At 38.8% G+C, this 68,781-nt stretch overlaps 2 protein-coding genes and 1 long non-coding RNA gene across 4 annotated transcripts; all 3 read right to left on the bottom strand.

The window, feature by feature from the left end:
- Nucleotides 1-16,216: 16,216 nt before the first annotated feature.
- LOC132273883 (uncharacterized) lies at nucleotides 16,217-28,399 on the bottom strand. The gene is made up of 11 exons (XM_059774993.1): nucleotides 27,997-28,399; nucleotides 27,292-27,413; nucleotides 25,739-26,183; nucleotides 25,496-25,611; nucleotides 21,299-22,082; nucleotides 20,744-21,205; nucleotides 20,362-20,550; nucleotides 20,028-20,255; nucleotides 18,218-18,545; nucleotides 17,924-18,107; nucleotides 16,217-16,940 (listed from the first exon to the last, which is right to left on the bottom strand). Exons 1-11 carry the CDS (start codon nucleotides 28,393-28,395, stop codon nucleotides 16,469-16,471), a joined length of 3,729 nt encoding a protein of 1,242 aa, XP_059630976.1. The 5' UTR covers nucleotides 28,396-28,399; the 3' UTR covers nucleotides 16,217-16,468.
- A 4,535-nt stretch (nucleotides 28,400-32,934) lies between these two features.
- LOC132272596 (uncharacterized) lies at nucleotides 32,935-33,975 on the bottom strand. Its single transcript, XM_059773712.1, has 2 exons — nucleotides 33,594-33,975; nucleotides 32,935-33,545 (listed from the first exon to the last, which is right to left on the bottom strand). The coding sequence occupies exons 1-2, from the start codon at nucleotides 33,973-33,975 to the stop codon at nucleotides 32,935-32,937; spliced, it is 993 nt and encodes a 330-aa protein (XP_059629695.1).
- A 21,650-nt stretch (nucleotides 33,976-55,625) lies between these two features.
- LOC132273884 (uncharacterized) lies at nucleotides 55,626-59,517 on the bottom strand. Of its 2 annotated transcripts, XR_009470294.1 has the most exons (6): nucleotides 59,032-59,517; nucleotides 56,831-58,701; nucleotides 56,562-56,619; nucleotides 56,233-56,478; nucleotides 55,999-56,125; nucleotides 55,626-55,903 (listed from the first exon to the last, which is right to left on the bottom strand). It is a non-coding gene; the product is annotated as an uncharacterized LOC132273884 (long non-coding RNA). The 2 variants fall into 2 exon arrangements; XR_009470293.1 differs by lacking the exon at nucleotides 56,831-58,701 and having other exon boundaries at nucleotides 59,032-59,496.
- Between the last annotated feature and the right edge of the window lie 9,264 nt (nucleotides 59,518-68,781).

Here is a 68,781-nt window from a genome sequence, read left to right on the forward strand (position 1 = left end):
CTACCAACCCAAGCACATCTCCACAGATCACTACTACCCCTGCTGCTGCTGGGAGTGTTCGGAACAAAGAGCGAGGCAAAAGACCTCATCCTGACGGTGGAGTCAACCTTGAGGAGGAATCTCTTGCAAGGAGGACCCGAGTTTCTGGGCCGAGCGCTCTCTTGCATCGCCCAGTCCGAGCTCCTGCCTCCTCCGGGCCTGTTGCAGCTGCTGCCTCTGCTTCTGCTTCAGCTTCTGCCTCTGCTTCTACTCCTGTTTTACCACCATGGGCTCCTCGATACACCTGAACGGATGGGACGTTCGTGAAGCCGAACGAGACCATGTTCAAGGATGGCCAGACTGCCATGGCGTACTATAGGAGCATGTGGACTCCAAAAGACCTTGAGGCAGCGAAGGGTCTGTCACAAAAGGATGTGTTCAGCCGCTTTCCCCAATCTGCCATGGAGGTGACTTTTATTTTTTAACTCATGAATCTTCTCATAATATTTGCTCTTGCCTTCATCCGACCAGGCGATCGGTTTAACCAGTATTCATGCATATCTATGCAGACCTTGTTCGGTATGATGGCTATGCAGAAACAGGTGGAAATGGGGAACGCCAGGGCCCGTAAATTCTCTGATAGCCTGGATGTGGCTAATAAGGAAAACGACATTCTTGCCAACAAAAACACCGAGGTATTGGCTCGGCTTGAAAAAGCTGAAAAAGAGAGAGATGCTCTGAAGAAGGAAACCGACTCTCTCCAGGATGAAAAAGATGCCCTTCAGCTTGAGAAGAGTGTCTGGCAGACTGAGCGCGATTCAATCAGAAATGAAAAGGCAGAGCTCCAGCGCCTTCTGACTGACGAGCAGTCTGCTCGGATGGCATTTGAGAAAAGAGCTCTGGAAGAGCGCAACACTCTGATTGACACCATTAGCAGAGTGAACGGTGGCATGTTGGCTCTTCATGCTCGGTTTTCAAGAGTTGAAGCTCTTAGATATGCTCAGGGATTCCGAGATGGTTTTTCCGACCGAGTTCCGGCTGAGGGCCAGACCAGTTCGACTCCGGATGAAATTGATAAGGATCTAGGGATTGACCCTCTGGGGGTCTATGTTGACCCAGAATCCACCGCAACCGAGCACATATTTGATGAGTGTCAGGAGATTGCTTCCTCCAGGATCACTACAGCTCCTTCTACCGTTCAGCCTCTAATTCGCTCTTCCTTCGTCAACTATGGTATCTCCCATAGTCACTACTGATGTTGGGCCCCAGCAGAACGACTCTGTTATTCATCTCGATTCCCCACCTCGTGAGGGTGAGATGGTTAATGGGAACGAGGAGGCGAGTCAGCACAACCAGGAAGCTGACAGTACTGAGGCAGCTAGCTAGGGCTCTTCAGATCCCTCAATTTCATACTCTTTTGTAGTCATGTGATTTGAATGCTTCTCTTTCTGTAACCTCGAAGCTTATTATGAATGAGACGATAAGACTTTTTGTACTATGCTCTGTTCAAACCCACTTCCAATACTTTTTTCATATTGACTTTGCCGTGTGAGTGAGTGTCTGGCGCTCGGCCTGAATGCCACACGCCACTTGGCTTTTTTTATTTTTAGCAAGTGTTTGGCGTTCGACTCATAGTGCCAGCTGCCACTTATCTTGCTTAAGTGCCTGGCGCTTGGCTAGAATGCCACTTGCTACTTGGCTTTTTTATTTTTAGCAAGTGTTTGGCGTTCGGCTCATGGTGTCAGCTGTCACTTGTCTTGCTTAAGTGCCTGGCGCTCGGCTAGAATGCCACTTGCCACTTGGCTTTTTTATTTTTAGCAAGTGTTTGGCGTTCGGCTCATGGTGCCAGCTGCCACTTGTCTTGCTTAAGTGCCTGGCGCTCGGCTAGAATGCCACTTGCCACTTGGCTTTTTTATTTTTAGCAAGTGTTTGGCGTTCGGCTCATGGTGCCAGCTGCCACTTGTCTTGCTTAAGTGCCTGGCGCTCGGCTAGAATGCCACTTGCCACTTGGCTTTTTTATTTTTAGCAAGTGTTTGGCGTTCGGCTCATGGTGCCAACTGCCACTTGTCTTGCTTAAGTGCCTGGCGCTCGGCTAGAATGCCACTTGCCACTTGGCTTTTTTTTTTTTTTCATCCATTTTTTTTTTTTTTTTTGCCCTGTAAAGTCAACATTTGAATTTAATCGGTAAGTGAAGATGCAAGGAATTCATTTCTCTTTTCTCTCTCTTGAATTCTTACACTTCAACAGAATAATCCTCCTCTCTATCCATTACTTCTCATATTTATAGATACTTACAAACACTAATGGACTGCTAGATCTGGGCCCGTTCCTCTGTGGGTTTTGGTCATCTTTCATGGGCTACTCGCGTTCGGCCCATATGGCAATATTTCTCTATGGGTTGGACCCAGCTGCTCGGACCGGATGCCACGTTCGCGGGTCATATCCGGCCCATGTCACTTCTGGCCTCCTCAGTGTCACAGAAGGGTGTTGTTGAACCTTACACATAGCACTTCACCTTCCCAGACGATGTGGGATCATGACACCCTGTAACATGCTACTTTGGTAGCTCGTCCAGTCTCTTTCACCCACCTATAGAGATCGTCACAATTACCCCCCGTAGGGGCCCAACGTCCTTATTGGCCACACTTCCAGTTGGGCTCCAGCTCTAATACAATTTGTAACAAACCTCACCCTACCCAAACACAATATTGTTCGCTTTTGGCTCCTCCAGACCAAAGACTTCCCAGGAGGTCACCCATCCTGGTACTGCTCCAGAGTAAGCACGCTTAACTTTGGAGTTCTGATGGGTTCACGACCATAAGGCTTTAGACGCGTTGTGTCATAGAAGGGTGTTGAACCATGCATATAGCACTTCACCTTTCCCAGGCGATGTGAGATCATGACACCCTGTAGCCTGCCAGTGTGGTAGCTCGTCCAATGTCTCACACCCGCCCACAGAGGTCGTCACACTTGAAGCCTCTAATTTAAGTTTGGGCTGTTAAGCAAGCGATGTTGAGTAAATGTTAATGTAAATGTGCTTAGGGTAGAGGTAGCTTATGGAGGGGATGGCCTAACTGATGTTGGAGTTTTAGCACTCTCTCTCTCTCTCTCTCTCTTTTTTCTTTCTGTGTTTTTTCTCCTTTTGTGTTTAAGGGGGTATAAGGGTTAAAGAAGGGACTAGGAGGGGTTGAATGACTTTCCCAGTTATTTGGGTAAATCAAAACAGGGGACAGGTGAAACGTGTGATTTTGGTATGTTGTTTAATGCTGGGATGTTGCTTCAAAGCTTTTATTCTGTGAGCTTTTTCATATTGTAGAAAATTATGAGGTTGTTTTTTGTCTGCTATGTGAGCTTGATGAATAGAGTAGTAGTTTAGGATCCTTGAATCATTATCACAGTCTAGGACTGGGTGTTGGTGTCATGGATATGTTCTTTGACTTTTGTATGGCACTTCCATCATGGAAGGTAGGGACTAAAGAGGATTTGCTGTCACTAAGCCCCTCCGGGCAGGGGCGAAACTATATGGGACCAACGCCCCATTTTTTTTTTTCAAAATCCCTTTAAAAAGGGCCTCATATATATCGAGTTACAAAATAGTAAAACAATTTAGTATGTAGCCCCTCCAAGATTTTGTATAATCCCTAAAAAATAGGCCTCCTATAAATAGTAAATCACATAATAGTGAAAATAATTTATATGTGCCCCCAAAACTTATAAAAACCTCAATTTGAGCCTTGTTATTAAAAATCTACATGTAAAGGAAATGGACAAAATTTCAAATATAACACTTTTACCTATATTATCTTCTTATTTTATGCACTCAGTGGGTTATGAAATGTTTTTACTTATATAAAGAATTTTATTAGATCCACCTCCTGAAAATTCTATTATAAAGAAAATGAAAATGTTTTTTTTAATGTTTTTACTGTTATTCTACCAAAACCAAGGCCTCACTAAAAGATTGCAACCCTAACACTCTTCTCCTGGACATCTGATAGGAATTTTTGTGTCAAAAGTGGGCATTATTTGTATGGACATCTTATAGGAGAAAATTCTTACAAATTGATAGTTTGGCATGGGCAAGAAATATTATTTTATATCAGTGCCAGAAACTGATGGATCTGATTTTTGTTTCTATCTGATATTCTTTGGGGTCTGGTTTGGTTGGAAATGTTAGTGTTGCCAGGAGGTTGGCCTGTGAGGGAGTTAGAATGGTATGCGAACTGCCCCTGTATCATTCTTTGTGCGTGAGTGTGTTTTGGAAGTAAGAGAATAGATGTTTGTTTGAGGGATTGAAAAATTCAAACTTGTTATATTAAATAAAGCATATTTTGTTTTGTTCTTTGTTTGTTGAATCTGCCTCCTTGATGGATCGGGGTCCTGGGGGTTGTCTCTCTACTTACTTTCTGTAGACGTCCTAGGTAGCATGAGTAGGGGTTGGATTAGTTTAGTTGTTTTCTTTTGCCTAGTTGACCGTGTTCTTAGATTGGATTGCATCCCCTTTGCCACTTATTTAGTCAGCTTTTCTCTCTAATAAATCATAGGAAATAGGAAAAATTGTACTCAGGTTCAGCATAATTACACTGTTCCCCTGTGGTATCAATAACTTCTTTGAACTCCCTTGAGGTTCAAAAGTCAGTAACAGATTCCCCTTACGATAAACGTCAACGTAAGTCGATGTTTCTGCTGATGTCATCGAAGGGTAAGCATAAATGCCCTTAAAGAGGAGCAAAGACATGTTTACCCTTACTTTTTTTTTTCAAAATTACTTAAATACCCTCACCTGGTCTACCCTAAAATGACAAAAATGCCCCCACCTACCCCATCAATAATCTGTACCCGACTATTTTCCTCTCTTAACTCTTCGACTCTCTTTCGCTCTCTAACTTTATCTCTGTTTCCCCCTCACAAGTCTCTCTTACTCTCTGTTTGTTCCCTAACTCTCTGTTTCTCTTCATGGCATGGTACTCTCTCAGGCCAGACTCACCACTTCTCCAATGCCTCTCAAATTCATATATATACCTAAATACATACGTATAAAAATTATAGAAATTACGATTAATGCATGCGTGTTGCAGGCTAAGTTACTGAATGTAAAGGCTAAAGAGTATAAAATGATCCTTAGTGATAAACCAAAATCTAAATATCGATGTTATTTTTCTTACTTTATATAACACGCACACTCTGAAGATTCTCCAAAGCTCAATAAATCATGATCAGAATTAGTTAGACTACTTGGGAAAGTTTTGGAATTATGCGGGCCGATCAGAAATTATACAGATTTATATTTCTCACAGTGATAACAGAATTAATTTCATCCAATTTGTGTATGTTGAGGATGGAACACTGGTGATATCTGATAACCTTGGAAGTATCATTGGAAACAAATTCAATGCAGTGATTTACTGGTTAGATTTATTAGTATTTAAGTATTTAAAATATATACTCTTCATTGACTTATCAAAAAAATATATATATACTCTTCATTGCTTCGTCTTCATTATCTTCTTCTTGGTGATCATCCTCTTCGTCCAGTTTCGTATTCTCTGCTCCTTCGAGAGTTTCGAAGCTCCGTTGATTCTCACCCATGGCATTATTTTTCTCTCTTAACTCTTCGACTCTCTTTCACTCTCTAATTGGTTTACAAATTAAATATAAAGTTTGTATTTAATTGATTGTGCGGTGCAATCCTACAAGTATTCCCAGATTTGACAATCACACTATTAATTAAACTATAATATTTGAACAAACAACCAGAAACCACAAAATATGCAAGCTGATAATTTAAAACAAAGAAGAACGGTAATGAAACACTAAGAGTGATGCTTAGTGTTTGAAAGTTATACCACGATTTATGGTATAACTTACCATAATAGCAGAGATTTGACTATGCATATAATAGCATATATATGATACCACGATTTATGGTATGACTTACCATAATAGCAGAGATTTGACTATGCCATAGAATATGTTTTAGAATAAGTTGTGATTTGATTTTGATTTGATTTAGTTTCCTTTCTTGTAATATGAGCATGTGCTCATTTTATTTATAAATACTAGAGCTGTGAATGAGTAATTCATCTCATTCTAGCCTTTACGCAATTCTCTCTTTTCTCTTCTTTTTATATATTTCTACTTGGTATCAGAGCCAACACCTTTCCACACCTTTCAGTTGCTACTTGTGCGACAGCTACCTTAGGCTATTTGTGACATCGTGTGACGTTGCCTACACATGTTTTTCTGTGTTGCTGTTTTGTGATCGAAAATAGGTATTTTTAAGTTTTACAATTTCTTTTTCACTCTTCTAGGGTTGGGTAAATTGGGATAGTTGGTTTCCAACACCTAGAAGGGCTTGGGTAAAAAAAAAAATTAGTTTACAAAGAGGTTCCGAATATTAAGAAGGAGGCTATCTGGCTATATGTAAGCGGGCAGCGCTCCTTAAAAAAGGTATGTATTTGGATTTTTCGGGAATGGTCTGAGGAGACATTGTTTATGGTCTGAGGAGACCCTTTGATTTATTAACAGAATTTGTGGTGTTTTTGGAGTTTTTTTTTTTTTTTTATTGTCGTGTGACAGATTATGGCAGATTTAGGGTCCTCGACTGTTAATTCTCTTGGCTCATGTTCTGTGGGTGGAGGTGTCATTTTTCCCACCAACTCATCAGAAAATCCAGGACTTCAAATCACCACAGTGAAGTTGGATGGTTCCAACTATTTGATTTGGGCATAGTCTGCCAAGATGTTCATTGGTGGCAAAGGCAAGATTGGCTATATTACTGGTTTTGAGAAAGAGCCAGCTGAGTTAGAGAAGGCATATCCACAGTGGTTTGTAGATAACGCTATGGTCATGTCTTGGCTAGTCAATTCGATGCAACCAAACATAGCTGTTGGCTATATGTTTATGAAGACTGCTAAGTAGATTTGGGATTCAGTTCAACGCACTTATTCTCAAAGGCAGAATAATGCACGAATTTTCCAGCTGGGGCGAGATATCACCAGGATTTCTCAGGGTGACTTGACAGTTTCAGGTTACATTGCCAAACTTCGTTCTATTTGGGAGGAGATGTCATATTATGATTCCTTCCACTCTTGGAAGGATCCAGATGATGCAGTTTTATATGCAGGAATTGTGGAGAAGAATCGAGTGTTTCAGTTTCTTGCCGGGTTGAACGACGAGTTTGAGTATTCTCGTGTTCATTTATTGGGCTTATCTTCATTCCCTACTCTTGAGGATGCATATTCCTATGTGTTGTCAGATGAGATGTCAGATGAGAGCCGCCAGACTCATCCACATAGTTGTTAAAGGCGCACCAGGCGTGCGCCTTGGGCGCCAGGCGCATCAAGGCGCAGCTTTTGCGCCTTGAGTATGGTGAGGTGAGCCTTTGTCTTCTTCCTTTAATTTTTGCCTTTTAAACATTTGTTGTATTCAGAATTTCAGACTTTACATTCTTCTTCTTGTATAATAAATTCTAATGTGATAAAGTAACTTTAAATGGTGGGTGGTCCCTACCACTACCACCAAAAAAGTTAAAAGACCAGTCCAAATAAAAAAGTAAAGGAACCCAAATTAGGCTCAATTGTTCTACGGGAGCTATGGGTCTCTTTGTCAAGCTCTCTCTCCGGCAACCAGGTAACCATTTATTCTCTTCTTCTTCTTCTCTGTTTTTTTTTTTTTTTTCTGATTTCTTTTTTCCTTCTTCTTCTTCTTCTCTATTTTTGTTTCTCCTTCTTTCTTCTCTGTTTTTCTTTTTTCCCTTCTATTCTTGCTTTTCTCTCTGTCTGTCTTCTTCTCTGGCAACCAGCGTCTTCTTCTTCTTCTTTTCTATTTTTTTTTATTTTGTCTTTCTTCTCTGTTTTTTTTTTCCCCCCTTCTTTCTTCTCTGTTTTTTTCCCCCCTTCTTTCTTCTCTGTTTTTTTTTTGTTCCTTCTTCTTCTCTGTTTTTCTTTTTTCCTTCTGCTCTTGCTTTTCTCTTTTTTAATTATTTATTTATTTTAGCTATCAATTATCAATATGCCTGTTAGTTTTTCATCTGGAGTGTGGCCTGTGAAACGCTGCTATTTTAGGCTTTTTAGCTATGAAAATGCATGCCTGTAACGCCTGTTATTGTTTCCTAATGTTGCTATTTTAGCTATGAAAATGCATGCCTGCTATTGTTTCCTTTGGACTATGGCCTGTGAATGCCTTTTTTTTTTTTTTCTTTTTTCTTTGCTGTGAAAATGCCTGTTGCACTTTTTAAGTGATGATCAAGATGGTGCTATGTTTATTGATGATGAGGATGATCCGATGATATTTAGATCATTTGGTGGTCTTCTTAGGAGTTAGGATGAACTGATGAAGTGAACATTTCTATGTTTGTTTTACTTTTTATTTAATTAGTTGATTTTTGCATCTTTATGTTAGTAATTACTATGTTGACTATTGAACGCCAATATTTGGTTTAGTTTGCTTTTGCATCTTTATGTTAGCATGTTGATTATTAAACTTATGTATTTGGTTTACATGATTTTGCATCTTTATTGGATGTTATTTTTTATTTTTTTTTCTCAACTTGCGCATCGCTTCAGTCGGGCGCGCGCCTCGCCTTGCGCCTTGCGCCTCAGGCTCCAAGGCACCTTTGCGCCTTAGTGCGCCTTGAGCCTTTAACAACTATGCTCATCCATTAGGTGCTGCTTCTGTTGATCGTTCTACTATGGCAGTTCGGATTCCCAACCTTTCAGGAACTTCACCATCCCAGTCAATTCAAAGCACTACCACCGGTCCTCCTCTGGGACAACAACGTGGATGGAATGACCATTACGGAAAAATAGGTCACATCAAATCTCGTTGTTATGCTCTAGATGGACGTCCACCGCAACAGAAACAACAGCTTCGATCCTCTGCACATTCTGTTACACAACCAGTCTCGTTGTCAACTCCTGACAACCCTGCCTCTACATCTTCTGCCACAGTTACCTTGACTCAAGCTGATTTGGACAAGTTTAAGCAATTCTTCAACCAAATGGAGGCATCATCTTAGCCAACCTCCACTTATGCCCACTCAGGTACTATTGCGTCTGCACATAACGTATCTACATCTTCAACACCATGGATCATTGATTCTGGTGCTTTAGACAATATGACTGGTATGTCCTCACTCTTCCAATCTTATAGTATCTGCTCTGGCCAATGCAAGGTCCGCCTTGCGGATGGCTCTCTATCTTCCATTGCTGGAAAGGGTCACATATCAGTTACTCCTTCATTAACTTTGTCAAATACACTTCATGTTCCAAAGTTGACTACAAATCTTATTTCTGTTAGTAGCGTTACCAAACAATTAAATTGTAGTGTAACGTTCCTTCCCTCTCATTGTATTTTTCAGGATCTGGTGTCGAAACGGACGATTGGCAGTGGGCGTGAAGTGGACGGTTTATACCTGTTGGATGTTCCTTTGTCACCTCAAGCACATTCAGCTTCATTTTCTAATATTGTTTCATCTAATAAAGCCCAGCTTATGCGTTGGCACATGCGTTTAGGACATATTTCTTTTGGTTATTTGAAACATTTATTTCCTTCCTTATTTTGTAACGTAGCAGTGTCAAATTTATCCTGTGAAACATGTCATATGGCTAAACATGTTCGTTCCAATTATCCTGCTAGTAGTAATAAATATGCTTTAACACCTTTTGATCTTGTTCATTCAGATGTGTGGGGTCCTTGCCCAGTTACTTCTAGTCTTGGATTTCAATATTTCGTGTTGTTCATTAATGATCATAGTCGTGTTACTTGGGTTTATCTTATGAAAACCAAAAATGAGGTATACACCATTTTTAAAAATTTTATGACAATGGTTCAGACTCAATATAGTCGTACCATTAAAAAATTTCGATCTGACCAAGGTACAGAGTACACTTATGGGGAGGTACAACGGTTATGTGCAGAATTTGGGATTGAGCATTAGCTGGCTAATGTTAAAACTCCTCAACAGAATGGTCATTCTGAGAGAAAGAATCGCCACATCCTTGACTTAGCCAGATCAATCTGCATTGGTATGAATGTTCCCCAGTCATTTTGGGGAGATGCAGTTCTTACCACTGTTTACATCATTAATAGGACTCCTTATAGGATTCTTAACTTTGCAGCCCCACTCTCAATCTTACATCCCAATTCATCTTTATTTTTTATTCCTCTGCGAGTCTTCGGGTGTGTGCTTTGTTCAACAGTTGGGGCAAACTCGTACAAAGCTTGACCCCAAGGCTTTGAAGTGTGTGTTTTTAGGCTATTCTCACTCTCAAAAAGGTTATAGGTGTTACCATCCTCCCAGTCGTCGGCGATTTATATCCATGGATGTTTCTTTCTTTGAGCATACACTATACTATAGTGGTTCAGTTGGTTCTCAGAGTGAATGGTTCCCATTGAATATAATGGATGATCACCTTCTTCCGTCTTCAACTCCTCTACCATTACCTGTTTCTTCTTCTATAATTCCTCCTCGTGATACCCCTTCAGCAGGGGGATTTGTTCCTTTTTCACAGGTTTATAGTCGGAGACAACAGGTACAAGCTTCTACTCCCACGATCGACTGCCTTGTTCCTTCGGCACCAGGTCCGCCTTCTCAAGCTATTGTTTCGCTTGATGATCGCCTCATTGCTCTTCGAAAGGATAAACGTTCTTGTACTTACCCTATTTCTAATTTTGTTTCTGATTATGCTCTCTCACCCTCCTATCGGAGTTTTCTTGTTTCTATTGCCTCGGTTCCTATTCCTTCCAGTGTTGCAGATGCACTAGCACAACCTCAATGGCGTGATGCTATGACAGAAGAACTACAAGCACTTGAGAAAAATCAGACTTGGTACATGGTTCCGCTTCCTATTGGACGAAAGGCTGTGGGTTGTCGTTGGGTGTTAACAGTTAAGCATAATCCAGATGGGTTAGTTGCTTGTTACAATGCCCGATTGGTTGCCAAGGGTTATGCTCAGACTTATGGCATAGATTATCAAGAGACTTTTGCCCCTGTTGCCAAGATGAATACCATCCGTGTATTATTTTCCGTTGCTGCAATTCGATCTTGGCCTCTATTTCAGTTAGATGTCAAGAATGCCTTTCTTAATGGTGATTTGCAGGAGGAGGTGTACATGGTTCCTCCTCTGGGCTTTCGTTCTCCTGCTCATTCTGGTATGGTATGTCGTCTTCGTCGTTATCTATATGGCCTCAAGCAGTCTCCTCGAGCTTGGTCTGATCGCTTTGGCACTGCTATGCTCAAGTTTGGTTTCCATCAAAGTGCAGCTGATCATACCTTGTTTTTACGTCATTCAGGCGGTAAGACAGTTGCTCTTATTGTGTATGTCGATGATATTATTCTTACCGACGATGATACTACCGGAATTAATGAGGTTAAGAGCTATCTTGGCCGTCAGTTTGAGATTAAGGATCTTGGTCCCCTACGGTACTTCTTGGGCATTGAGGTGGCTCGCTCCAAGACTGGCATTTTCATCTCTCAACGCAAGTATGTCCTTGACTTGCTTTCTGCTTCTGGTCAGCTTGGCGCTCGTCCTGCTGATACTCCGATTGAGCAGAATCATCGGTTGGCTGATTCTGAGGGGGAGTTGTTGTCAGATATTGGTCAGTATCAACGACTTGTGGGGAAGCTCATCTATTTATCCATGACTCGACCTGACATTGCTTATGCCGTGAGTGTCGTAAGTCAATTCATGCACTCTCCTCGTGCCCCACACCTTGATGCAGCTATTCGGATTCTTCGCTACTTAAAAGGGTGTCCAGGCCGTGGTATTTTGTTTGCTAATCATGGTCACTTACGTGTTGAGGCTTGGACAGATGCTGATTATGCAGGATTAATTTCAAATAGGAGGTCTACTTCAGGTTATTGTACCACTATTGGAGGTAACTTGGTTACTTGGCGCAGTAAGAAGCAAGATGTTGTCTCTCAACCTAGTGCAGAGGCAGAGTATAGAGCTATGGCTCTTGGGGTCGGTGAGTTGCTTTGGCTGAAAACCTTGATGACAGACTTGTGCCTTCCAGTGTCGCTTCCATTCTCACTCTGCTGCGACAACAAGTCTACCATTAGGATAGCAGCAAATCCCATTCAGCATGACAGGACTAAGCATATAGAGGTGGACCGTCACTTCATTCAAGAGAAGATCATCTCTGGTCAAATTTGCACTCCATTTGTCACAAGCTCTCAGCAGCTTGCAGACATTCTTACAAAGGACGTTAGCAAGATTGTGTTTGAGAATGCATTGTCCAAGTTGGGCGTTTCAGATATCCACACACCAACTTGAGGGGGAGTGTTAGCATTTATGATACCACGATTTATGGTATAACTTACCATAATAGTAAAGATTTGACTATGCATATGATAGCATATATATGATACCACGATTTATGGTATGACTTAACATAATAGCAGAGATTTGACTATGCTATAGAATATGCCATAGAATATGCTTTAGAATAAGTTGTGATTTGATTTTGATTTGATTTAGTTTCCTTTCTTGTAATATGAGCATGTGCTCATTTTATCTATAAATACTAGAGCTGTGAATGAGTAATTCATCTCATTTAAGCCTTTACGCAATTCTCTCTTTTCTCTTCTTTTTATATATTTCTACTAATAGAGCTGGTGATTAGAGATTATCCAGCAGTGTTTTGATCAATTTAATTAGAATCAATTGAGACACAAAAGAAGAATTATCGGGCTCGACGCCATGGAGTTAGGATCCGTATAATCTAGAACAATGGGTGTTTGTGTCTTTTTCATTTTTCATTTGACAAATGAAGAATAATATACTCCAATAGAGGGGCGTAAGTGCAATTTCGTCAAATAACAGTCTGACGGACGTTACTGACAAGGGAGTTGGTGTAATTATGAAAATCACGAGGGAACGCAGTGTAATTCTAACCTCAGTGGAGGTGAGTGTAATTTACCTAGGAAATATTATTAACCAATCCTACTTTTGCTTTTAAAAGACTTGCAATTACCAACAATTTTAGATAAGACAACTAAATCCTACTTTTTAATAAGTGGTTACACATTATTTTTAAATCTCTCAAATACATTTTTACCCTTTGTAATTTGTAGTTATAGTTTTTTGAGTTCATTATTAGTATTTTAGTTCAAAATTTTACATTTATTCTTTTTCATTCTTTTGAAGTTTCATTTAATTACTCCATATTGATTTATGACTGAAAACATTTAATTTAATTCAATTCAATATAGAAAATCTTGCATAGTTATTTCGTTATGATGTTGATAAATTTTGCGACTGAAAATTAAAAATACCATAAAAGACAATCGCTTAAATGTTATTAAATTATTTGAACAAATAAATAAATATCTTTTATACATCATGAAAGAATTACAATGATGGAAAATCCAATTGCTCAAAAAAAAAAATATTAAATATCTTTAGATAGTTAATAAATTAAAAAAATAGTGTTGGATTTTATATTAACTTTTCAATATAAATTGTAATTTCAAAATATATTTTGAATGGATATGGATAAAAAGGTTTTAGAAGTAGCATTTAACTATCTTGTTGAAACTTGATAGGACTTATTGGTATTTTAAATGAAAAGTAATACCTTTTGGTAATTTTTCCTAAATCATAATACAACGAGGAAAGTGAACACCATAGACAAACATCATTCATCTCCTCCACCCAAGGATCACTGAAATAACCACATCAGAGAAGTCTCAGTTCCATGAAGCATCCAATCTCTGTTAGCATGTCAGTAAGTATCCTTGCAGAAAAGGCTTGTTGATAAATATGAGAAAAAGGAACACGGTTGACCTAAAAACAAATCCTCGACTAGTGCTTAAGTACTCTGTATTTTTTCATTCTTTTAGTCATGCTTCCTCGAAACTGCACATTCAAGAGTAGAAGCATTGCCATATTTGAAGACATACGAGCTGCCACTCTTGCTGATCTGGAGATACACAATTCACCTACTATTTCTTTGTAGTAAGCCCCTTCGAGCCACCAAAATTTTATTTTCAATAGGCAAGGAGGATTTCACACAACATAGGTGTACTCTTTCATACCTTAGCTTCTAGGATTTTTTCCAAGGAGAAGTTTTCGTTGTTGGGGTAAGGTAAGTAATTCAATTCAAGGAGAACTTAGCGCCATCAATTTTATTTTCATCAATAGTACAAATAGAATTTCCTATCATACAAAAAATTATTAGGAGGATGACCATTAAAAGTAATATGTTTCCTATGGTTCCAAAAAAAAATAAAGGGATACGACATTTTTTAGTAATTGAAAAAAATACTTGTGAGCAATTATTTGTTGTTGTATGTCCTCCATATTTATTTTAGTTAAAGAAATTTATTGATACTGGAAAGGAGAAGCAGGTTAAAAATGTGGAAATGGTGACAACTATTTCAATTATACACTATTAGTCTGTTGATCCTGCTCCGGGCATTGGGGCATCGTAAAATTTCTTCCAACTTTGACAGCCTTTCTTGGCAGAGTAGAGTGCATCTGATAGATTACATCCGAGGGTGAATTAGGTGTTAGGAATGGACTGATTGATTTGCCAAAACCTGTCCCATCTAACCAAATTAGAAAATAAATAAATAGAACTCCCACCAATTGATTGCAGAAAAATATGGGAGAAAATAACTGAATTCCAATTGTTAGATGATTTGCCCGATGCAGGTTTGCTCCCACCTCGCCGTAGTAAGCTTATGTACACCTGTATATATTGCATCGGCAGCTGACTGATAAGTCTGCAATTCTTTAAACTGCCTGATGATGTGATTTCCCATGGCCATGAAGCGTGAATGGATGACAAACTTATTTTCTCTATATAATTAATTCGATGTATTCTCAATTTGATGATCATTGATTATTTTCTTACAGATTGTTGTGTGTTTCTTTGTGTGCAGATGCTAGCAAGTTTTATCTACTTCATCAGCCCTTTGGACATTATTCCTGAAGGTATGCATGTTGCTTGCCGTGATTCTATTATGTTTGTTTTTTTTTTAATTGTGGACTGAACGAGTGCAAACTCGCCAACATCATGATCTATTGTGTTTTTCAACAGGGGTAGTGGGAGTAGTTGGTCTTTTGGATGATTTCATTATCGTGCTCATCTGCTTCTTTCATGTTGCTGCCCTCTACCGGTCAGTTCTCCTTTTCCGCCATGGAGGTCCTTGAAGTGTCGCTGGAGCAATGACGTGTTTGAACCTAGAATACAATGCTGAAAGGTGACCGAGTGAAAGTAAAATAGAAAAAGAAAAGAATCAAAAGTAAGTCTATTTTCACAATCTCACTGGATAAAGGATGCGAGTGAAAACAATAGAATATGAAACTCCATTCATTCGACGGATTTGTGTTTTTTTTTTTTTTTTTTTTTTTTTTTTTTTTTTTTATTCATATAGTGGAAGAAGTATGTTATCCTGGATTGCAAGTTGTAACCCAGTGGTTCGTATATTTTTACCGTCAGATTCAACGTTTGACATGTTGCCTTGCCTGAAAAGCGAAATCCGGTTGAAATCTTTAATCGGAGCCAGCTGATATGCTACTTTCACTGCTCTTTGCTATCTCAGGACACAAGTTTTGGGATTTCAATGCCCAAATGTTGTTGAAACTCAAAGTTTATTGATCTGCATTCTCTCCTACGTCACCAAACTCAGACCGGGACAACCAATTTCATCTCATCAGTTTATGAATTTTAGGAGAAAATTTTCAAATCAAACATTGGTGGTTTGGAGCTTGAATGATAAAACACAATCAGATGATCACTTGTTAATTCTAAATTGGGTTAAACAGCCATAAAAGACTTGCGAAGAACTTAAAACTCAGTCATTTCCTGCAGCTTGCGATGAGTTGGCTCACAAGGTTGATAACCAGAACCACTGGTAAGTAAATGCTTGTGTGAAATTAACAACACATTGAGTGGTTGAAAATCGAATTTTAGATTGATGTTTGACAAATTCAATTACAGCCTCAGTGGATAATTTTGCATGCTCCAACATGACAACGAAAGTTTTACTAAGATTAGGTAAGAGAAACATGGCTCACCATATCGGTCGATACGGGTTAGTATCGGTGGTCCGATATTCGTTCTAGTCCGTTACACAACGGTGATTGATACCGCAACTGCAAACTATTGTACCTTGCTGTAGGGCTTAACATGATGATTTAAAAATAAATAGTCAGTGGTATATCACTCCAATCCACTTGACATGATGATTGAATATAAGAGTAGATTACTTTAGCTACCAAAGAAATTGAATGAACAAGAACCATCCCTATAAATGATAAACATAACTTACAACTGCATTAACCAGTTCAAGGACAAGGACTAACAAGTAACAAGCCCTTTTTGATAGTAATATCGTGTAGATATATATTATATACATGTACAATACATTTCAAACCGCAGACTGTCTCAGATATACATACAAACAATGTGTTCAAGAGAATGTGAGCATCACAGATTTTTTTATATTTTGCTTTTAATTTTTTTTCGGGAATAAAAATTACAGGTTCTTGAGCACTAGTTCATACCATTCTCGGTGAACACTGCCCGACACTGTTGCCGCCACAACCAACACTTCCACAGCCTCCACTACCTTATCAGTAAGAAGAGCTGACCCCACACGCCTGAGTGCTGTCTCTGCTAATTGCCTACCCTTGGCTCCACTCCCGCCAAGCACGATCCCTCTTGCTGCCAGGTAGACAGTCCGGGAAACCCGAGTGAATATGGCATCCCCAGCTCGCAAGCTCTTCATCAACATGTTAGCCATAACATCCTTCCTTGCTCGAACCTTTTCAGAGTCACCACCTTCCAAGAACCCATTGATCTTTTCAACAATTTCTGATATACCCACATCTTCTACGCTATCCAAATGCTCATAGAGCAGTATAACACATTGGGAAACTATATTTTCCACGTCAACAGGGCTGGTAACCAACTTCTCACCAAGAAGAGTTTGCCGCAGAACCAATATGCTGATGACATATTAATAAAAAAAAATTCACAATAAGATCAGTACAGGGTGTGGGGGTGGGCTGGGTGGCTAAAGTTGAAAGAAAAGAGTACAATGTGTATGTTAAAGGGTAGGATAGTGATACTAACTATTCAATGCAATCTAATCTTGCAAATCAGAAGTTAGGATGGTTCAGATCATTGACCTAACTAATTGATTATGTATGCTAATATCAGCAAGATCTGACCAAGATTTATAATGTCAAACATATATCAAGTGAAATGTACTGTATAGAAAGTGGGGAGGAGGATGATATCTTTATGTATTATGCTCTCAATAAGCATAACCAATATAGAGTGAAACTGAAAAGTACCTAGCAATACCATGAATATTTTGCACCAGGTAATGATCTATGGATTTCAAGGAACATAAAATTCTAAGTTTTTATTTTCTGTTATTGAAAAGATAAAAATCACTGCTTCAAAACAATTATTACTTATTTTGAAATAAAACACAAATTGGCCAAATATATATAGAATTCTTAAAATAAATGTCTACCATTTGTAAGGGAGTCGCACTGAAGTTCCATTATATTGATGGAAATTTTATCATAGATCTGATCTGAGAATGACATTATAGCAGACCAATGTGTGGTAGCGCATGTAATAGAACTATTTATCAGTTATATGTAGGCTGCAAAAATTTTAAGCATTGCATTTTTATAATGCATTCCATGTTCTTTTTCGAATTTCTTCTAGATGTTTCTTTGACATAGACAATAAATCTGTACCTACAAGTTGTAAAATCCTAAACATCATCACTGAAACCAAGAATGATACTTAACCACAGTTCTAAAACCACATAGCTTTAACCATCATATTTAGTAAGTTCAAGGCGGATCAACCACATTATGTCAACAGTTGCACATAGGTATTAGATTTTCTATTCAGTAATTAAAGGCAAAAATCAGAATAGAAAGGAGAGTGAAAATTCACATCCTCTCACCTGGTAGAGATGACAATAATTTTCTGGATTTGAGACTGAACAGCCCTTAGCCTAGGGAGATTTAGCTTAAGAGTTTCAGGCAGAGTTTCAGCAGTCAATCCTTCAACCTCACTTACAAGCTTTAACAAACCAAGCCTCAGCAACAAATCAATCCTTTCTCCCTTGCATTCTGGTTGTTCAGAACCTGAGCACAATGAAAAAGCACCAACACATATATGTGAGTTGAGAAAAGAAGATAAGGAGAAAAAAGAAATGAAAGAAGAAGAAAAGAAAATAGCAAGTGACAACTAAAACCTGTAGCAGTAGTGAGTGGAATGTCTATTTTTGATGCTGTTCGAATGCTACCTCCAGTACGAAGCGTGGTGGGGAGAAGCCCCTGAGGGTATCTCCCATCACTGGTTGTCAAAGCTAGTAGAGAATCTGTATGTTCATCCCACTCCTGCTCAGAATTAACCAGCACAGAAGAAAGCCATCTCATTGTCAATGATAGAGAAGCGGGGGCGTCAATAGGAGATCCATATTGCTTGGCAAAAGCTTTCTTCAGGTAGTCCAAACCAGTAGGCCCCTTTATGAGTGGTTCCAAAATCCTTATGCGTGCTTTGCTAATCTCATGCTTAAGAGTCTGCAGTAATTTTACAAATAGTATATTAAATTATAAAGAGAGAATATGAATATGCTTTTCAGGTATATATGGGCTAAACAATGTGAAGTTTGTACAATAGCTAAACAATTAAGTTTTCTTATTCTTGTGTATGGTGTTGGGAGTCAAATAAACAAACCTATATGAATATTTATATGTTTAGGTGTACAAGAGAATAATTTAGGGAACTTCTATCTAATCATACAAGTTAATGGACTCCAAAGATACTTCTTCAACGTCTGCCTCACTCCTTTTTATTTAGTCCTGGGATCCCCAAATTTCAACCTAGATAGAACCTACAAAACTGCAAAGTTCCCTTCATAAGGCCATCCAGACTCCCAGTAAAGGATTGTCCTACTGTGATCCTTTTTGGGAAATTATACCCTTCCTTGATCAACCCCCACAGAAAACTTCAGCTAGACAAGCACTTAAAGTTGTTGCACTACCAACAATATGCTACAGTACAGCTGATCTAGGCACAGTGCACAACCCTATCCAGATCAGCTTGACCCTTAATCCTACACTATGTTCCTCAACAATGACATGCATATAATGCTTGCATACACTACTATACATCTCATCATCATTGCCATCTTTGCCTTACTCCCATATGAATGGGGCCGGCAACATGAATTCTCCTACCCTCTGTCTAAATTATCCTTCCTCTTCTCGCTGGTGCATCTATAGGTCTTCTATGTATATGCCCACACCACTTAAGTCTACTCCCTCTAGTGTTGTCACTAATAGGTGCAACACCTAGTTTCTCCCTCATATTTTGGTTTGAAACCCTATCTTTACTCCAAGACCCTAAATACCGAAAGTGTTCAGCTTGGATAATTCTTTGTTTTTGAAGTGTAACAACCATTACATCATTAATATCTGACTCTTTACTAAATTTGCATTCCATATGTTCAGTTTTAGTCCTACTAACCCTCAACCCTTTTGATTCTAAGGCATTTCTCCACCTTTCTAACTTAATTGCTAAGCTAATTTAATTGCCAAGTTTTCTTTAGAAGTGTCAAATAATAATATGTCATCGGCATGAATCCTGATAGAACATTACTAATATTTACATTCATCAGTTTCATATCATTAGTAGGGGCAATTGCCCAAAGTGATGGTAAAAGAGTGAGTTACCAAACATGAGACTACAGGTTGAGCCTAAGAGCAGCAAAATTTTGAAGTAATGCCAACTAGTATGTCTATACCAAGTCCCCCAGCCCCGCAGGGGCCTACTTGGGATGTCAAGCATTCAAAATTCCATAACAATTTTAATAATTTTACCAAGTTCAAAGTTAGCCAGATTAGTCAATATTTATATGTTTCGATGCAACAAGAAGATGTTATTTGTAACTAGTTTTGTTGGTTGGTTAATTGGTCACATTTTATTCATGAAATGGGTTGGATTGGTATTAGTCTGGAATAAATAAACAAAGAGGAAGACACCAAAAGCTGCTAACACACCTGTATCTGCTGCAGAACAAAACGCAGACCTTTCATCATTAAGAGGGCAAATGAATCATTTGAATTATCTCCAGCTGGAGAAATTTCTCTTAGTTCTTGTAATAGCATATGATGAGTTTTTTTCATCTCATCCTCATTAGCGGAAGCAGAGAGTTTCTCCAAAGTGAGTAATGCAAACTCCAGGATCTTCCCAAGATAATCCACGTCTAAAATTCCTGATTTCAGCAACTAAGAGAAAAAGGAGAAAGAGAGAAGGAAATTAATTTACATGTAAAAATGATAACAGAAATGACATGCATAGGCTGCAAAATGATGACAAGGATAGGTTCCCTACATGGGAAAGAGTATCAGTATCAATAGTTTCAACAATCTCCTGTCTCCAACTCAAAGGAGACATCTCACACAGTTCATTCCGGACTTCCTTCACGAGTTTAAGCACCCAGCTGTAGTCAGCCTCCTTCTGTTTCATGGATTCTGTTATACCATCCCAGAAAGCCTTTTCCATTGTCTCTCTCACTTTTGCCTGCATGAAGATAAAGAAAAAGCAAGCAATTATGATGATTTCTATCTCTATATGTTCCACACATTAGCAAACCCTTACAGATTAACTATATAAACACACACATATATACACACACGTGCACATACATATATAACTGTGCATGCACACATAAATATACAAAGAGAGAGAAGAACAAGTAAACCCATGCAATAACCTTAAGACTTTGCTGATCTTCACTACCAATGTCCAAGCTATCAGCAAAACCATGGCGGTACTCATGGAGAATTGCATTTACAAGCATTTCATTCTCCATAATCAAAATTGCACCAGAGCTCGAGTGACCCACTTCACTGCTACTAGAAGTAGACGTATCAACTTCATTGCATGGGGAAGAATCAACTGCCTCAAACGAGGAGTGCACTGTGCTGCTTGAATTATTTAAGTCTTCAGTTGGATTATCTATTTCATCAGGGACATTAATTGCAGGCCTATCTGATGAATCAGGTGAACTTGAAGGTGATCTGTGTACAGCTGGGGATGCTAATGAACTCCCATTGTCCTTGGCTTCAAAAAATCTAGACCGCACATCAGACAAAGCACAGTCCATGCGTTCAAGCCCTTCATTACCACTTAGTTGCTGCACCTTTTCCCTCAAAAGCTTTTGATCTTCCTTAACCTACCATCAGCAAGACAATACAATGGGAAACATTAGCCAATTAAGAGTTTCTGTTCATAAGAGTTTGCTTCATATCTGAGCTTGGTGTAGTACCTGCTTTTGGATAGGCTTCATTCCCTGAGTAAGATTGCCATTATATCCTTCTGGAGTCAGCTTGCAAGCCTGCATCATAGAGAACTCCATCTGGCAAGCAGCTTTCACCAAATCCTCTTCTAACAATTTAGCATCCTTAACCTTCCACCCCACAAATCGATACAGGTAAGAGCACCATGCTTTATCAAAAGCTTCCAGTTGTGATCTGAATGTCAGTCGACTGGGAGCGGAGGGGGCTGTTTCCTCTTGAGTAATCTGAGTGGGGCCATCTAATATAATCTTAACCAACAACTCAAACTCACGAACAAAACTCTCTGCAGAGTCGACCAGGGGAATCTCAAGCTCACCCATCACACTGAAAACTGCATCAGGGTGTCCCAATATCATATAAGCACAGAGAACAGCTCTTACTGGATATCTTGACAGTTTAGTCATACTGTGATCTACTTCTCTTCTAGGCCCGACTTTCTTTGCCCCTATGCTTCTGGTAGGATTGCTGGCAGTGCCCCTTCGACTAGGGGGAGCAACCCGTTTAAGAAGATGATCAATCTTTTCTAAACTAGATAGATTACTTGTATGAATAGCTTCCCTTTTAAGAGTAATGCGGCTCTCAAACCGGTCAAGTAAAGCTTTCACAACTTTGATGGTCGTGGCTGACTCAATCTGAAGAGCAAGCTCTTCAAATGGCATCGACTTAAGAGATTTTTCATTGACTCCTAAAGCCACATATGCCTTTGCCAACGCAAAAGTTGTTCTTCTTAATCTTACAAATTGCCTCCAACACCTAGAAAACCAAAAATTTACGTTTGTTATGTCATACAATAAAAAGGAGAAGACACGCTGGGGAAAGAGAACGAATAACATTCATCTCTTTATAGTGCCAAATTCATATTGTTTGAGTCAGCAAACCAATTACTTCTGTAGAATGGAAAAGGCCATCTCTTCATTTAAAAGTATATGGCATCATGACAAGATGACATACCAAAACAGACCAGCAGCAAAAGCAATGACCAAATGAAAAATTACTCATCCAGTACAGAACAAAGACAAACCATCATTTAACATTCCTAGTATTTTCCGAAAAAATAACAAGGACAAGTTGCATGGAAGGCAAGGAGATAAGTCAATCACGCCGTTCCTCATTGTCCATCAAGTTAACTCTGTTTATGTGGGGAACAGCTACCCCACTTTGGTAGCCACCTCCTCTCCAGGTGAAGTACATATACATAATTACATACACGTACAAAAAAAAAATTTGTGTGTGTATATATATATATATATAAAACTGGACAACTAAGAAATATATATATATATAACTGATTAACAAGCAACAAGAAGAGAAAAACAAGTGCACAATAATTATGTGTGTCATTTGTTCCAGTAGTTTTCTGTGACTGAGTTGTTGAGACAAAGTTGGAAGTCCATAGTTAGGGAAGAAAATGCAAAGACATTATTTCTTCAAGACAATTTAATTCATCTGACTATGATTTTAAGGATCAATACAATAATTCAAGTTCTCTATGCTGCCTTACAAGTTACTTCTTTGAAGATAAAAGATCAGAACATTCAAGTTCATTGATACAAGGAGCATTTAGATCCAACTTATATTATAAGCCTCATCACATGATTCTGACAAATATAATATTGGCACAAGGCTGGACGAGCACCACATAGATTGTTGACTACCTCAAGCTTCAGCTCACGTTCAGGGTCAAACTTTGCCCAAGTATGCAGAAGTAACAAGAAGCTAAAACAAGTCTATAACAATTACATGCGTCAATAGTTCCTCGTACAGGGATATTTATGTAAATTTAGATATAGCGGTCAATTTATTGGGTCTTATTATTTCTTATTTATGGTCTGGATTAGTTTACTCATGGAGAACAGAAAGTCTTATTGTTTGATTTTTTATTTCCAAAGTTCTTGCAGTTTTTTATTTTGTTAAGTTCCTGTAACTTTTTATTTTGGTTAGAGTTTCAAACTTTTTAAAGTTCTATTCTGGCTTGTGCAAGTAGTCTTGGCTTGGGCTTTTGGTTCAGAAGTCAAGCGTCAGGCCAGTTAGACCAACCCATTAGCAACTAAGAGGTATAGTCATTTACAACGGAGACCCATGGAGGCACCAGTAAGAAAAGGTAGATCTATTTGCATAGAAGTTAAGAGACAGAGGCTGATCAAAACTCACATGAGAGAAAGTAATTAACAATGATAAAAAATAATAGAAAAGAATGAAAAAATATATTACATATCTGGCCACCCCCATTCATACGGGGTAAAGGCATGGATGATGATAGTGATTGATACAGTTAATTTACAGACTGACTGTGTGTGCATCTGTAAGGGATTAGGAACTGACAGCATTAATATATTGGCTCTTCATTGCAAAACAAGATTGTAGTTTAAACAGTGCTTTCCTTGGTTATGGAATATTTCATGAAACTCGTCTATTTATTTGAGTGTCTATAGCAATAATCCCCAATGCAGTCAGATACTATTCTATCACTTTCTTTGAGATTTCTTTCTGGATCACAAATTTTATTTTGCTACAGCCCTATTCACTCCCCAATTACCAAAATCTATACCCCAAGCATTGAAAATCATAGTTTTAGATTGAAATGCATAGTTATGAGCCCCTCCTCCAATAGCTTGAACTTTTACGGTAGTCAGTCGTTTACATGTTAACAGATCATATGGGTCTTTGTTTGAATCTCGTTACATACCAAGTAATATATATTAACTCGTGTCGGGCCCACTCATAAGAGACTAAAATGAGGGAGAGTAATATATATGCTACAACCCCTCTATTAAGCTTCCAGTAGTCAAATGTGAACATTTTAACGAACGCTAACTCCATTCCCGTTATTTTAATTGCTTCACCCACCACTTCTCCCTTGTACTTCAGTCGTAAAAAAATAAAAGAATCATAGGTTGTCCTGCATCAAGATATATCCTTCTTCTCCACTTAATAAGGACTAGATGGTGTTCTCTTTCACATTACTTTAGGTTCCATTTTCCGTATGTTTTATGGGGGTGGGAGGAGGTAGATTTAGTTGGACATGTATTGCCTTTCTGGAAACTCTATATAAATTCAGAAAAAATAAATATTTTCAAGTACAAGTAGTGACTGGTATTTACTTGGTTTCCTGGTTTCCAAACTCAGAAAGAAAGGTAAATGACAATCTTCAACATGTAAATACAATTTTTCTATTTTTTAATACAGAGGACAAATTATCTTGCTCCCAGACCCTTGTTCTTCATTTCTTTTTTAACTTGTTTATCCCATGCAGCACATGGAATGGATGGAAGACTGAAGTGGACAAAAGAACAAATTTTTCCATCTATCTTTGCCTTTCCCACTTCCCCACCCCACCCCCCAACACCATGAAAAGAAAAAAGGGATCTCTGTAACTCCTATATTTAAATGATGTTAAATTCGATTATGTCCCATAAAATTAGGTAAAAAAAGACCACGTTTATTGTCTTCAAACTACTTAAAGTTAAAAAAGAAGCCTAGCCCACCGACTGCTTCAAATAAATCCAACAATCATTTCATTTCTAGAATAAAAATGCCCAAAATAAAATCTTCATCCGTCCATCTGTTGTTGGTGAAAACTTCTAGTTAAATCCTCCTCTTTATCAAATTTTCTACTGTGGGATCTGATATTGGATCATACATGTTAATTAAAATGTCAGGGGAAACACTGCTTACTGAAAATTGGTTTCAATTGGACAAAGCTTAGCTTTCTTTTTCTTTCTTCTTTTCCTTTCCTGAATGACAAAATTTAGCTTTAGCACATAAAAGATAAAAATCTCATAGGATAGGGAATAAAGTTGAGATTAACTCATAGATCCATGAGGAAATCACAACTTTGTCAGAAATAGTTCAATTTACACAAAGTTTTGCATAACCAGGTTGTAAAACCTGATCAAGTCTAGAAGCAAATTTCGTGAGCAGCTGTAGTTTCAAGGAATGTTCAGCGGAAAGGAACCAAACCTTTAATGGCAGGGGACACTCTTAGGGAAACTTGGGCACCTTTTTTCAATTCACTTTGCAGCTTTTTGTATTTTTTAAAGGTATTAAAAATATATATAATTTTTCAGTTAAAGAAAAAGAAGTAAAAAAAATGGGGGAAAATTTCAAAAAGATGATTGATAAGTGTTACTCTTGAGCAGTCAAATGACTCAAATTAACTTGTTTACCTTGCTAGCTTTCTTGATGGAAACTCCCCCTGCTCAACCAACATTTTTGAATTGGCACAAACTGAACTCTGAGAACTTCCTCTCTGCCTCAAATACTCGTCCCTTAGCCTCTTGGCCTAGTCACATCAAATACATAAATAAAATAAAATTATAAACTATATTATCAAAAATAAGGGGAAAATAGCACAACCAAGAAAAAATGCATTTCATGAAAGATACATCATCACTGAAACACAAATATACCCTTTGGAGTCGATCATCTAACTGGTCCTTCAATCTCCTTTTCTCGATCTCCCGTTGACTGTAGACAGAATTAGCTACCCGCCGTACTTGCAATACCCTCGCACGTGCCCTTGACTTCTCTGCTTCTAGCAATCCCAACCGTTTCTTTTCAGCAGCAGCACGCTTTCGGTCAATCGCAGCCTGCACACACTCCTTATACTTGCTCTCCTGAATCAGCCTCTGCGTCAATGACTGAGCTGCCTGCTCTTTCTTTGCTGCCTTTCGTTGCCTACGAGCCCTTAAAAGAAGCATCCGGTTTGTCTCTGCTTGCTGAACCCGCGATTCCATTTTTAAGCCAAGCTCACCACGTTCCTTCTCAGAACGCATTTCCACACCAGTCTTAGCTGCCTGCCGTAGCTCGCCAGACCTGGCTAAGCGTTTTTGAACCTTTGCAAGTATGCTCATCCTTTTGGTACAATAAGAACAAGAAACCAATAAACAACAAAGAATACACAAAGTTTATAGTTCAAAACCAAAATGCATATCCACTTGGGCGGGTAATCTTTATTTTGCACAATTTTATATGTAAAAAATCAAGTACTCTTTCATCATAATTTGCGTCACTAAAAGGGTATAAAAAAGACAAGTAGACATGACAAGTCATACAGAAAAGTAAATTGAATCATCCACATTCTGTAGCATCAACAAAAGTATCTGACTACAAAGAATATTTAATAAAGACACTGAAGTAGCAAATTTATCAATCAGTCGAAATATTAACAATTACACGATTTAATTTATACGGAATCGTTGAATAATTCAAGAAACAAATATTCCAATTTGACAAAAGAAAATATTACCATGTATAAAAATAACCACCACACAGAAAACTCATGCATCATGGATTATTAAATCAATTTTAGGGTTTCCTTAAATTGGAATCCACAATGACAAGGAATTCTAGTTTATGCTCCCAAGTCAAATTGGTCACATATCAAATGTAGGAAAAAGAAGGAAAATTTTTAGTATTTAGCCCATTTGGCAACTTCATTTTTTTAGCTGAGAAATTGCTTTCTTTTTCTTGCATTTTATGGTTTCTTTGATCTCTTTTTGGTTTGATTTTGGCCCTTTCTCTCTCTTTCCCAAAATAAAGCATGCACCAAAAGCGATAGTCCCAGATCGCCTTAGTTTGTTATTGGCTTTCAATTGTTTGGTAGTCAATAACACACACAGAGACACAAAATTACAACTATTAGCCTATATTGATATGAGCTTTTACTCTAATCTTGGAAGTCAGAATACAACATAAGCATAAGACTAAAATTATTACTTCCTTTTCTCTCCTTCATTTTCCTCTGCAATCACTCTTTTTTTTTTCTTTTTTACTTGGCAAGAAACTCACACACCTATTTGCTTCTATGAGTACTTGAATCCTCACTTCTCACTTTGGGAGGTTGAGGAGATACCACTAGGCTAACCTATTTCCATGATTTTTTTTATCCCGTGTTGTGGTAGTGTAGCTACGAGCACAACTATTAATAAGAAAACCATTCTTCTATTAAAAAAAATATAACCTTTTCTGCTCAGCTGCATTTAGTTTTGCTTCAATACGTTGACCTGAGTCTTCCCCTTGCGAAGACAACCATGACGGGCTTCTCGTCTTCCGTGCTTTGCTTGACAACAATTCGTAGAAGTGCTACACCCAAACAAAACACAAATCTTTGGTCAAACCTAAATCAAGAACATCAATGCAGCAATAAAACCACCAGAAAAAATTAAGAAAATGTATAATAAATAACTTTATCTGTGTGAATCACTATTTCTATTACGTGTCACATGTTACACAAGAATGTAACAACAACTTGCCTCTTGACATGAACCTAATAAAACAAAAAATGATACTTTCATCTGTTTGCTTGCCGAGAAAATCTAAATCCTAACACACTCACTGTCTAGAACACAAGAAAACAAATTTTTCACCAGAACTTTAGCTCAGCGCTCACTAGTAGGCTTAATTGATGTCAATTTTACATTCTATCACTAAACCAACACAAAATGCTCAATATAATGTTCAAATTTTCCTTCCCTTCTCTGTTCTTCACAATCTATTGTTTTTCCAACTATAGCATTATAATTCACTTAACCAGGAATTAAAATTAATAACTGAGTTTAATTCCCAGAAAAAAAAAATTTAAAAAAAAAAGAAAAATAGACGATAGATTTATATATATATATATATATAGAGAGAGAGAGAGAGAGAGAGAGAGAGAGAGGAGTACCTGACGACGGAGATCGGCGTCTTTGAGCTTAGCTTCGATCTCCTCTGCGGTGGTTGAATGGCTTTTCGACTCGAGAAGACGCCGTCGAAGTTGCAGAGGAAGCTTAGGAGGCGTTGAGTACGACGTCGTGTTGGCGTCGGTAGCCGGAATGTTAAACGCAGTCCCGGCGACTCCCTCCGATTCCGTCATTTCTACTCCGGCGATCGTTGAATGATCGTTAAAATGTGGATTGATCGATGAATTGAGACCTGAGAGGGTGATTTGATTCGTACGATTGTCGAGCGAAGGTCGACGAACGTTAAAATGCTTTTTGTGTTTTTTTGTTTCTCTCTCTAAATTTTGTCGGTAATTCTTTCTTTCTTTTTCTAGAAGCCCGTCGGATGTGGTGAGGAGTGTCATTCAAATTATTTACAAATTTCCCCCGATTTAAATAAAATTCTAAATGTTTATTTCTCTTTTGCTAACTCAAATTCTGAACTGATTAGAGTGTTTATTCAATTAAAGGGTTTTTGACCAGGCATTTTAAAATTTTATCTTAAAAGGTACACATCACTTATTAATTTCACTGTTAAAAATTTTAAAAGAAATTGTAAAATATTTATTTTTTAATTATTATTTAAAATTAAATTATTAAAAATTTTAGAACTGTAATAAATATATGTGTATGTGTAAATATATAGCGAGAGAATAATGAACGGAGGGAGAGAGGACAAATAAAGAGACCCAGAGAGAAAGATAGAGAGGACGAACAGAGAGAAAGATAGAGAGGACGAACAGAGAGAGAGAGAGAATGCGACTTCAGATTTTTTTCATTTCAAAATTGTACATGCCCAATGCCTTTTATAGGCTTCAATAATGGCTTCTTCAGTACGCTTCCATAGCAATCTTTCTTTGTAAGCCATAAAGACTATGATTACATGTATGACTTAATAAATTTGTGGAGCCCACAACAAGTGTATATCTATATAACACTCCCCCTTGGAGTCCACAAAACTACACTAAGAATATGCCTCGTTAAAACCTTGCTAAGGAAAATCCAGTGGGACAAAACCCTAGCGAAGAAAAAAGAGTATAGAATTCTTATGTATCTTGAAAATGGTATTGCATAGATTAAAACTGCCTCATTAAAACCTTGCCAGGAAAACCCAGTGGGACAAAACCTGGACGAAGGAAAAAGAGTACAGCATGCCAATACCTCTTTGATGAATTGCTCCCCCTCATCAGATCAACCCTGAAGATCCTATAGTTGACGCATTCCAATGTTGTGCACCAGCTTCTTGAATGTTGTAGTTGGAAGCGTTTTAGTGAATAAATCTGCTAGATTTTCACATAAACGTATCTTCTGAATATCAATATCACCTTTTTTCTGCAGTTCATGTGCATAAAAGAATTTTGGTGAGATGTGCTTGGTCCTGTCACTTTTAATATACCCTTCTTTCATCTGTGTAATGCATGTCGCATTATCTTCATATAATATTGTTGGACTTTCTTTTATTGATGAGAGACCACATGTTGTTCGAATATGCTGGATCATTGATCTCAACCAAATGCATTCCCTGCTTACCTCATGAATTGCGACTATCTCAGAATGATTTGAAGAAGTGGCAATCATTGTCTGTTTCATCGATCGCCATGATATAGCTGTGCCGCCACAGGTAAACACATACCCTGTTTGTGAATAAGCTTTATGTGGGTCAGAAAGATAGCCGGCATCTGCATATCCAACTAATGGAGACTTTGGTGCCTTCGAATAAAACAAGCCTATATCAGTTGTGCCACGAAGATATCGCAATATGTGTTTGATTCCATTCCAGTGTCTGCGAGTTGGTGCAGAACTGTACCGTGCTAATAAATTGACTGGAAAAATTATATCAGGTCTTGTGCAATTTGCAAGATACAAAAGAGCACCAATCGCACTGAGATAGGGCACTTCAGGGCCAAGGAGTTCTTCATCATCTTCATGAGGACGAAAATGATCTTTCTTGATGTCCAGTGATCGGACAACCATTGGGGAGCTCAATGGATATGCTTTATCCATATGAAAACGTTTCAGAATATTTTCTGTATATGTTGATTGATGGATGAGAATACCGTTCGAAAGATGTTCAACCTGCAGCCCAAGGCAGAATTTTGTCTTTCCGAGATCTTTCATTTCAAATTCTTTCTTTAAATATGTGGCTGTCTTTTCGATCTCATCTAATGTTCCCACAAGGTTCAGATCATCAACATATATTGCAACAATAACAAAACCAGATTCTGATTTGTTAATAAATATGCATGGACAAATATGACCGTTCACATACCCTTCTTTGAGTAAGTAATCGCTAAGGCGATTATACCACATTCGTCCAGATTGCTTCATTCCATATAAGGATCGTTGTAATTTTATTGAGTGTATATTACGTGGTTTTGTTTCAGGCATTTTAAATCCTTCTGGGATTTTCATATAAATATCACTATCTAGTAATCCATATAAATATGCTGTAACCACGTCCATTAAATGCATATGCAATCTTTCTGTGACTGCTAAATGTATTATGAATTTAAAAGTAGTTGCATCAATCACAGGGGAATATGTTTCCTCATAATCAATACCAGGTCTTTGTGAGAAACCTTGAGCTACAAGTCGGGCTTTATATCTCACGATTTCATTTTTCTCATTACGTTTTCGTACAAACACCCATTTGTACCCAACAGGATTAACCCCCTCAGGTGTCTGGACTACTGGTCCAAATACTTTACGTTTAGCTAATGAATTTAGCTCTGCTTGTATCGCTTCTTTCCATTTTGGCCAATCATTTATTCGTCGACATTCTTCGACGTTTTGAGGTTCCGGATCCTCATTTTCAATATCAAGAGCAACAAGATATGAGAATATGTTGTTGACAACAATTTTATTTCTATTCCATCTCGTTTCATAATTTAATGAGATCTCATCATTTTTAGGTACCTATGCCTCATCATGAGCATGTGCCTCATCAAGGGTCACATCATCATCTGTTGCTTTTGCCTTATCAATATTTATTATTTCATCATTTTTAGGTACCTGAGACTCATCAAGAGCATCTGCCTTATCAAAGGCTATTATCTCAGATTGATCAATAAAATCTGTTGCTCTTTTGTGGCCTCTTCAGGAGTGCCAACTTTTCTTTGTGATTTCCTCTTATGAGAAACAATATCTTTTGCACCAACTGGTCTACCACGCTTCAGGCGTGTTTTAGATACATTTGCTGCATTACTGACAGAAGGTCTCTCAGGGACAACAATTCGTGCTGGTACATTTGCAGCTGGTATATGTGATTTTATCACTTTCTTTGTATCAGTAAATGCATCAGGTAATTGATTTGCAACATTTTGCAAGTGAATGATCCTCTGAACTTCTCGTTCACATTGGTTTGTACGATGATCAAAATGAGACAATTTCAGGGCATTCCAAGTAAGATCACGTTGCTGCTGTACCTTTTCTCCCCCTAATGGTGGGAAAACAGTCTCATCAAAATGACAGTCAGCAAATCGTGCTTTGAAGACATCACCTGTCAGGGGTTCAAGATATCTAATAATAGATGGAAAATCAAAACCAACATAAATTCCAAGTCTACGTTGAGGACCCATTTTAGTGCGTTGGGGTGGTGCAATTGGAACATATACAGCACAACCAAAAACTCGTATGTGGGAGATATTTGGTTGTTGTCCAAAAACAAGTTGTAATGGTGAGTACTTATGATAAGCAGTTGGTCGTATACGAACTAATGATGCAGCATGTAATATGGCATGACCCCAGGCAGAAACAGGTAAATTTGTTCGCATAAGCAAAGGACGACCAATTAGCTGAAGTCTTTTAATAAAAGATTCAGCCATACAATTTTGAGTATGAGTGTGTGCAACAGGATGTTCAACATAAATTCCAACTGACATGCAATAATCATCAAAAGCTTGAGAAGAAAATTCAGCGGCATTATCAAGACGGATTGTCTTAATTGGGTAATCAGGAAAGTGTGCCCGTAATTTGATGATTTGAGCAAGAAGTTTAGCAAATGCAATATTACGAGTAGAAAGTAGACAAACATGTGACCATCGTGTTGATGCATCAATTAAGACCATAAAATAACGAAATGGTCCAGATGGTGGATGGATTAGCCCACATATATCCCCATGAATTCGTTGTAAAAATGGAGGAGACTCAACAATGACTTTTGAAGGGGATGGTCTGATAATCAACTTACCTTGTGAGCAGGCGGTGCATAGATGATTATTTGGTAAGATGATTTTTTTATCCTTTAGTGGGTGACCATGTGAATTTTCAATAATTCGACGCATCATTGTACTCCCTGGGTGACCAAGTCGATCATGCCAAAGTATAAAAAGTTTTGGGTCACAAGATTTTTTATGGATCACAACATTTGACTCAATTGTTCTAATGGTTGTATAGTATAACCCAGAAGAGAATACAGGGAGTTTTTCTAATATCAGTTTCTTGCCTGAGGTAATGGAAGTAATGTAGAGATATTCGACATTTCTTTCATTTGCAGTCTCAATATGATACCCATTAGGACGCAAGTCTTTAAAACTCAGCAGATTTCTCCGAGATCTTGTAGAATATAAGGCATCATTGATTTGTAATCTAGTTCCATGTGGTAAAATGATGTTGGCTCGTCCGGAGCCTTCAATCAAGTCGGTGTACTGACACTAGCGTCTGTCAGAGTTAAGTGGGAAAAATATTTTTGATCTCGAAGGATTGTATGCGTTGTTCCGCTATCTGCAAGACATATGTCTTCACCATTTATTTTGGAACTAGTGAGATCCATTCCTATTCATGCAAATTTCTTTATCAGAAAAAAAACTTTTATAACAAAAACCTTTAATACAAACTAGAAAATAAAAACTTTAGTACAAGGACAATAAAAAGCATAGTAGACAGTACATAAAAGAAACATAAGATTAACTGGTGTGGACATTTCCATCACCAATCAGGAAGTCTATCCTTCCATCACGATCATCAAAAAAATCTGATACATCCAGATTGGTGATGTTAACTGGCTCATCATGATTAATGAAATTCATTTCCAGATTTGTGGTGTCAATTGGCTCATCATGATCAAGGAAATTCATTTTCTTTTGTTTTCCCTTTTCTTTTATTGAGGCTTGATACAGATCAGCCAGATGCTTCGGTGTACGACAAATACTTTGCCAATGCCCTATCATGCCACACCGATAGCAAGTATTATCATGAGCCTTGGAAGGTTGAGCCACATCCTTTCCTTTTACTTGTCTCGTTTCATTATGATCTTTCCTTTGAGGATATGGTGTGGATCTCTGATTGCGAAAATGTGAGGATTGATATCCTTCACGATAATAAGAATGATTTCTACCACGACCATATTCATTATTGTGGTAGTTATTTTTGCCACGACCATATTCATTTCTACCACCACGACCACGTCCACGTCCGCGTCCACGACCACGGGATGAGGCAACATATGTTTCTGGGATCGGTGTCGATCCAGTTGGACGGGACTGGTGGTTTCTCAATAAAAGTTCATTATTTTGTTCTGCCACAAGCAAACATGATATCAGCTCTGAATATTTTTTAAATCTACGCTCTCGATATTGTTGTTGCAAGAGTACATTCGAGGCCTGAAATGTGGTGAATGTTTTTTCTAGCAGAAGTTCATCAGTAACAGTATCACCACATAATTTCAATGTAGAGCTGATTTTGAATAGGGCAGAGTTATATTCAGCCACAGTTTTGAAATCTTGCAACCTCAGTTGCAGCCAATCAGCCCTGGCCTTTGGGAGGATAACTGTTTTTTGATGATCATATCTGTCTTTCAAATTGTTCCACAAACAAAGTGGATCTCTTTCAGTGAGGTATTCATTTTTCAGTTCCTCACTAATATGGCGCCGGAGAAAAATCATGGCCTTTGCTTTATCTTGCAATGATGCATCATTCTTTTCTTTAATTGTGTCTCTAAGGCCCATGGCATTCAAATGGATCTAAGCATCCAGAATCCATGATAAATAATTTTTGCCAGAAATATCCAGGGCCACGAATTCCAGCTTTGTCAAATTTGACATTTTCAAAATAACTAGATGTGACAACAGTATAAAAATATAATTTAGTATAGTATATAAAATAAAATGACATTAAATGAGATAATAACATAATATAAATTATTTAAATAATAAAGGTGGTAAATCCAGCCATAGTAAATAAATTAGTAAAAAAAAAGCGGTAAAAGCGGCCTATAAATCATTAAATAATAAAGATGGTAGAACCGACCATAGTGTAAGCACATATATCATTTAAGTGAACAAATTTATTTTATGAATAATAATCCATAATTAACAGTTCCTTACCCTTTGGAGTCAGAAATATTATTTTATCCGATAAAGCAAACCAACCCAACAATCTATCAAAACTAATATCACAAAATAGATATATAGTTGGGATAGAAAGAGGGAGAGAAAGCTTCTTCTTTAAATCTCAAATGGGTTGAGTGTCGTGCTGATAACGTGTAATAAATATATGTGTATGTGTAAATATATAGCGAGAGAATAATGAACGGAGAGAGAGAGGACAAACAAAGAGACTCAGAGAGAAAGAGAGAGAGGACGAACAGAGAGACAGAGAGAATGAGACTTCAGATTTTTTTCATTTCAAAATTGTACATGCCCAATGCCTTTTATAGGCTTCAATAATGGCTTCTTCAGTACGCTTCCATAGCAATCTTTCTTTGTAAGCCATAAAGACTATGATTACATGTATGACTTAATAAATTTGTGGAGCCCACAACAAGTGTATATCTATATAACAAGAACTTAATTTTAAATTTTATCAAAGTAAACACTAAAGCTATGTTTAGTACAGTTGAAAATAAATAAATGATAAAATTAGATATAAAAAAATAAACAAATAAAAGGAGATGACAGTATTATCATGTTTGGTAAATTAGAAAAATGATAGTAATTATGTTTGGAGAAAATAAAAAATAAGTTATTTTAATAAATTTACAACTATATATTTTTTTAATATATTTTGTCTTTTATAAAAAAAATGATAAAAATTATTTTTTTAGTCACGTTTTTATTTCCTTATTTTTAGTCACGTTTTTATTTGCTTATCTTTGTATAGAAATTATTTTTTTAGTCACGTTTATATTTCCTTATTTTATATAGAAATTACTTTATTAATAAATTTCATATCCATTTCCCGCTTACAAGTTCTATAAAATCTGAGTTTTCCAAAAAACAAAAGTAAAAGAAAAAATCCTTAATTTTAATCTAAATTCACAAATTGTAGAATTATATACATCCAATTTAAATATGACTATTCAAAAGTTTGAAGAAAAAAAAAAAATCAAATTTTTTAACCTAAACCCACAAATTTACCCAAAATGTAAACAAAAAAATCTGTGTAAATTCCAAGTGTTGATGTCAGTCAAAGACAAAAGGAAGGAGATGAATGGATAGCTATTTCTAGGCTTTGTGCTCTAATGATGGATATGGAGAATAAGTTAATATTAGGGTTTTGTAATTTTTTTATTTTTTTTTCAATTGCATAATGGACCTTTTAATTTGAAAGTAGCCACATCAATGCTACATAGATTCACTTCAGGATAATATCCCAACTCTCTAAAAAAAAAAAAATTAAGGGCAAATTTAATATTAACAAAATCTTATTAAAAAGAGTAACATTTTATTCCATTTTTTTTTATTTCTCCTCAATTTTTTTCTTTTAAAAAGGATAATAAAAACTAAGAGTGGTCCGGATCATGAATTGGGAAAATATGAATTCGCCACCGATCCGTGGAATATCAGATCGAATTGGATCCACGGGTTATAATTTTTTTAAATAGTCCAATATTATTATTTTTTAACCATGGCCTAATAGTTAAAATTTCAATTTATCAACATTAAGTCATATATTTAAATGATCATTAACTAATACAGTATATTCTTATATGCCATTAAATGATCATTAACTCATTTTAATTTAAAAGATCATCAACTAATACGGTATATTCTTAGATGCCATTAAATGATCATTAACTCATTTTAATTTAAAAGATCATCAACTAATACATCACACCGAAGGATTTGGCCAACCCCTTTGGCAGAATCTACGTGGCTGCATAGCTGTCAAAAAATTAATATATTCTGTTTAGCCTCTGTATTACCAAGCCTGACGGGGACTGAACTTGCCGGCAAGCATGCGATGTCGATGCAGATGAAAAGTAATGACAAACTACGAGCAGTCACTGATCGGTGATAAACGGCGAAGTTTTAATTATGCTCGGACGGAACTTACCAGTGGGCAAGGAGAAACCGTAAACTAGGAGGACAAATAGGTAGAATCGGCGTGATACGCCGCTATCCACCATCGTGGCTCAGACCCTTGTCTGTCGCCGCCATTTTAGTGCCACCACTGAAGTTCCCCTCGCCGGTCAGATCATCCTCAGCCAAGGTCCTCCTCCATCATAGTTCAGAGCATAGATTTGTTCTCTATTTCGCCGGCGACTCTCGGTTCAATCCCGCCGCTTCACCGCCATTAGTCTCTGTCGGCGACCTGTTCCTCTCTCTCTAGATTTCTTCTCAGTTCAAGACCCACCACCGTTCTGTCCATCATCGACAGTCCCGGCGTATTCACTGCTGTCCACCACCGCAGCTCAAATCAGATAGGTGAGTAAGGAGAAACCGTAGACTAGGAGGATGGATAGGCGGAATCAGTGTGATACGCCGTACCTGAAGTATTCAGTCCTTACTGCCCGCCGTGCAATTGCCAAAAACTGGAGTTTTTCTCCATTTTTGTGGTATGACTAAGCCTCTACTCGCCGGACTAAACTGGGTTTGAGCTTAGCGGATTTAGTGGTAAGTGGAGTTACGACAAGAGACGACGTGGTGATGGTTGTGATAGCGTGTTGAGCCGGCAAAATGATGATGAAGAGGACGTCGAGATTAACAACGTTAGGTGACGGTGACGGCGATCTTCATATCAGTTTGCTCTGAGGAGAGAAGATGAATAGACAACAACAACGTGTGATGATGTTGAAGATGCAAGAAATTCATTCTCCTTTCTCTCTCTAGAAAATTCTTAAACTTCAATAGAAAATTTTTCCCTCTTCTAAAAAATATCCCCCTCTTATCCACCTGTAATGGTCTATTTATAGACCATTACAAATATTCTAACTAACTGATTACATAAGGCTCCTATTCAAGGGTTTTCTTCCTTTTGGGCCTGACTTTCCAATGGGCTTGATCTTCTTCAGTGGATCCTCCAAGCTCGGCCCATTCCGTGGTGCTTTTGCATGGGCCATACTTCAATTGTTTGACCCGATCCAATGCCAACGAGCTATAACCGGCCCATGCTACTTATTGCATCCTCAACTGCCCCCATAATTACTCCCTATTGATTAGGGGGTAATTATTAGAGGCTGCTAATCATGACCTGACGGCTCGAGAAGATCGCGTGGGAGAATGGACGGTTAGATTTGGGGGTCGGCGTTTCAAGATTCAAAAAACTCCTCGCTATCCTGACTCATCAGCCCTCGGGCCCACCTTATCTTTATAAGCCTCATAGATGTTCCATCGATTCCCTTTACCGTCTCCATCTCACTTTCTGTTGTTCGAATCTTCTCCGGCGATTTCTTGCAAAAGATCCTCCTTCCAGCGACCTTGCAGTACTCTTTGTCGTTCTCACTTTCTAAGGTTAGTTTCATTTGCATTTTTCTTTCGGAAGACCTTTTTCTCTTCCTTAAAATCTTCATTCATTCTCACCATGACTGTAGATCTAGATGCTCTTCGCATGAAACTTCACCTCCCTAACGATATACAAATTAGAAATTACCCTAGAGAGGTGAATATCAGAACCAGTGCTGGCCTTCTTCCCGGCGAGGTTCTGTTTTCTCACCTTCATCTTAACCTCCTTAGGTTCCCTTTGCATCCCTTCTTTTGCTACGTTTTCAACAAACTGAAACTTTCGCCTTTGCAAGTAAACCCAAATTTCCTTAGGATTTTGTCTGTTATACTACTTCTGATCCGTGACAGAGGTCTAAATCTGGACCTCATAGATCTTCTCCTCTGCTACAAGGTTAGCAAGATCAGAACTGATGAACCGTTTTACCACTTTTTCCCCATTGAGAAGAGGTCCATCTGCACAGATAAAATCAAATCCAAGAAGGGTTGGAAGAAAGATATAATTGGGGTTAGGGGAGCCTGGTTTCCTCCAGCTGTGGAGGATTTCCCTATCCCGAGCACTTTTGGAGAGTGCTCTGTCTCTTCTTACAAGAAATACAAAACCCATAAGAGTGACTGTCCTTGCGAGATTTGCATTCCCCGTTTTTGTACTTTCTTGTGCCGTTCCTTAGGCATTCCTTGTGATGATTTGAGCTACAGTGTGTGCAGGGATAGGGCTAACTACCTGAAGCAATACGTTCTGACCAACGTTCCCTCCTACTTGGACCTCCTCACTTCAGACAACCTCCTTGCTCTCTCAGCCCTCGGCAAGACAATGAGTCAACTCTAGATCCCTTCCTTTGGCAGGAGGATAACTGCCCACAGGCCTGTTATCACCCCTGCAGCAAATTCTTCACCAGCTTCGGCATCTTCCTCTGCTACCTTTTCTGATACCACTCCTTCCACCGATCTGATCGTGACGGCTACTGACCCGATCTCCAACACAGTGACCGCCAGTTCGAACGTGACCCCCTCTGTCAACAATCCTCCCAGTTCTACTAATGCTTCCGCACGGGAAAAGGCAAGAGGAAAAAGGCACCAGCCTGATAGTGCCCTCAGCCTCGATGATCCTCCTTTGTCACAGAGGGTTAGGGCCGAATGTGCTACCTCTAGTAAGGCCTTCTCAGACTAGGCCTCCTACCCTTTCTGGGCACGCCTCAACCTCGGGAACGGCACCATGGAACCCTCGCTTCATTCGAACAAACGGATCGTCTGTAAAATCGAACGAGACTATGTTCAAGGATGGTTAGACCGCTATGGCATACTACAGGAGCATGTGGACTCCCAAGGACATTGAGGTAGCCAAGGGTCTATCTCAGAAGGAAGTGTTCAGCCGATTTCCCTTATCTGCCATGGAGGTAACTTCTGCCTCTTAATCAATAAATCTTTATACAGTCTTTACACTTAGTTTCTTCTAACCATCTGTTCGGCTTAACTAGTTGTCCTGTATATCTCTTCAGACCCTGTACGGGATGATGGCTATGCAAAAACAGGTTGAGCTTATGAACGCCAAGGTTCGTACGTTCTCTGACAGCCTTAATGCAGCGAACAAGGAGAACGATGCTTTGGCTGCTCAGAAGACCGGGTTGATGGTTCAGCTTGGTAAGGTTGAAAAGGAGAGGGACTCGCTGAGGAAGGAGATCGACTCTCTTCAGGATGAGAGGAATGCATTGCAGCTCGAGAAGAGCGTCTGGCATACCGAGCTGGAGTCCCTTAAGGCTGAAAAGGAAGAACTGCTACGCCTTCTGAGTGATGAGCAATCCGCTCAGATGGCCTTTGAGAAAAGGGCTTTGGACGAGTGCAATGCTTTACTCGACACCATTAGTAGGGTAAATGGTGGTATGCTAGCTCTACATGCTCGGTTTTCCAGAGTTGGGGCCCTCAGATATGCTCAGGGGTTCCGAAAGGGTTATGCTGATCGTGTTCCGGGTGAGGGTCAGACTGGTTCTACCCCTGATGATGTTAACATGGAGTTGGAGATTGACCCTTCGGGTATTTATGCCGATCCAGACTCCACCGCTGCTGAGGGCATATTTGATGAGTGCCAAGAGATTGCCTCTTCCCAGATCACTCCTACTCCTTCTGCTGCTCTGACTTTGGACATTCTTCCTCTGTCCACCGTGACTCCATCTGTTACTGCCGCTGAAGATAACCCTCAACGGAATGATTCTTCCAACGCTATTGAGGGTAGGACTCAACAGAACGATTCTGTCATTCATCTCGACTCTCCTCCTCGTGAGGATGGTGACACCAACAATGATGAGGAGACCGTCCAACATCATCAAAAAGCTGACGAGCCAAACGCTTCTTAGTTAGAACCTTTTTGATGTATTGACTTTCCTTCTTTTGTATTTTTGCCATCTGTATACCTCATCGTTTTTGTAACTCTTTAAACTTTATTATTAATGAGATGGTCGACTTCTGATCAAACTCTTTCTGTAAATTCTTTGATTTAATGATTTGGTCTGGTTCTTCCCTGTATGTCAGTGGTTGGCGTTCGGTTCCTGGTGCCGAAGGCCACTTACTTTGCTAAGCGGTGGCGCTCAGCTAGAATGTCACTTGCCACTTTCATTCTTTTATTTCTTTTGGCAAGTTTTTGGCGTTCGGCTCATGGTGCCAGCTGCCACTTACTTTGCTTAAGTGTCTGGCGCTCTGCTAGAATGCCACTTGCTACTTGGCTTTTTATTTCTTAGCAAGTGCCTGGCGCTCGGCTAGAATGCCACTTGCCGCTTGGCTTTGTACTTCTTAGCAAGTGTTTGGCGTTCGGCTCATAGTGCCAGTTGCCACTTACTTTGCTTAAGTGCCTAGCGCTCGGCTAGAATGCCAATTGCCACTTTCATTCTTTTATTTCTTTTGGCAAGTTTTTGGCATTCGGCTCATAGTGCCAACTGCCACTTAATTTGCTTATGTGTCTGGCGCTCGGCTAGAATGCCACTTGCCACTTGGCTTTTTATTTCTTAGCAAGTGTTTGGCGTTCGGCTCATAGTGCCAGCTGCCACTTTCATTCTTTTATTTCTTTTGGCAAGTTTTTGGCGTTCGGCTCATAGTGCCAGCTGCCACTTACTTTGCTTAGGTGCCTGGCGGTCGGCTAGAATGCCACTTGCCACTTGGCTTTTTATTTCTTAGTAAGTGTTTGGCGTTCGGCTCATAGTGCCACTGCCACTTCTTTGCTTAAGTGTCTGGCGCTCAGTTAGAATGCCACTTGCCACTTGGCTTTGCTATTTTTACTTAATCAACCTCTTAAAGAGGAATATTATTTTTATAAATCTCAGAAACTTGTACATTCGCCTGTATTCAATTGAAAATGAACAAAATTCAATATTGAAACTCAACTTTTTATTGATAATACCTCTTCAGAGAAGTAGCATTCCAAGGCTTGTTAATCAGCCTTCCGGCCATGGTCTCTAAGGTATATGCCCCCTTTCCTTTGGCTTTTGCAATTCTGTATGGACCTTCCCATGGTGGCATCATCTTTTTGACTATCCCTACCTTCTTTTTCAGAACCAGATCACCCGGTGCAAAGTCTCTGTGCTTTACTTTTTTGTTATGGCTATTCGCAAGCGTCTGCTGCTAGGATGCGAGCCTTACCGCCGCTGCATCTCTTTTTTCCTCCAACAAATCGAGGTTAAACCTCAACATACTGTCATTATGCTCTCGGTTCCATGCCAAGCTTCGAACAGTCGAAACCAAGTGCTCGACCGGTATAACTGCCTCGGTACCATACGCCATGGTAAATGGGCTTTCTCTGGTCGGTCGCATTGGGGTCGTTCTGTAAGCCCATAGGACGTTCGGCAGTTCATCTAACCATTTTCCTTTCTTTTCTTCAAGCTTCTTCTTGATACAAGCAAAGATTGTTCTATTTGTGATTTTCGCCTGTCCATTGGCCTGGGGGTGACTTACTGCCGCCAGCTTTTGATTAATTCCATGTTCCTCCAACAACCCTCTTACTTGCTTACTGTCAAGGTTGGTCCCATTATCCATGACGATTGACCTTAGAACACCAAACCGGCAAATAATATTACTCCAAATGAACCGTCTCACATGAGTTTGAGTAACGCTCGGGTACGGCTCTGCTTCCCCATAGATTCATGATTGACTCTTCGTGTGGTGGGATGTTCATGTCCAAGAATGCGGATGAGGCTTGGACCTTACTTGAGAATTTGAGTGAAAATTCACTTCAACACAATTCTCGTAGGGCTCCAACCTCAACCACTCCAAACAACACCAACCCTTGTCAACCAAAATCAATAAGGGGGGAATCATCTCAAGTGGATACCATCACTCATAAATTCTACCAATTGATGGCACCACATCTTCCTCCTTCGTTGTCTCAAAATTCAGCAAGTTCAGTTTGTGCTTCGTGTACTAGTCCATTCCATCTCTCGGAAGATTGCCCCACACCGGAGCAATTTCCCAATTCCAACCAAGAGCAAGCTAATGCCATGTTCTCGCGGCCCGGGAACAATCCATATTCCAACACCTACAATCCGGGTTGATGAGATCATCCGAATTTCTCGTGGCAGCAACAAGCCCCACAAAATTCCCAATTCCAAAACCAAGGGCGGCAAAATCAGCCCTCTTCTCAATATCAAGGTAGACCTTTCCAAGCCTCTTCAAGCTACCGTCCTCCTTACAATCCAAATGTCTCCAATCAACCTCCTATGTGTCCAACTGACGAGATAGTAGCTGCAAACAAGCAAATGATGGAATCATTAAATAAGCAAATAATGGATGCCAACAAGCAACTCTTGACATCCTTGCAGCCTACTCTCCAAATGGTTCACTCTCATACTCAATCCATAGCTAATCTCGAAAATCAAGTGGGCCAAATAGCTAACTCGGTGAATCAATTGCTTCAAAAGGACAAGGGCAAGCTTCCCTCTCAACCTTTTGAAAATCCTAGAGGAATGCATGTGATTGACGAAACCCCTCCTCCAAGTGGGCCGACTCATGAACAAGTTCAAGCTATCACCACCCTTCGGAGTGGTAGAGTGGTTGACAACAAGGTCGATGGAGACAAAAGCGAGGAAGTTTCTCCTTTGAAAAATCCAAATTCAAGCTCTTCTAATCCAAATTCTTGTCCAAATACCATTCACGGAAATCCCACACATGTCACCCCAAATATGGAAACTACTTATGAGCCAAAAGCTCCGTTTCCTCAACGTCTTCAAGAGTCGACACATTTTGGGAACAAGAATTGTAAAATTCAAGACATGTGGGAAGTTTTCAAGCAAGTGAAGATTAACTTGCCCCCCTTGGATGCTATCAAGCAAATCCCTCCCTATGCAAAATTTCTCAAAGATTTGTGCACTCAAAAGCGCACTTCTAAAAATCATTTGCCAAAAAAAGTGAGGTTGACTGAAAATGTTAGTGCTATCATTCAGCACAGCACTCCCCCGAAGTATAAGGATCCGGGTGCACCCACAATCTCTTGCGTCATTGGTGACAGCAAAATCGAGAGGGCCTTCCTTAACTTAGGAGCTAGTGTGAATTTAATTCCATACTCAGTTTACCTACAACTTGGTTTGGGAGATCTTAAGCCGACTTCCGTGGTTTTGCAACTTGCCGATAGATCGGTCAAGCATCCACGAGGTATTCTCGAGGACGTTATCATCAAAGTGGACAAATTCTACTTCCCGGTAGATTTTGTGGTTCTTGATATGGAACCGGTCTATGACCCAAAAAAGCACATTCCCGTGATCCTTGGTAGGCCATTTTTAGCCACGGCTAATGCATCAATTAATTGCCGAACCGGGGTGATGGACATTGCTTTTGGAAACATGCAAGTCAAACTCCACATCTTTCATGCAACTTAACATCCCTCCAATGAGGATGATTGTTTTCTTGTGGATGTCATTGATGAAGTGGTCGAAGAATCTCTCCCCTTCATTCTAAGCAAAGATCCTCTTGAAACTTGCATGTCCCATTTTGACTTCTCAAACTTTGATGTTGATCAAGCCATTCAAGAAGTCAATTCCTTGCTTAATATTAGTGCTATCATGGATGTACCTCCTTAGAAAATTCCAAAAGAACCACTTCCTCAACTTTCCACCACTCCTCCGGTCCCATCATTGTTATCTCCGCCACAACTTGAGCTTAAGCCGCTCCCGGCCCATCTCAAGTATGTGTTCCTTGGTCCAAAGCAAACCCTTCCGGTCATTATTGCCTCGGACCTTCAAAAAGACCAAGAGACCAACCTTTTAGCGGTGCTCCAAGAGCATAAAGAAGCTATTGGTTGGACAGTGGCAGATTTGAAAGGAATTGACCCCTCCATTTGTATGCACCGCATTCATATGGAGGATGACGCAAAGCCTACTAGAGAGGTCCAGCGCCGGTTAAATCCAAATATGAAGGAAGTGGTCATGAAAGAGGTGATCAAATTGCTAGATGCGGGAATCATCTATCCTATCTCTAATAGCAAGTGGGTGAGCCCCACACAAGTTGTCCCCAAGAAATCCGGGCTCACCGTTGTTGAAAATTCAGCGGGTGAGCTCGTGCCACAACGAACCACCACCGGGTGGCGTGTGTGCATTGACTATCAGAAACTCAATTCATCAACTAGGAAGGATCATTTCCCACTCCCATTTATTGATCAAATCCTAGAAAGGTTAGCCGGCCAAAGCTTCTATTGTTTTCTTGATGGTTATTCCGGCTATAACCAAGTGGCAATCGCCCCCCAAGATCAAGAGAAAACAACATTCACATGTCCCTTTGGTACTTTTGCCTATCGACGCATGCCTTTTGGTCTATGCAATGCACCGGCAACGTTCCAAAGGTGCATGATGTCCATATTCTCCGATATGGTTGAAAGGTTCTTGGAAGTTTTCATGGACGATTTTTCCGTATTTGGCTCCTCCTTTGACTCGTGTCTCAAAAATTTATCTCTTGTGCTCCAAAGATGCAAAGAGACGAATCTCATTCTAAGTTGGGAGAAAAGCCACTTCATGGTCCAAGAAGGCATTGTTTTAGGACATGTCATTTCTAAGCGGGGAATCGAGGTAGACAAGGCAAAAGTTGAGTTAATCTCTAATCTTCCTCCTCCGAATTCCGTCCGTCAAATCCGTTCTTTTCTTGGCCATGTCGGATTCTATCGTCGCTTCATCAAAGATTTTAGCAAAATCTCACGGCCCTTGTGTAATCTCTTAGCCAAGGATGTTCCGTTCAATTTTGATGACGCTTGCATGGAAGCTTTCATCAAACTTCGCATTCTCTTCTCCTCCGCCCCAATCATGAAACCCCCTAATTGGTCTCTTCCCTTTGAGATCATGTGTGATGCATCTGACTATGCATTAGGGGCGGTTTTGGGCCAACGTGTGGATAAACTTCCGCATGTCATTTATTATGCTAGCAAAACTCTCTGCGATGCCCAATTGAACTACACCACCACTGAAAAAGAATTGCTAGCTGTGGTGTACGCCTTGGATAAATTTCACTCTTATCTTCTTGGCTCCAAGGTCATCGTCTTTTCAGATCATGCCGCTCTTAGTCATTTGTTAGCGAAAAAAGAGACAAAACCCCGTTTAATTCGATGGATCCTCTTACTTCAAGAGTTTGACATTGACATCCGGGACAGAAAAGGGACCGACAATGTTGTCGCCGATCATCTCTCTCGCTTACTTCTTGAGAAATCTTCAGAATTCGCAGCCATCCGTGATTCCTTTCCTGATGAGCAACTTCTTCAAGTTTCACATTCTACTCTTCCATGGTTTGCGGATATTGTCAATTATCTTGCGATTGGCAAAATTCCAGCTCATTGGTCCAAATAAGAGAGGGACCGGTTTTTCTCCCAAGTCAAGCATTTCTTTTGGGAAGATCCGGAACAATTCAAGTATTGCCCGGACCAAATCATACGGCGATGCATTCCTGAAACCGAGGCCACAAGCATTCTAAATTTTTGCCATACTCTTGCTTGTGGAGGCCATTTTAGTGCCAAAAAGACCGCTAATAAAGTTCTTCAAAGCAGATTCTTTTAGCCTACCTTGTTTTGGGATGCATACAATTTTTACAAATCGTGTGAACGATGTCAAAAACTTGGATCCATGTCCCGAAGAGACATGATGCCCCTCACCAACATTTTAATTGTTGAAATTTTTGATGTGTGGGGGATTGACTTCATGGGACCATTTCCATCTTCTTATGGCTATGAGTACATCCTTGTAGCGGTGGATTATGTGTCTAAATGGGTTGAAGCCGAGGCTACCAAAACCGATGATCATAAAGTCGTGATCCATTTCATTCAGTCTCACATCCTTAGTCGTTTTGGTACGCCCCGAGCAATCATTAGTGATGGCGGATCTCATTTCCGAAATCGTTATCTAAAATCCGTCCTTGCTAGGTATTCCGTCATTCATAAGGTTGCTACACCTTACCACCCTCAAACGAGTGGTCAAGTAGAGATTTCTAACCGGGAGATTAAGCATATTTTGGAAAAAACGGTTAGACCGGACTGCAAAGATTGGTCAATAAGGCTAAATGATGCGCTTTGGGCTTACCGGATAGCTTATAAGACACCCATTGGCATGTCACCATATCGACTTATCTTTGGCAAAGCATGTCATCTCCCGGTAGAATTAGAGCACCGTGCTTATTGGGCCATAAAAAGGTTCAATTTTGATCTCAAACAAGCCGGCTCTAATCGTGCGTTGCTATTAAATGAACATGAGGAATTGCGTAATGACGCGTATGAAAGCGCAAAAATTTACAAGGCAAGGACTAAAGCTTTTCATGACAAACACATCGTCAAGAAGTCTTTTGCACCGGGACAAAAGGTCTGGCTTTTCAATTCCCGCTTGAAACTCTTTCCCGGTAAACTCCGGTCAAGATGGGATGGTCCATACATTGTCACTACTGTCTTTCCTCATGGAGCAATCGAACTTCATGATCCTGCAAAAGGATCACTCTTCAAGGTTAATGGCCAACGGCTTAAGCCTTGCATTGATGGCACAATCCCAACCCGAAAAGTTGAGGAAGTCCTCTTGACGGACCCAATTTATGAGGATTAGTGCCAGCTCTAACTTCGTCTAGCTATCGACATTAAATTTAGCAAAGCAAGGGAATAAATTCTTTCGATGTTCCAAGCTTCCCTACCTCCTTTCCATTGCCTGAGCCTTGCAATTTTCTGGGAAATGGTTTCGAAAAGCCAAAAATTTGATTTTTTCTGGAATGCTCTTCAGTTGTGTTCCACAATTTTAGACCGGCTTCTTAGACCTTCTCAACTCTTATTTTCATTCCCGGAAGTTTCCGGCTCTATCAGGCAATTTTCTCAGACTTTCGACATGGCACTCACATGCATAGCCTCTCATAGTTTGAAAATTTTTCCAATTTAATCAATGCATTAGCAAGATGTTGCAAAGTTTGACAATTTTTCCAAAAATATTCCATCCATGCATTACATTGGAATGAATTTACAAAGTTTTAAAAATTTTCTCCAGAAATTTCATTCATCCATGCTATGTGTGATGTTGTACAAGTTGGAAATTTTTCCATGCAATTGAAATTCATGCATGCATCATTAAAGAAAAAAAAAATTTCCATGACAATGCATCCAGGCAAATTGCAAATTGCATCATGTATACACAGTCTATCTATGCATAGTAATTTTGCATGCATTCACAATACATACGAATAAAAAAATTCATGCATACATCCATGATGAAAAATTTTGCATTCAATGCATAAGAATGGATTCCTGCATGCATAAGAATAACAAAATAAATAAATAAATAAATTTTTAAGGTTTAAATTTTGCATGCATGCATGTATGAGAATGAAAAAAATGTTTGCATTCTACAATATGTATGCCTAAGATATGTATGCATAAGTGCTCGGTTGGTCACTCATAATGTAAGGTTTAAATTTTGCATTCATACATGCATAAAAATAATTAAAAAAAAAAAATTGAAAAAATTTGCATGCATCCATGCATCCATGTCAGATGAAAAATTCAACTTCTATGATGCTCAAAATTCCAGCTTTCTGTGCTCCTTTCTAGCCTACTGTCCTAATTTTGAGCATTCAAGATCTAAGTTAGAGTGCTCGCAGCTGCACACCAATGTCAGCACATCATCCTGAGGCTACTGTCTCCATTTCACGCACTCGAAGTCCATTTTCAAGTGCTCGAACACTTCATGCATCACAACCCGAGACACTGCCTTCAATTCGAGTGCTCGCAGGTTCAGTTCGAGCACTCGAATCTGCAACCCTCACCTCTCGGCACTTCTCTTTCCTCACCCTAAAACCTCACCACCCCATGCAAACCCAACTTCACCTCCTCCACCTTTTCTCTCTCCTCACTCCAAGCTCCCAACTCTCGGCATCTCACCCACCAAAGCTTCACCATGCAAGCAATCAACCATGCCCACCAAGCATCAACCAACCTCAAACCTCCAGCATGCATGCCCCTCCATCTCCTCTCAACCCACAACCATGCATGCCCATGCATGCAAAACCACCCACACCTCCCCAACCAAGCATGCAACTCTTGCATGCAAACCCATCCCAACCTCAACCCCACCTCACCATCCTGACATCATCCTCACCAACCCACCATCCACCACCCTCACTCTCGGCAGCTCAAACCAAACTCCCTCACCAACTCTCTCTCTCTCCACAACCCAATTATCAAACAACACAACCCACACCTCCTTCTACACCCCAACCTTACCACCTTTCTTCCTCCTCTCCAACCATCTTCACCATTCACTCTACCACCAACTCACCACCACTCTTCACACCATGCACTTCCACCCCACACAACCAACCCCATCCATGCAAACACCAACCACCCTCCTCACCAACCCAGCCTCCATCACTCTCGACCACCAACTTCCAAACCCACCACCTCATGCATGCCTCCATGCCAAGCCACCTCACCTCCATAACCAAACCACCCTCAAACCCATGCAACCAACCCCATGCCTGCCCCCAACAACCAACCAACCCCCACTTCACACACCACCACCTCTCATGCCACAGCAAACCTCACTGCCAAGACTTCGAGCACTCGAAGTCCCATTTCGAGTGCTCGAAGTGTAGAGCACCATGCCCCATCCTCAGCCGAGGCCACTGCCCCAATTTCGAGCACTCGAAGACACTCTTCGAGTGCTCGAACCAAGCTTCCCTCTCTCTTTTAAAACCACACAACCTCTCTCTCTCGACCCAAGCTCCCTCATCTCTTTTAAACCCCCACAACCCTCTTAACCAAACCTCCTTCACCATCCACCTTTCTTCAACCCTCTCAACCAAACCACCTTCACCATCCCCTTCACCTCACAACCACCAACTCAATCTCCTTCCCCCTCACCTCTCGGCCTCCCTCTTAATCTCTCCCTCTAACCCCTCACCTTTGGCCACCCACCACATACAACCCTCTCTCCCTTCCACCCCACCTTCCCCGTTTTCCCTCTCATTCATGCATGCATTCACTCCATGTGCCTCCATTCTTTTTCTTCTTCGCAAGGTATGTGAGCTTCTTTTTTTTTCTCAATTCCTTGCCTTTATTTCTGTTATACGGAGGATGGGAATGCATTGTGGAGGTTGTGTTGTTTGTGGTTGCTGAGTGCTCTATGCTAGAGCTTGGTTTGATTGTCAAAAATTTTTGGTTTTCTTCATCCCTCCCACTCATCTTCCCATTCTCTCTTTTGTGGTGCACGCCAGGTGCTCGCTGAAAGTCCTCAACCAAGTCCACCTCTCTAAATGTCTCGTGCCGGTTCTTCTCGCCCTCCTCGACCCTCTTCGGGTGCCCGTGCTGTCAATCGTGAGTGACCACGTGATCCTTAGGATCGCAAACACCTCAACTACGAACTCTCATTTCCGCTCACGGATGCCTTTGACATTCTACCCACTACTTCGTGGGCTGTCGCCGAATTGACTAACCGACGTCTGCAGCACATTTGCGCACCCCTTGCTAGGGTTGCCTACCCCCGTGTAGTGCGCCTCTTCTACCAGAATCTCCAATGCCCTGAAGAGCCACCCATTTCTCTCACTACATCCATTGATGGCACCACCTATGCTTTCACTATGACTGACATCATTCAAGTTTCTGGTTGCCCCATTGAGTGCCCCGATGACATTGTCAATCGTGAGAATCTCCCTTTATATGAGGAGCCGGATACATTAACTGTGGAGCAGATTGCCGCTGCCATTTGCACTGTTGACGATCCTACTAGGCCCCGGTCTTTTATCTGCAAAACCAATCTTCCGGAACGCCTGTGGTTCATTGACACTGTCTTCAAGCACAATGTCTGCCCTTTGGTGCATAGCACCGAGCGTTGGGGCCTCCTTTTGCAAGCCTTATATGCCATGGACCAAGGCCAATGGTTCTCCATCCCAGAGCTCATTTGGACCACATTTATGAAGTTTTGGCATGATGCTCGTAATGCATGGGTTCCGCGAGTTGAAAATCGAAAATTGCCTTTGCCGTTTTTCATCACTCGGCTCCTTCAGCCCAAGGGTTTCATTGTTCATCCCCATGAACCAAAAGGCGAAAAGATTAAAATTTTTACCCAGCGCCGGTGGATCAATGTTCTTAGCCATTCTAGTACCCCTCAGCCTGCTGCCCCCATGTTCATCCTCACTCCACCTCCTCCTCCTTTTGAGGATGCTTCCACCGCAGCAGCCACTGCAAGGGTAGAGCCTCCGGTCGACTCTCACCAAGACCAGGCTTTCATCCGGGCTAACTTTGCCGGTATTCATGAGCGACTGGATCGTTTTGAGAATTCTTTGTCCGCGTACACTCGGACTCTGTGTGAGACTTCTTCACGTGCTGAAGAAGATCGTCGTCTTGCTGCTGAAGACTGTCGTGTCGCCACTGAGGAACGTCGTTTGGCCTCCGCTGAACGGCGTAAGACTCAATCTCTCCTCCATTCCATCCTCGCCCGTTTACCCTCTGGACCGTAGCTTGTTGCAAGTGTTGGACTTTATCTTTTTGTTTCATATGTACCTATTTCTCTTGTATCTTTTGTTTTCCTTTTGAACTGTAAGAATTTGCTATGTATAGGTTGCTCTAGTAGACATGATCCCTGTACAGCTCTTTTTGTAATCATGTAAACTCTTTTTACAATGCAAATTCTTTCTGTTCTGTTAACTTTCGGTACATTCTTTTTCTATATTTATGCTTGTGCTATTAATGCTGTTTGTGGTTGTTTCTTTTTGTTCTTCATGATGCTCTCCAGGTTGCGCAGTCCAATTCAAGTTTGGGGGGTTTTGTATTAAGATGTCGTTTCCTCCCCCTGGGTATTGTTGTTCTTTTTTTTTTTTTACTCTTTGTCATTTTTGTCTCTAACTTACATCCATGTCCCACATTGAGGACACTATGTAGTTTAAGTTTGGGGGTGCATCAAAGCATTCTTGGCATAGTTTTGGTATCATATTTTTGTAAAGCAATGATAGTGTAACTTGGAACTTGTCGGAGACAAAGTATATGTTTAATACCTTGTGTATAGAAGCAATTGAGAAATTTTTGAAAATAAAGAAATTTGAATTTGATGTGATCATGCAAATACAATATAGTCTGTATAAATGCCTCAATTAGATTCTTGCTGGATTTACACTCTTATAAGCTTCACAATGCACAGATGCACATTGGAAACTTAACTGTGAGGCATGCAACTTGATTGACCTTGACCTTGGCCTAGTTAATCTGATTTGATGAACCTGATAGATGGATACCTTTGGCATGTTTCTATTAAAAAAATAAAAATAAAAAAAAATAAATAAATAAATTTGACCAGTTGACGTTCGTAGCCTTTCCAACTCGAGCTATTAAGCCCTAGGAGTGTCTCTACACTTAGCACCATAAAGCCGTCTGGTTTGGGAGTTGTTGGCCTAACGCTTGCTACAAAGGTTGGTTAGAAAGCTTAAGGGACTTAAACATTGCAGGGTCATTCAAAAAAAAAATTGTAATAAACATGGTTCGTTGGAGTTCGTAGCCTTTCCAACTTGAGCTATTAAGCCCTAAGAGTGTCTCTACACTTAACACCCTAAAGCCATCTGGTTTGGGAGCTGTTGGCCTAACGCTTGCTACATAGGTTGGTTAGAAAGCTTAAGGGACTTCAGCATTGCACAACCATTCTATGTTTCGCTTATGAGTTGCAATAAATTGTCAACAAGCAACAAAAGTTGTCTTGTAAATAAAATCATGCCTTAGGGACCTCATTTAAAGGGGAATTCAATGATTTGAAAACTTGTGCTGTGGAATTGGAAAAGAAAGTAAAAGCCGCATGTTGAGAATCCAATTCACTTTCACTGGAGTTTGAGTTATTTCCATTTAAGAGATGACAATTGAATTATTTATATGGACTATGATGTTGATGCATGCATGTTGAAATGGTTGTTCCCAATTTTTGTATCAATGCTTCATATATGCAAGGTAGTCTTCCCAATGATCCCGTCTCCAGCTCTTTATCTGTTTCAAGTTGTATTTGAGCTATGTTTATGTTTATATTTGCCATGGTGAATATTTTTGTAATAGTATTCCCATGTTTTCATTCCATTGAGCTTTGCATTTTGGTTTTGCTAAGGGACTAGCAAAATGTAAGTTTGGGGGTGTGATAAGCGCTGAATACTGTATATTCAAGCGCCCTAAATTACATTAACAAAGTCCATTTATTGATTATTTTATGTAGATTAACTCCATTTGCATGTTTTTATGCATTTTCAGGTTAAAGTACAAAAAGGAAGCAAAAATGATGCCTTGTGGAATTTTGAACAAAAAGGGTGCCATTTCTGAATTTCTGGCAGCAGTGATCTTGACTTTTGTCGCCATTTTCGACCTAGCAAACTCAAGAACTGGACTTCCATCATAACATGAAAGATTTAGATCTCTGAATCAGCTTTCCAAATCTTCAAGCGGTTAATCATTCGGAGTTCGGAGCAGAGAGTTATGATCTTCTTAACAGAGGTGCGCAGAACTGCCTGGCAGCACTGAAGTACTGCCTTTCTCCCCATTTTCGACCAACCAGACTTGAGAATTGGGTCTTCATCAAAACATAAAGTTTTTAAAGCACTGAATCAGCTCTCCAAATCTTCAAACAGATCATCATTCAGAGTTCAGGGCACAAAGTTATAGCAGTTTTACCAAAGTATGTCAGCGCTGAGCAAGAAGAGCATGTTGCACATTACACTAATTTAGAGTGCTCGAGACCACTTTTCGAGTGCTCGAAAATCAGGCAGATTGCACTCGGAAATGGCTCAATTTCAGCCACTTGCACATTGGTTTCCTCAATGCCATCTTCCTTCTTTATGAAGTGGTTGGAGGTGTTCCTTGGAGGAGAGAGAGGGTTTTGTTGGAGAATAAAAGGCTACCAAAGGCCACACATTAGGAGGCTGGAATTTTGGCAAGATAGAGGGGAGAGAAGAGAGCAAGGAGGAGAGTGTTCTTGAGTGCTACAGTAGAGCTCGAAAATGAAGTGGTATTCTTCTTCTTCTTCTTCCATTTTTGTATCAATGGAGAGCTAAACCTCTATCTAGGGAGGTGATGAAGCCTCCCCTTTTGTTCATGTTCTAGATTAGGTTCTATTTTGGGGATTATAATGTATAAACTTTGGTCTTTTCATAGTTTAAGAGCTTATTACTTCTTGTAATGAATATTCATGTTTAAATGATTGATGTGAGTTATTTAGCTTGTCTTGATGATTCTTACATTAGTCTTATTGCTTTTATTTTTATAGTGACAATGAAGATATTAACTATGAATGGTTTTCAAGGCATGTTGATTTTGAAACTTGATATTCCATTGCTTAGGTACCTCCTTTGATGGACTATGCTTGATTCTTACCTTCATGTGCTTCATCATTTGATTGAATGCTTGATGGTCTTTTGCTTAAGTTAATGTATTTGATACTACACCCTAGTCTAGGTAGTCCAAATGTGTTGTCTTTTGATAGACCATTCTTGTTTTAATCTCATGAACTTTTTATTGGTTATGAAGCAACTATGTGTTGCTACATAATTCTTGATCATTGCTTATATAGTGTTTATCCCCAATTTAGTCTTGATTTAGCATGTATTTAGGGCGTAGGTGGATTCACTTCCCTAGTTTCCCCTTTTATTATCTCTAACTCTCATTTACTAGCACTATTGTTTTATGCACATTTGAATTCCTAGTTTAGTGACAAACAAAACAAACCCTCTATGAACACCCCTTATCACTCTAAAATGACTCTAGACACTTAGGTTGCCATAGATTAGTGCAGTCCCAGTGGTTCGACTTACCCGACCAATAGCCCTATTTTACAATGATTCGTGCTATTGCGAAAATTGATGTATAGTTGATCAACCGATCAGTCACGATAATCACGAGTATGAAGATGACCAAACCTTCAGTAGCCATTCATGGTTATTCCTCCGTAACTGTAGCCATACTTCCACGGTGAATAGAACCGTGAGCACCGAGATGAGCTTTACAACGGAAACCCAACTCCGGCAAAACACCGAACAAATAGCGACCCAAAACAGAGAGCTTAAACGCTCTAGTTCTGACGGTGATGAGACCCACTTCATGATTCCGACCAAGTTTTTGTATAGAGAGAAGGGGAACAAACCCATGTATTCAATTTCAAGGCCAACATAATTGAAACTAACCCTTGGACACCGCCGTTGCCGACAACAAACAGAAGGTCTTGCATGTCCTTTATATCGCGATGGAGATGACACACCACCATCTTAGGGTTTTATGCTGTTGGATCTTCAAATCAAGGTTAAATTGAAGAGAGAGAGAAGACGGGGTGAACCACTAACCCTTTGTTGTGTTTGTTTTAGAGAGAGAAAAATAGGGGAGAATGAGTTGGGTTGCAGATAGAGAGAGTATGGATGGAGTGAAAGTGTTAAATATGGGTATTTTTGTACTTTTAAAAAATATTTTAAGTTTTAAATATAACATTAAATAATAGTAAGGTCAAATTTGTCCTTTGGTAGCTAGTTAACGGGTCGGATATGGATATTGGGGCAATGTGATCACTTTTTAAAGTGTGGGGAATTTTATGAAATATGTTTGGGGTTTATGATCAAAATTTGAAAGTAATGGGGTTTTATGAAATTAGCCCAATATTTTATTACTAATATTTAATATTTATTTATATATATTTTTAATCATTTGGATTTAGCGGGGAAACTCATGTACCAAAATGTTACGAGATTGCAAGGGACATATTTTAAAGGAAAAAGTGCAAAAAAAACCACTAAACTATTGGCAAATTGCAACTAACCCCCTGAACTACAAAACCCCCCCTGAACTATGAATTTGTTGCATTTTACCCCACCACGTCAGTTGTCGACGCCCAAAAAATTGAAAGACCAGTTTACCCTTTAGAAGACGACATCGTTTTAACTTGAGCCTTACCAATTTTTTGTTTTTTTCCGTGACAACACTTCGATCAGGATTGACTTGTGCACTTCAGCAAACACAACCCAAATGGGCCAAACCACAGCAAGCTAGAGAGAGAAGAGATGCGAGAGAAAACTGATGGCAATTAAGGTTGCAAACGAGCCGAGCCAAGCCGAGTAAGGTCTTGTTTGAGCTTGGCTCGATCATGAAACTATAGTGCTCGAACTCGGCTCAAGCTCGACTCGAGCTCATTTGGTAGTGCTCAAGCTCGACTCGTCCATTATTAATGAAGTTCGAGCTCGGCTTGATAGCTCGTTAGAGCCTGGTTTGATAGCTCGTTCAAGCTTGAGCTCGTTCAAGCTCGGCTTGAGATTGATTATTTTCAAAATGGCCTTTAAAAATTAATACAAACAACCTTTTTTCTTTCATTCTATTTTATTTTAATTATTTTGGTAGGTAATATAATTTTATTATAAAATGTAAATATAATACAAATAAAAGTTTCTTATTTCCATTTGCAAAGCAATGAATAATATCAAATCTTATCAAACCTAATTGACGTAAATATCTTAAATAAAAATATTAAGCAAAGCTATATATTACGTAAAATGGAATCATACAAAGAAACAATTCAGCACAATTATAGCCAGAGCATACCCCAAGCATTTTCTTACATATTAGAAAAGTAACATTACAAGTATTTAAAGAGCCATCCCCCTATACATCGTGAACCTGCTGGGCATAAGGTAACATTAGAAGTATTAAGAAGGGCATTTCTCTGCACCATGAACCTGTTAGCCATACCCTTGCCAACTATAAGCTCAAATCATACCCCTACCAATATCTTACAATCTGCAAGAATAAGTAAATCAATTTTTTTTTTCCCATAAAATATGACTTCTTTAGAAGTTGAAGATTTTTTTAAAATAAACTCATACAATTCTTACCAATGAACCAAAAGAAGTGGATAGTCATTACAAAAGATAACCACCGGCAGTCTTAGGAGCAGCACATGGATAACCAAAAAAGCCACCTCAAGAAGCCAATCTTACTACAACCAAAACTACCAATTCCCTGCAGAATACAGTGATAAACAATGGGCATCAAATTTCATTCATTGTAGTCTGTTTAGAAGCACAAGTATTGAGAAATAATTTTGAATAGACTAGCATGTTTCTTACCAGCGAACCAAAAGAGACATCCCAAAAAAATAGATAGCCATTTTCCCAGCTGGGGCAAAACACATAGAAACCAACAACAAATGTACAATAGTACCCAACCATAAATAAAAGTTTATATTTTGTCCAATTATATTAACATTCATTAACTTCTGATTTTAGCAAGGGAAAAATGATTTAACTTTGCAAAAAAAATAATTTCCCTTCATTCAAAAGTACCAAAAAGTCTTCTAGCAAAAAAACTTCAACCTGCACATTGAATTATATCTCACTTAAACCATTTTATACCAATTATAGGGATATGGACATATATATAATGAGCATGTAAGTACCTGCAACTTGTCATTTTGGGATTGGTAATTCAATAACAGCTCCAGTACCTTTTTCACTCTACATTAAGAAGCGATATATTGTTAGACTTATCAAATGATATAACCAAAAAAAAAAAAAAAAATGAAGTAAACAATAAAAAAGGACCAATAGGCACTTATTTTTGCCAATTTTTTTATTCCATAAAAATTACGCACCCAATCTGCACCACAAACTAAAGCTTGTATAGTTTTTGTAGACAAAGACGAACAATAAGTATCAATAACTCTACCTCCAACGCTGAAGGCAGATTCTGAAGCTACTGTAGTGATGGGAATGGACAGGATATCACTTGCCATCTTTGACAAAATGCGAAACTTGAGGTTGTTAGCCTTCAACCATTCTAAAGCATAAAAGTGTGAAGCTGAATTCCCATTACAAATGAAGACACCGCCTTCAAGATATATATCAAGTCCGATTTTGTAGGTTGAATATTTTCAGTTCTTCTAACAAATAGATCAAACTCATTTTTGCCACTTGAGTTGCTATTTCCCTCCGAAGTACCAATCCCACCATCACTAGAACCACCCTCTTGAGCTTTCACATACAGACTTTCTATGTTGTTACTTGAAGAATAATTAGTAACATAATCGTTGAAGATTTCATATAACGCCTCACGAATTGAGGTGATGTGTTTAGATGCTTCAATCTCATTGTAGATCTTAGGAAATCAAAATTCAATCAGCTTCATCTTGTATCTTGGATCCAAAATAGCACCAATGGCCATGAGGAAATTACAATCACCCCAATACTTGTCAAACTTCTTCTTTATCCTATCAGCCATTGCTTGAATATAAATATTTTTATTAATAGACTTTTGATCCAATAATTATTTTACCCTCAAAATTTCAGTCATAATTAAGTTTGATGTTGGATAGTCACTTCCTGATATAATTTTTATGACATATTCAAACACTCCTAAAAACTTACACACTTCTTCCGCTCTCTCTCAGTCAACAAAAGATGGCAACCACCGGTAACTTGGATCCCTATCATGATACCTTGGAAAAACTTCCTTATACTTTATTGTTGTAGCTAACATTTCATAAGTTGAATCCCAACATGTTGGAACATCTAAAATCTATTTTTTTTCAGCTGGCTGTAGTTGTTTCACAATTTCTGCAAACTTCAATAGACGTGCCTTTGACGCTTTCAAGTACTTCACACTCTCACGAATGTTCTCAATGACAGTGGACTTTCATCCAACCCATCCTGCACAATAAGGTTTAATATGTGTGCACAACATCGTACATGAAATATCTTTCCACTTAAGAAAAGTCCGTCTTTCAAACAAAAGTTGTCTTTTAAAATCCTCACAACTGCATCATTGTTAGTTGCATTGTTAAATGTTATACTTGACACTTTGTTTTCAATTCCCCAATCAATTAAACACTGAGAAATAACATCATATATGACGAGTCCAGTGTGTGGAGGAGGCACGTCACAACAGCTCAAAATACATATTTGTAGCTTCCAATCAAAATCAACGAAGTGGCATGTAATGACCATATATCCAATTTGTTGTTCAGATCTTCAGCAATCTCCCTGAGGCTAACTCTGTTGACATCCTTTAAAAATCCTTTCAATCTTATCTTTTCAAATTCATAAGTAGCCATGCAATCATTTTTCAATGTGGTGCGTGAAATCTTTTGATAATATGGAGCTGCAGTTCTCATAAATTCATTAAACAACTCATGCTCCATCATATTAAATGGATATTCATGCACAAAGACCATATGAGCTGCAACTTCCCTAACTCTTGTATGGTTATACTTGAAATTTGTAAGATTTCCTTCCCCTTTGGACCCAAGCTTGTTTGCTGACAGTATCTTTTGCCTCTTATCAAATAGTTGGCAATGTGGACAAACATTCAAGTGTCGATGAAATTGAGTGGTAGAACCCTTGTCATTTTTTTAGAGTCGAGCTTTGCAATAGATGCATCTTGCCTTTAAAGAACCATCCGCAAGAATAACATCCTCAAACTCTTTCCAAACAAGAGATGTTCTCTTCCTTTTGGCTTTTTCAAATGCTTTGCTCAGCTCATCAGCCTCATTACCCTCAATATTAATGATTGGAGTCTCATTTTGCATATTTTCAGACATTCTAATGTAGCATCAAGAATATGCAACATCAAACAATTTAGAGTTAATAAAGAGAAACTATAATTTTTTTTTTGCAAAAGAGAAACTATGAATAGAAGAATTTTCAGACTATTTAATAAAGAAATTGAGAGATACGTTCAAATTTTCTTAAAAAGAAAAAACCCTAACTCTTTCAAAGAAAAAAAAAAATTGTAAATTTATACATAAAGGTTCAATAAATGAAGAGATAAAACAAAAAAAATAAAAAATAACAAATCAGTAAGAATAAACACCTATTTTATGTAAAGATATTTGAGAGAAAAGATAAACGAAGTAAAAAAAATTGACTTACAAAGAAGATGATCGGCATTGTTGTCGGGCAAAACGAGCAACCGAACCAGTTGTGTGAGCAGAGAAATTGAGAAAGTAAGATTCCCTGTTTGACCCCCTGATTCGGACACAAAATCAATGATTCTGCAACGGATCTTTCCACCTATTTTTGCTAAAGGGATAGGGAAGTAATCAAGCAAATAAACTCATCTTGAGAGCCAAAAACATGAGTGACCCTCGGAGGTGAGTCAATTTCTTCAGTCAAATGGTAAAATCATGAATATGAGATCTCAGATCTGAGAATTGAAGAGTGAGAAGTGGGTTTCAATTTTTGTTGTGTATCAGTGCATCACGTGGATATTCAGACTGAGACAGCCTAAGTTTTTGGACTATGATGAATGTGGGCTGATGAGAAAAAGGGTGTGTGGATCACATGGGTGATGGGTACTGGTGGCAGGCTAGTAACAAGTTTAAAAATTGAGTACTCCAATTTTTAGACTATGAAGTCTATAATGGCATGGTGGCAGATTTAAAAAACGTTCAATACTTTTGTGTGTGTGTGTGTGTGTATATATATATATATTATAATCGAGTATGTTAATGAATGCATTATCTATGTTCATGAATGTATTATCGAGCCAAGTTCGTGAACGGTTCATGAACAAACGAATTGAGCCTATTGATGTTCAGACTCGGCTCGTTTATAAATCGAGCCTCATAATTCGGCTCGAGCTCAGTTCACTTATTCATGAGCCGAGCCCGAGCCGTTCGTGAACGGCTCTGCTCGTTTATAGCCCTAATGGCGGTTCATGGTGGCGTGACTAGATAAGCCCAAAAATCGTCATCACTGGAACCACCACGTCCAAGGCGACAAGAGGAGCCCAAAAATCGTCATCGGTAGCACAGAGGCGTACAACGTTGGCAATCCAGAAGAAGATGATTTAGAGGTCTGTAAAACAATTAGGTTTGTTTGTGGTTGAGGTTAAAATTTGCGATTGGGTTTGCTTGTGATGGCGACGGCGACGAACTCGGCTGGATTGAATCGGCCGTGGATGATGGCTTAAATCTGCCGTGGAAGAACTACGGCAGTGAGCTCGCTGGCGTGATTGGCGCGGCGGGGGGAGACGGCGTAACTAGCGCAGCGGTGGGCGACAGGCTCGAAATTGATGGTAGCGAGGATGGGCTAAAGGTAGCGAGGACGAAACTGATCGATGGCGATTCGCAGCGGCGTGACTGGTGCAGCGGCGGGCGACGGGCTTGGCTGCGGTGGCTCAGATGGTGAAGAGCTCGGCTGTGGTCGGCGAGCCAGGGGGCTTCTGTAACTGGGTTGCTATTCTTTTTTTTTTTGGCTTGGCTTTGTAATTAATTGGTGGTGATGATGATTGGTGGTGAGGGGTGAAGGTCTGCTAATTGGGGTTGCAATGGTAATGATTTGGGTTTGGTTTTGCAGAGAGCATATGGGGTTTTTTATTTTTTTTTCAATTGGGGTTGACTTTGTGATGGGGATTAGTGGTGATTGTGGAGGTTTTGGGTGGAGGAGCGGTGATGGTTTTGGTTGAAGGTGGTGGTTACCAATTTGGAATAGGGTGATGGGTGGTGCCTGCCGTCCTAAATCCTTCTCTTTATCCCTCAATCCCATGTTACAGACTGTGGAAGGGCATTATTGTCCAAAAAAATTAGTTTGTCTGTTGCGTGATTCTCGTGCTTATTTTTGGATGGCTGGTAGCCAAATAAAGTGATTTGCAACAAATTTGTATAATTCAGTGGTTTTTTTTGCAATTTTGATAGTTTAGGGGGTGAGTTGCAAATTTTTCAATAGTTCAGAAAAAGGGTTTTTTTTTGCACTTTTACCTATTTTAAAAAACTAATCCTAAACACAAAAAGTTTTATGAACTTATTATAAAATTTTAATATATAACAAAAAAATTCTCAAAAATTAATTAACTAAGGGCTTGTTTGGTAGCTGCTTCTACCACATGTTTTTTGCTTTGGGCCAGTTACTGTAGCGAAATTCTGGCCCAAAGCATGTTTGGTGAAAACTGCTACGCATCCAAATAGTGCTAAAACACTTTTGAAAATGGCCTATTTTTAGAAGCATCAAAATGATGCTTCTTGTTGCTTCCAGAACTATAGTGGTAAAATGCTTCCTGCATTATAGCCCATTAGTGGAATCATTGGGCCCACAATACTTAAAGCAATTATTCCATATCCAGCCACAAATGTTGAAAGCAAACGAGAGCAAACCCTAGGGCGATTCAGAGGCGATTCCAATGTGCACCGAGCTTCAACCATCCCGTCGCTACAAACAACGTTTTTGCAGGCTCCGATCAGTAAACATAACTCCATTATGTTCTTGTTCCTCTTCTTCTTCGTCTTGATGGTAATTTTTTCTTATTTCGTGTTGGTTTTTTTGCTTGGATCTGAAACCCTAGTGCTGAGGGTTTCAATTTTGTTCTTTGGATGAGTTTTTTGTCATGTTATGTAACATTTTGGGTCGACTTTGTGCTTGGATCTAGAAACTGTACTTCAAAAATTCAAGTATGTCACTTCGATTCAAATTTTACTATCTTGTGTCTTATTTTTTGTTGAATTTGTGCTTGGATCTGAAAATCGTGCTTCGGTATTTCGAGTTTTCTTACTTCGTTTCATATTTTATTATGCTATGTATAATTTTGGGTTTATTTCTGTCTTGGATTTGGAAACCCTTCTTCTAAAAAATCTTTTCTGGTACTTTGATTCAATTTTGTTTTATGTTGTGTATAACTTTGGGTCTATTTGTGTCTTCGATTTGGATACCCTATTTTTGAAATAAAATTTTAACTGTTTTTAACATTTTTGTCTCTTCAATTAAATTTTTTGTGTTTGTGTTGGGTTGTTCGTTTATAGAGTATGAGTGTTGCAGTGGCATGACATTGTCATTAGCCTTTAATTCGTCCTAAAAGTAAGAATTTCAACACTACTTCTGAATTTACAGATTTGTGTTGGATAAATTTTTGTTTTTATGTTGTGTATATATTGTGTCTAATGATCTTATTTGTGTTGAAATTACAGATTGGTCAGTTTGATTCAACTTGTAAATTTTTTCGATGTAAAAATCTTTTGTCATTGGTTTTTGAAACTCAGTTTTTGTGTACAACGAAGTGTAAACTGAATTGAAACCCAATTGATCTATTTGTTAAAACTGTTTATCATGCTACCTATATGCAAACTGACTTCCAACTTGTAACTGTTTTTTATTTAAAAATCTTTTCTTTCCCAGTAAGAGTTATAATATATCTTCTTATACTTTTTTTTTGTACTGAACCTGAGTTTTTGTGTATAACTATATGAAAACTAAATTGAAACTGATTGATCAAATTGTAAAATTGTGTATCATGCTACGTATATGCAAAGTGACTTTCAACTTGTAACTTTTTTTCATTTAAAAATATATTGTCATTGGTTACTGAATCTCAGTTTTTTTTGTAGAACTATATGCAAACTGAATTGAAATCCAATTGATCTAGTTGTTTACACTTTTAAATGGTTTACAACACGGTCATTTTTCATGTTAAGATTTGTAGACTATGATGCTGCTGCATGCTTCACACTTGGAACTTTATCTGTTATGGAATTTTATGAACATGTTAAAAATGTCGAGTAAAGTTTTCAGACCAATTCCCTGCAGATGGCTGTGATTGGCATGGTGTTGCCTTGGATAATTTTGTCTAAAGAAGGGAAATATATTAACATCCAAATTTATGCAATTAAGCATCAGTAGGATTGGTTAGCAGTCTCATGAAAGCTGTAATACCCCTAATTTTAAAAAGGATATTCATGGTTTTTTATGGTATTTAATTTATTATTTAAGTGCATTTTATTTGATTATGTGTCATTATTTTTTTTTATTAGGTGCTTAATTGTTTTCTTTTGTGGTGATTTAATTTATTTAAATGATATTTATTTTTAGTTATTTGATTGGAATTACTTGTTAGTGTTTTAATTATTTAATTGGCATTAATGGTTTAAGTGTAATTGGTTTAATTATTTTATGTGTGTCTTATTTTATGTGTGTCTTATTTGGTTTAATTGGGTTTACTAATTATTATTTTGTTCAATTAGATTATTTGTTAAGTATTTAATGGTGAATAGGGTAATTAGGTAAATACATCTAACTAGGGTTTTAATTACAGTATAAATTAGAGTTTTATATTATAGCCGTCGTAGGTTTCTACGTTAATTGGATGGGCCGGTTAGGCTTGTGAGTTGGACTTAAATGAACTTAGGGTTTAGGAAAACTCTATAAGTATAAGGTAGACGTCTGTGTAGGGTTTTTTTAAACAAAGCACACATTTTGTGGAAGTGGAGAAGGAAAAACGCAGTTTTTTCCTTTCTGCCCAGATTTCATCAAACATCCTATCCCGCTTCATCCGTGGTCCGATCAAGCTGAATTTTGGAGGAGAGGTTCACGACTCAGTGACGCACAATCTGAACAGTGATTCGTACTCATGAACAGTAACTGGGTCGCAGACGTCTACCTTATACTTATAGAGTTTTTTTCCCATTCTGCCCAGATTTCATCAAACATCTGATCCCGCTTTGTCCGTGGTCCGATCGAGTTGAAATTTGGAGGATAGGTTTATGACTCAGTGTCGCACAATCTGAACGGTGGAGATCAGATTTTGAGTTCGGGAATAGTGTTTCGTACCCGTGAACAGTAACCGGGTTTTGGAACTCGCCGGGATTTTTTAAGAAGACGACGTTGAAACTTTGAACAAAAGTTTCTGAGGCAAGATTCTATCCTTACTCTTTCCCTTAGGCTTCATACTCTTTGCACTCTTAAATGATTTCAGGATTAATGAAGATTAAACCAAACTAAAATGATATCTGTTTTGCTATGAAACTGGTAGTTACAGTAGTGTTGTATGATTGTTCAACCTAGACTAAGCATGTTTGTGGATGCATTGTGGTTCTGTGGTTCACGTTTTTCCTTACCACTGCTAGTATAAATTATTGGAAGGATGGGTCTAGATGATAGCTATCTTAACTTCTGTAATAGCAACTGTTGGAACTTAAATACTAGGAGGATTTGAGTTTAACACTAGATCGGTTTTGTGGAACACTATAATTTGAGCATGTCTACATACATACTGTGAATATTGTTTTGATACTTACATTATCACAGTTAGTATCAACTGTGGGGGTTAGGAATTTGTGATACATACCCTACATATCTGTATGTCATTTGTAAGGTGTTAAATGGAAGTTTTAATTAATTCTGTCTTTATATCAGACTAAAGGGAACAACTTAAACTGGGCAAGTATATGTTGTTGTTGTGACCCTGTTTATCAATGCTTATTTTATCATTGCTAACATTGAATGTTGGATGTTGGAATTTAGTTGATATATACTTGATTTATTGGTATTTTTGACTACTGGAGGATTGGAAAGTAGGCACCGGTATGGGACGGTAGCATACTAAGGATGGGTTTGGTTTTAAAAACAATACCATTACCCACCTACTTGGAATAAGGATGGGATTAACTAAAAGTTAAGTCCCGTGGATTTGTATTGTCATAGCAACTACTTGTTGAGCGGCAATACCAGGGATTTTGGATGGATTTTATATATGTACTGTTATGGTGCCTCGGTATGAGCTTAAGCCTCAGGACCGATGGTTAGGGAGCGTATATGCATCGGGATGTGTAGCTGGCTACAATGGTTGGAGGTGTACCCTGTTTAGGTATAGGTACATATGCCCACTTCGTGTGCGTTTTAGCATGTTACCTCTATTCAGGTTGAGACCGGCCTGTAGTCCAGTGAGAGTCATTTAGTGTGACTATATATATATTTACGGACTATTAGCTATTGTTGAATTGTTTAGGATGTACATGCGTATCGGGCCTCTGTTTGGATTGTAGTAGTATAGAACTTGCGCGTGGGCCTGACCCACTTCTATTTTTCAGGTACACGACAGTTCCAGGCTTAGACGTGTTCGTGCTGAGCAGATGTCTCTATTCACTCTTCCGACGATGTAGGGCTCTCTCTATAGTTTTATTTCTGGACGTTTATTACAGTTGTTCTATCTTCCGTTTGGATGTTTAATAGGGGTCCACTAGAGATGGATTCCCAAGTTGTAAACTGATGGAGTTTTGGAGTTTGGGTTTGATGGATTTTAATAATTATAATATTTTGCGGATTCTATTTTTAGTTCCTTCCAGCTTTGATTTCATTTTTTAGTTTATTTTGTATTCCGTGTTCATTATAAAATATTAATTGTTTGATATTCCCTCGGATTTGGGCCTGGGCCTGATCAACCCGTGTCTCGGATCCGAGGGGTATCACAAAAGCACACAAATCTGAGATTGGGTGTTCTGTGTTGGGGTCCTAGCCAAGCAATACTTGCAGTTTGATGATATTATCAAATTTTCATATTTACATACCTTGAAACTAGAGGACTGTGTGTGCATATATATGTGTGTAGTGTGGTTATTTATGAAGTATGTTTGAATCTTTTTTTTTTTTTTTTTTATGATGAATAAGTATGCTTGAATCATATAATCATGTCACTTTTGTTTTGTGGGCTAGATAAGTAAGGAATGATCATTCTTTCATAAGAAATTGGAATGTGCTAGACTTGAGCTTGATCATCTTATTGTACGCATAAGCTGTTTGCATTTTGGAATTCCTTCCCTCAGCATTTTGTCTCCTTTAATTGGAACTTGGAAACGGGTTGATCTCTCCTTTTATATTAGGTGGATGTCTTTTGATCTGTGATTAACTTTTTGCCAGCTTTCACATGCTTGACAAAGCAGAAAGATCTTTGCATGATGCATTGTGTGTGCTTTCCCAGACTGTAAATGACAGTAGGGTTTTGCTTGGTGATGGATGGCCTGAGATGGTGATGGCAAAGGAAATGGATGAGCTTGCCCGGAAGACTCCTTATATACCATATACTCTTTCTGTAATTTTTATTGCCATACAAGAACAAATATATATATATATATATATATTACTCTTTCTGTAATTTTTATTGTAATAACTTCATATATGAATGTTCTCGTATATTATAAATGTTCAACAAGGAATTTGGAATTTTTATTTCAGGACACTCATGATAACTTAACTGTGATTAGATGATATGTTTTCCCTGGGATTGTTTATGGGGATTTATGGCCATCTTTTGTTAACATTGTTCATGCATGTCTTAAGATAATGGGTTGGGTTGGCCATCTTTTGTTAACACTTGTCCAAATCTTGATTTATACATGGTGTGATATGGATGAAAATGTCTTGTTTTATTGTGCAAGTGACAAATAGGCTCAAATATTTTAAATAGAAGTAATACATTTCAAGAGGTTAGAAGGAATCACTTATGCATGGTGTCATATAGATGAAAATGCATTTTTCTCCTTACCCAACTATCTATTTCTCTCTATCACACACACTGTAATGACCTGGTCATTTTCTTTCCTTTCATTTTTTCCTCAAATTTTACGGATAAATTTTTTTCGTTGATCTTTCCTTTCTAAAATTGGTTTCTCGTCTCTTGGTGTCCTCTTGAGTGCTCGAAAATGGTTTCTGAGACTCTTTCCTTTAGATTGACAACTTCCTTTAAGGACCGAGCCATTTCCACATTTTCAATTTTTGTACATTATTCATTTTTTGTCTTTTTCCCATTTGTCACTTTGTTTGCGTAACCTCACTTTTTGTGCTCGGATTTTTTCCCGGCTTTACATGCATTCATGTTATTTAGTTTCCAGCATATTTGTATTTTTACTTTTGTAGAAAAGCATGCTAGTTGCTTGCTTTTTCGTAAAAAGGGCATGAATACATAGTTTCTTAGAAACATTCTTGATTTTTGGGGTTTTAGTGTAATTAAATAAAGTAATTATTTTTCGTCTTAGAAACCATTTTGAATTTCATTTGGAAGATATTTTCAACAAGGATCTTTTTGCAATTTACGGAAAGCGTGACAAGTGTCACACTTTCATTGGTCCACTTGTTGACATTTGTATGGAGACACTTTGATGCCTTGGATGATGACATGTGGAGGGTAGAGATTCACCCACTTGTTGACTTAGGATAGACGTACTTGTTGGCTTGAATGGTTGACAAGTGTAATGTGATACCCCTCGATTCTAGAGCCACGGGACAGATTCGAGGGATATCAGACAATTAATATGTAAACAAGCAGGAATAAAATTTGAATTAAGAATAAAATAACAAAACGCTGAAATAATTCTAAAACAAAAATCCTCAACTTAAAATAATAAATTAATAACATTTAAATCCTTCAAATCTGTACAATTCGGGAATCCATCTAGTGGACCCCTAATAATTCCAACTGGTACAACATTTACAAAATTAAAATCCAAAACCAAAATAAGAAAGAAAATCCTATGTAGTCGGAAGAGTGAGTGACTGTATCTGCATCACCACGATCAAACCCTAAGCCTGGTACTCACGAACACCTGAAAAATAAAGGTGGGTCAGGCCCACATGCAAGTTCCATCCTACTACAATCCGTACATAAACCCGATACGCAGATACATCCTAGATAACTCGGCAATATCTACAATAGTCTATAGATATATAAATACACACTATAGGATGCTCAATAACCTATAACATAGTTCAGCCTGGGTAAAAGGTGACATATAAAACACGTTTTTCAGCGGCCAAGTACCTAGACCTACCAGGGAACATTAGCTATATCCAGCTACTCAACCTTTGCAATATACGCACCCTAACCGCGATCAGGAGACTCAAGCTCGTATCACGGTACCATAAATATATATATATATATAAATTCCTTCCTAGTGCAGAAAGATAAAACAAATATCCACTATGTCGGTCAACTGTTTTAGTTAACAGGACATGCATCTATTTAGGATTGAACTGTTTTAGTTAATCCATTCCGTATGTATGAAAGGGGTAGGACTTAGCTTTTTGATCTAATCCATCCCTGATATGTCACCGTCCCATACCGGTACATATAATGCAAATGATCCACAAGTGATGCACATTCAATAGAACATTAAATATGTCGAAAAACCAGCATAATAGAAAACATATATTATTAAGATCCCATCATGCCTCCAGTATATAATAATAATCATAAATCCTCCAAATAAATTGTTAAAGTAATGATAAACAATTTATATTATCCACATCCATACAATTGATAAAACAGAAATCAACCAGTTCATCAACTAACATCCATAGCAGAGTATACTGATTATAAGAATTATAAACTGAGTACATTATGCTAGAACTCCCGAACCATCCTCTCATACTAGTTCATTTAAATTATTACAACAAAGACTAGTACTGAAATCCTCTTCAATCCCTGACGGCATGAAAGTTAACGTTTATCACACATGACGTCCTTTTAATCCTCCATCCTAAAACTTGTGCCTGATATCATATGACACTGCGAAGTCTCACTGCACATTGTGTAGAACCCCAATGATACCTTATACCCACTCATGTAAACTGGTTAAAACAAACCAGCAAATAAAATCTCCTTCACTCCTGTCAGCACCCAGCCATGTATTTCAATTACACGACGTCTACAACCACAACCTAACCAACCCGCTTGGAACTTAAATATATCTTAGACATTGTTGATATAAAGTCCCAAAATATCCGTTATATCAGTTTATTGAATTTTGCTAAAACAACTAGCCTGTCAGTCTCCCTTCCTTTCTTCCGGACAGCATACACATTACTATGGTTTATGTTCATGATGGCCCCTAAAATCAAACCCCAACATAAACCCACCGTTTA

This window comes from Cornus florida, unplaced genomic scaffold, assembly GCF_030987335.1.
Source record: "Cornus florida cultivar Cherokee Brave unplaced genomic scaffold, ASM3098733v1 CherokeeBrave_3.0.0_Hap2_Chr09, whole genome shotgun sequence".
NCBI lineage: Eukaryota > Viridiplantae > Streptophyta > Magnoliopsida > Cornales > Cornaceae > Cornus > Cornus florida.

Coding starts and splice junctions, on each gene's coding strand:
- LOC132272596 (XM_059773712.1), bottom strand. CDS start 33,975: ATGGGCCTTAGAGACACAATTAAAGAAAAGAATGATGCATCATTGCAA. Junction 33,546..33,593: donor GCAACAACAATATCGAGAGC/GTAGATTTAAAA, acceptor TGCTTGTGGCAG/AACAAAATAATGAACTTTTA.
- LOC132273883 (XM_059774993.1), bottom strand. CDS start 28,395: ATGACACTCCTCACCACATCCGACGGGCTTCTAGAAAAAGAAAGAAAG. Junction 22,083..25,495: donor CCATCAAGAAAGCTAGCAAG/GTAAACAAGTTA, acceptor TTGGTTTTCTAG/GTGTTGGAGGCAATTTGTAA. Junction 16,941..17,923: donor ATTATTGTCATCTCTACCAG/GTGAGAGGATGT, acceptor ATATGTCATCAG/CATATTGGTTCTGCGGCAAA.